Source organism: Panthera onca, chromosome B2 (genome assembly GCF_046562875.1).
Source record: "Panthera onca isolate mPanOnc1 chromosome B2, mPanOnc1 haplotype 2, whole genome shotgun sequence".
In the NCBI taxonomy this organism is placed as follows: Eukaryota; Metazoa; Chordata; class Mammalia; order Carnivora; family Felidae; genus Panthera; species Panthera onca.
Window position 1 is genome coordinate 17,067,521 of NC_138343.1, and position 72,089 is coordinate 17,139,609.

The 72,089-nt window shown below is 39.4% G+C and overlaps 1 protein-coding gene and 1 long non-coding RNA gene across 2 annotated transcripts; both read right to left on the reverse strand.

The window, feature by feature from the left end:
- Nucleotides 1-3,579: 3,579 nt before the first annotated feature.
- On the reverse strand, nt 3,580-36,899 carry TMEM170B (transmembrane protein 170B). Its single transcript, XM_060614800.3, has 3 exons — nt 36,578-36,899; nt 18,449-18,619; nt 3,580-7,530 (listed from the first exon to the last, which is right to left on the reverse strand). Exons 1-3 carry the CDS (start codon nt 36,897-36,899, stop codon nt 7,400-7,402), a joined length of 624 nt encoding a protein of 207 aa, XP_060470783.1. The 3' UTR covers nt 3,580-7,399.
- On the reverse strand, nt 11,311-18,442 carry LOC144616353 (uncharacterized). Its single transcript, XR_013555503.2, has 2 exons — nt 18,159-18,442; nt 11,311-17,916 (listed from the first exon to the last, which is right to left on the reverse strand). It is a non-coding gene; the product is annotated as an uncharacterized LOC144616353 (long non-coding RNA).
- Nucleotides 36,900-72,089: the final 35,190 nt, after the last annotated feature.

Genomic DNA, 72,089 nt, shown 5'->3' on the forward strand with positions numbered 1-72,089 from the left:
TGTAGGGTACTTCATCACGTATGCCTTTGTTTTTGTGCGTTACCCCGTTCAACATGTATCCTTCCCGTCTTTGAACTTCACAGTACATTAAGTATTTCTATAGTAAAAATAAATCCCTGATGGTAAACGTATGCCTAAAGGTTACATAAAGTGTCTGCCCTTGAACTACAGTATAAAACTGACACTGCTCACACCAGAATTTCGAGTTTCCAACAAAACTAAATTTTAAAATCCCGCATTAACTTGTCTGGACTACATTTTTCTCCAGCTCAAGCTTTCTTGTAAAAAAGAAAAAGATACAGACCAATAGCACATCACAAAAGCGTAATGAGAAGAACTGTCATCTGTCAGAGTCAACGGCAAAATGGCTGATCTTTACAAACCACGAGGAGTAATTTCAATTACGCCGTCCCTAACCTCTAAGCCTCCAGTGACAGTGTGCCAATCCTGAATCCTGCCACATTCACTTTGCAAACGTGTCTTAACTGCAAGGCACTAACGCATCATTTAGCTTTTAAAAACTGGACTGTTTTGCTAAATGATTCATCGGTGGTCTGAGACTTAACACAATTTGAAAGTGAGTTTTTAATACCTCTCGGGTAAGCTATATTTTTGCTATTTAAATCAAGACAGTTTTGTTGGTTAACGTGAAGTTGATCCCCTTGTCCTAGAATGACTAGAGTCAGGGGTTAATACTTCATGGTAGAATCCTACAAATTTTACCAAGTTATAGGACTAAAATGAAAAATACTGTGCACTTTTGTTTGTTCATCTAAATATACAGAGCTCGTGTGTGTGTGTGTGTGTGTGTTGAGAGCCAAAACTGCAAAAAAAACCTCCCCATCGTAGATGCATCTGATATCACAAATACCAAGAAAGTGTAGACCATCAACTCATCCAGTATTGAAAGTAAATCACTTTTAATTACTTTTCCAACAAGTGCCTCTATTTTGTTCTCCGTGGAGAAAACTTTTAAATGTTCCTTCCCCCAAGATATTTAGTGATGATGTGCAAATATTTTCATTTAAAAACAAGAGTAACTTGGCAGCAGCAATACTACCAAGTTCATATTCATTCGTACAGGGCTCTAAAACAAGAGATGATCTTTAGCAATTATCAGTATGTATTTAGGAGAGAACGTGTTACGGTTATGGTAAGTGTGAATTATAGTTCCTAATGTGACATGTATGTGTGAATTATAGTTCCTCCTTCTATATGTATGTGCTTTCTAGTTTCAGTTGCACACCTAAAGACGTTCCCCAAGAGGGGACAGTTATGTTACCACTGAAGGAACATCTACATAGGTGCAGAGTGTAATCTAAAACAACATGTAAGAGGTTCATGCTCTCTTGGCTTGCCTGTAGCATTTATTTTTCGGTAAGGTTACAGCTGCATACCTACCCATAAGGTGTTAAGAACATTTTCTTCTAAACCAGCGCTTTTGAGTCTATGAACACACCGTACGTATGTTTAAACTACAACATATGACATCTGTATGGAACGGACAGGGAGGTTTTTAAGAAACTCAAAATTAGTTCTCAAAATCCAAAAAGCGTTATTATGTAAGTTCAACATACGTGCAATGGCCGCAAAGAATGTAAAAGTGAGGCCTCTAAACGCGGGAGAGAAGACAGTTACAGCTCAGAGCTCAGTTCACTCAGAGAATGTGGGCGTTCCTGTCCATTAATAAAATATTAACTGGTACATCCCCACATTTACTGAAAATCCTTTATATATTAATCACTACTTCCCCAAACAAATTCACAGATATGTTTTTAGATAACTATTTCAGCAGCCTCCTCAAAAACACTGTATTGCCTACACCGAACAGAGACCCTTTCATGAGAAAGGAAAACCTACCACACACACACACACACACACACACACACACACACACACACAAATGTACTAGGATTTCAAATGCTCTGTGGCCAGTTAAGCCTCACAAATAAAGAAACAGCATGTTTCAACGTGCAGGAGACAGACTCACACAGTGTAGTTTACGACCCTAACACAAGGGGGAGCTGTGTTCACATCACGTAGGGGCCTTCAGCGCGCACCCAGGCTTTCCTGCGTTACCTCCCAGCTTTTCTTCCCATCTTTAAACACCCCGCTGCTACAAAATGCTGCCACGTGCTTGAAAAACTTTCTCATCTTTAATCAAATAATGTCCTTTTGCACCTGAAGAGTCTCCCTGCAAGACGTTATAAGAAGGACTGGGAGTTCGGGGACGTTATGAGCCACCTGGTCTGACGGATGACCAGCCAACTGTCAGCACCGAGAGTCTCACCTCTGGTTCTTAGAAGGAACAACTGATGCAGCTGCCCAGCAAGTTTATTGCCAACTTCCCCGTAATTTGGGCCTACCAGAATTTCTTCCTAACTTTCCGTGTTCTTCACATCTTACAAGCAGGTAAGGACTCTCTGAAGAGATTCTGATTAAGACTTTTCTGAGAGGAAAGCATTTTAGTAGCAAGAGTGAAGTCGTTTGAGAATATTTCGGACAATATTCTTAGCATCTTGTGACTTCCTGAATTATAAAGAGGACATAAATGAAAAACAGCAGTATTTCCTTGAAGTTGGAAACAAACAGGCTGGGCGTGAGCACCTTTGGTCCGTGGGAGGAAGGACTTGGTGGGCACTGAAGCCCAGTTCTCTTTCTGACACAGGAAGCCCAAAGGCCAGGGCGGCAGCTTGGAAAGATGGGACTCCTAAAGGACACCCTTTCCCGTCCCTACCAGGATAGTAAGCTGCAGGTGGGATTCAGTGAATGTTGCCTGAATGATCCAAGGGAAGTGAGCAGGATAAGGCAAAGGAGTCAGCGCCGGTTACCCTCACCCTTTTCCTCTTTTAACTAGTGGTGAACACGACTGGCAATTTAACCCTGCTGGTCCTGGCCATTTCCACCACCACCAACTCCCAGAAGTGGTCTTAGAGGAGTATCTGCTGATTTTCAAAATCAAGAGGGGGAGAGGGGGGTGACTGGGGGACTCAGTTAAGCATCCAACTCTTGGTTTCGGCTCAGGTCATGACCTCGCGGTTTGTGAGTTCGGGCCCCGCATTGGGCCCTGTGCTGACAGTGTGGAGCCTGCTTGGAATTCTCTCTCTCTGTCTGCCCCTCCCCTGTTCACTCTGTCTCTCTCTGTCTCTCTCTCTCTCAAAATAAATAAACTTTAAAAACTTTTAAAGAGAGAGAGATGGAGAGGAGGCAAAGGAAGCAAGATTATTAAGAGACACTTTTTAGTTTCCTTCTTAAAGTATATGCACGGAAAAGGTGGAAATTGAAGAAAATAGATGAATTTTATAAAACAACGTATTCAGTTGGCATTAAAAAATGTAATTAGGGGCGCCTGGGTGGCGCAGTCGGTTAAGCGTCCGACTTCGGCCAGGTCACGATCTCGCGGTCCGTGAGTTCGAGCCCTGCATCGGGCTCTGGGCTGACGGCTCGGAGCCTGGAGCCTGTTTCCGATTCTGTGTCTCCCTCTCTCTCTGCCCCTCCCCCGTTCATGCTCTGTCTCTCTCTGTCCCAAAAATAAATAAAAAAACGTTGGAAAAAAAAAATTTAAAAAAAAAAAAAAAATGTAATTAAAAAATTCTAATGACTATCTATTGGTCATTCACTACCAGACGTGTACTGTTTCGTGTTCACAAACAAAACATCAACAAGTGCTGAGCCCTGGATTCAAATCGATGTTGCTGAGCTTGGAGTCTAGTATTCTCTCCACTCTGCCCCAGTAATGAGATCTCAGTTGCAGATATTTCCTTCCGTGGATAAGCTGGGAAAAACAGAATTTGAGGGGAGGGAACAGGACTTGAGCTCTCGAACCGAAACTCGGGAAGCCAAGTGTCCCAACCTTTTTAGGATTTGTAATCATCTTGCCGGCTCTTGGAGGACCCAAGGGCAGGATCCGTCTCGGTCATCCCTGTACTTACTACAGGAAATACTCAGCACAGCACTTTGAAGATAGCAGATCCACCAAAAAACATTTACAAAATTGAGTCAGTTGGTGAGTGTCGGCTTCACGTGGCGGCCCCGCTCATGTCTTCATTAGATGTTCTCTAACAAAGACCTTTTGGACAACACTGATTTTAACTTACCCCTCTTCCTTATATCACAAATGCATGCTATACAGGGCAGCTCATCTCCTTAGCTCTCACTTCAAGTACAAACAGACCCTTACTTCGGGCCGTGGAAACCTACGTTGCAAATACTAAGAAAGTATACTGGGTAATAAACCGTAACACTGGCTAGTATCCACTGAGATCCAGAGTAAGAGAGACTAAGCCGCAAACACCGAACAGGGCCGCCGTCTAGAAATCTCCTCCTCCTAGCAACCAGTGGAGTCACCCCTCAGTGCAGATTCCTTGCACCTCTTGCATTTAAAAGGGTGACTTATTACTTATTAGCTTAGATGGCTCCGCCCCCCGACTAATTCTGCTCTATGGACAGTTCTCATCAGTCTGTTAAATAAGAATTTGTTTGGGCACTGGGCCAGAGGTCTCTTCTTTGGGGAACTGATTTCCCTGTCAGTGGTATTTTAATAAACATTTTTTTTTTTAAATAAGGAGTGTAAACGCTGAAGGATTTCCCCCTTCCTTCCCGCATATGTCACATAGAAAGTTTACTGCTAGATCACACATAAATTTTAAGAAGGTGTCACCCAAATACATCAATAAGGGCTTCTGTCATATCACAAACAAGGGTCTCCAGCATGACTAAACCAAGAAAAATTTCCCCAAATTCAAAAATCTCACACATCCTTACCTATTTAAAAGATCACTCAACTGAACAAACATACAAAATTCTCCACTAGAACATGAAAAGCGTTCACTGAACAAAAGCTTCCCAATTAGACTATATTCATATATAGCAGCTTTAGATATATGGATGTAATGATATATACGTGTGTGTAGATACATATCATCAAGCGTCTATTGTCTCTGTAGGAAAACCACCGATTAAAAAAAAATCTCGCCATAGAAATAGCTATTAAGACAATTTCATCAATTCACTCTATTCAGCTGCATTTCAAAACATCAAGAGAGGGACAGTTGCACAAAATCCCAGTGAAAAGAACAAAAAACAGCAAAGAAACCAAAAACTCCCCTAATGTTTCAAAGTACACACACACACACACACACACACACACACACACACACACTTCATCACGTAAAGCAACCTGATGGGGCAGCTGCAGACTAATTATTCTCCATCCAATTATACTTCCATTCCAGAGTAAAAACAGGAGTTAAAATCTCTTTGGTCCACACCTTGATGGATTTAATGTGGCTAATTTTGGATTCCAAACCATGAGCTCCCTATTCCCTTACCATGATAACTTTCCTAAATCATGAAATAACCATATGTTGAAATAAATATCCATTTTGTAGATAGACCTGAAACAATGTAAACACATTATCAGTAATTCCTCTCAAAGAATATGAACACTTGAAATTATTGACAGAATAGGCAAAGTAAAGAACACAATTCAAGTCTGAAAGAAACGGAGAAATCAAACCGACTTGGGAAATGTATGCCTACATTTAATTTGGGAAAACATCAGGAATAGAAAGAACACATGAACATAATTCTAGGCTTGTACATAATAAAAAGAATCAATTTTAAGATCTACTCCAAAGATCTCTAGGGATGCATAGTTGCTTATTGGTTTTTTTTTTAAAACAGATTTCCAAGCCACAGCATTAGTAAACCCCCCAAATTGGCCTCCATACTGGTAAAAGTATCCCCTACCCCAACTCCTTACTGGTAAATCATGCATACATATTCTGCTTTTTGGTGGACAGAAGTAGTGTGGGCAATGAAGCTCTTACATTTGAACAGGACCTAATAGAAAACTACTTTTTACCAAATCATTTATAAAACAGTGAGGCTAGAGTATGCAGATTATTTTCTGGATTGCCCTTAAGATATTTTCTGCAGTGGCTTTTTGAGTTAGTACATTTGTAAGAATACCTGGTATTTTTAAAAATCTCAGTAGGAGACAAATTCAACCAGGCTCTGTGTTTTCCCTTATTCCTGTACTCTTAAAAACAATTACATCTTGCCAGAATCTCTTAAAGTGTTGTATGCTCAGGGCTTTTTCATTCTAGTAAATGTAAATAATAGCATAAAACAAGAACTGAACAACAGAATCACTCTACTACATGCTCAGGACTGTACTGATATGCTGAGATTAACTGCCAAATTTTAAAATTATGTACTATATACCCCAATTTTTACTTAGCGAAATCATGTTACCACATGCCCAAAGTAAGATAGTTTGTTACTCTTCGTATATAACTTACTTGTTACTTATCTACAAATGAGGCTTTTTGTTTTCACAGCCTAATTTAGGCCACTCTTTAAATATAGTTAATACTCCAGAATGAAAGATTAAAGATTGTGTATGTTTTGTCAAAAATCAAGATATGTGCAACAAGTAATATAATCCCACCAAGATACTAGTTATAAAGATGTTTTCTCCATGATTCACATGGCAAAAACTTTCTTTAGAAGGGTCAAAGAATGCAACATGCATTTCAGACTTCTTTTCTTACAAAGGTTATAAGAAAATTTCCAAATTATATTTTCATGACACACAAACTACAATCAACGTGTGTGACCCATAAAGTTTCTGAATTCATATCAACAGAATAGTTTCGTAGGAGGGAAACTATTAAAAGAGTGTTATTTAAGTGACTGGAAAGGATGCACCCTACAGGTCTACTTTGAGTCCTTAAAAGAGTTTAGCTAGTTTTCCATTAAGTATTATTTTCCACATAAATTAAAGTAAATAACAATAATGCCTAAACATATTAAAGCCCTAAATCCCAGAAACGCTCAACGTGAAAAATCAAGTAATTTCCCTATCATATTAAATGATCCGGTATTCAGCACTCATACGGGATTTAGCGTTACACGACAAAAATCTCACTAGTTACCTGAATTCATGTCGGATGTGGTTCACAGCACTCGTCTACATCTACACTTGCAAATTGTCACATGATCAATGTTAAAAAACAAAAAAAGAAGAAGAAGAGGAGTTTGGCACATATATCAATTCCTCCAAACGTCCCTGTAACTTAACACGACACTGTTAACAACGATGATTCAACACCAGTGTTAACCTGATTGGCAGCTAAACAAGGTGCTTCCTCTCGTAGCTTCCGGTAGTGTAATGCGCCTGGCCCGGGACGGAGGCACGTAAGGTGCAGTGCGGTAGTGCAATCACTTGAACACCAGAGGGCGATCTTTGCACACAGCTCAAGGCCTTCCTTCGCTTGTGACCCGGCTCCTTCCACGTTCGGGTACCATTTCACTCCCGCTCGTTAACAACGCCATTTTCTGAGAAGCTGTACATCTGTTTCCTTCGGTGACGTGAGACATTCCCACCGAAACCTCAGAGTGTGGCGAGGATCCTTGAAAAGGAGATGATTAATGTCAATACAGTCTGTCCCACGCCCCACACCAGCGCTTCCAGGGGGGCCATGTTCTTCCCTGCTACTCTGTAGATGCCGGCGACGGCTGCACCTGGACGAGAGAGGGGCAGAGAAACAAGATCACACACGCATTCCCTCCGTGACCCCCTGCTCCGAGGCGACGTCGGTGTTTGCATTTCAGCAATCGATCATTCTCATTTTGTGAACCGTCCGCGGAAGTTTCCCGGGGATGGGTAAAAGTCACGCTTTACCACGTCACGTAACTGCAAGACAGGCCTCTTATTTTCCTATTCAACTGTAAATACGTATTTATAGTACACGCTGTCACTAGGCACCGAACAGGTTCATAGAAAAGGAATAATTTGCTATTGGAATCTCTCACCTGGGCGTTGAACTGGCCAGACATCACCACTACTTTTATCAACATACAATGCAATATATTAATAATTATTAGTGAAAAGAGAAAATTACAGAACTTAATCAAAATTCTAAATTAACTAAGAAATTTTTTAAAAAATTAATTCTTAGGTGTCATATAAGATAATCAGAATAGCAGACTGCTACATTTCAGAATCTACCATATAAAGTAGTTTATTGCAGTTCTTAATAAAGCATACACCTGTAAAGTTATTTAGAGACTAGTATCTTGACATCTAATAAAAATGGAAGATGAACTCAACACCTGTCCTGGGAGAAATGTTTAGATGATGCACACTTCTGAGAATGAAAGAATCCCAGAGGTTCTCCAGGAGAATTCCTGAGAGAACTCCCAGGAGTCGCAGAGCCCATATGATTGAATACTTCACCTTATTAATATAGTACATATAATGAAACATTTAAGTTACAGTATGCCTTCTTACAGATTGAGATGGCCTTAAAACTTTCCTCTAGAAAAAAACCGTCTCTCTATCCTAGAATGACCAAACAAAAAGCAAGACCAGAAGTAGAGGATTCAGAGACACTGAAATGACAATGATTTGAGATAGAAATCTGTTCATAAAAATTAGCTAAGAATTATCTCTGTACTTCTCTTAAAATCTCCCAAATAAAAGGAACCGTATTTCTCTAAAGCGATACACAAGGGAAAAACAAATTATTAATCTAAGCCAAGGACTTTATATGCACATTTTTAAATGTTTGCTTATTTTGAGAGGGAGAGAGAGAGAGAGACTAAGCTGGGGAGGGGCAGAGAGAGAGGGAGAGAGAAATCCCACGCAGGCTCTGCACTGTCAGCATAATGCCCGACGCGGGGCTGGAACTCACGAACTGTGAGATCATGACCTGAGCCGAAACCAAGAGTCGGATACTTAACTGACTGAGCCACCCAGGCGCCCCTAGACACATTTTTTAAGAAGGAAATTAAAATGTATATCATATTTCCTACATACTATGTTTCTTGATAGTACCTTTACAAATATTACCTGGTTTAAATATCCACACCACTCCAGAGTATTATTACCTAAAGACAAAAAACAGAGGTTCACAGAGGCTCAGTTACTAGCCCGTGGAAATACTAAGTACAAGAGCTGGAATTTCAATCTAGGTGAGTCTGGCTGTAAATCCCCAAAGCATTTTATCATTTCACATTGACACTGTTTGAAAAAGAGAACAAGGAATTCAGAAAATCATAAAGTGAATAATTATCATCTCAACATTAAATAAAACTTCTAATGGCACCTGCATTTGCTTAATCAAGTAATAAACTTCACTAGTGTAATTGGTGATATCCTCAAATTTTAGAATTGGATAACAGTCTTTAAAAATTGTAAAGATCTGGGGCACCTGGGTGGCTCAGTCGGTTAAGCGTCCGACTTTGGCTCAGGTCATGATCTCACAGTTGGTGCGTTCAAGCCCCGCGTGGGGCTCTGTGCTGCCAGCTCAGAGCCTGGGGCCTGCTTCGGATTCTGTGTCTCCCTCTCTCTCGGCCCCTCCCCCGCTCATGCTCTGCATCTCAATAATAAACAAACGTTAAAAAATTGTCAAGATCTTATGCTTTCTCTGTTATCAGAAATTATATTAAACCTGAGAAATACTCTGCTTTTATGAGGATTTACCCCAGATTTCCAAGACTATCGTCAATTTTAAAAACACCATTTGGCCTCCATCCTTCCAGCATGAAGTTTTCAAAAATGATCCAAAGGAGAGGAAACACTGAGCACTCAACTAGCTCCAGCGGCCTAGGGAATGGGAAGCAAATCTGTCAAGTCAAACTTCTTCACTCGTTTACATGGCTCGAAGAGCGTGGGTTCTGGAGCTAGACCTGTGGATTAAAGTCTGCAATCCACCACCTTCCAAATGTGCTACCCACGGCAATCACTTCCCCTCTTGTGTGCCCTGTTTCCTCAGCTGTAAAATGGGCGCGTGTGAAGACGGACAGGTGATGCTTGGTAAGTCTTGGGAGAGTGACCGGTCCTAGGATGCGCTCTCAACTTTGGCTGGTAGTTGCCACAGTAGTGGATGAGACAGGTGTTTCCCATGGGGCATTCGGCATTCGGCAGATGGTGCCGGAACACGTGGCTGCCACCGGACGCCATAAATCTAGGTCCCTACTTCAAACCGCTCCCCAGGATAAATTTCAGATGGGTTAAAGAACAAAATGTTAAAAACGAAACTACGAATGTAAATTTTAAAGTATAAGAGAATATGGGGCGCCTGGGTGGCTCGGTCGGTTGGGTGTCCGACTTCGGCTCAGGTCATGATCTCACAGTCCATGGGTTCAGGCCCCACGTCGGGCTCTGTGCTGACCGTGCAGAGCCTGGAGCTGCTTTGGATTCTGTGTCTCCCTCTCTCTCCCCCTCCCCCGCTCATGTTCTCCCTCTCTCTCTTTCTCTCTCTCTCTCAAAAAATAAATAAAAATGCTAAAAAAATTTAAATATAAGAGAATATATTTATGATCTTAGGAAAAGAGGACTGCTGAAAGACTACACAAAAATAAGCAGAACCCATCAAGGGACAGACTAGAACACTTGATTAATATACTTGATTAATGTCCAGAATACAGACACACATATACACACACAAACACACATAGAATAACCGAGGCAGTACTTTTTGTAAAAGCAAACAGAACAAAACAAACAAAAAACCAAACAAAAACACAAACAAAAAACCCTAAAACTCCACAAAGTCAAAAGCAAGAACCCAAGTCCATCGGCCTGGAGTGGTTAAACTATACCAAGTCCACACCACGAAACCCACACAATTTCAAAGGAAAAATATAAACTTTATGAACCAACTCAGAAAGGACCTAAGACATGTCATTTATGCAACAAAGACAATGGAACACAAGACTATATATTCTCCACTAGTACATACACCCGCATGTAAGTGCACCTATATGTAAACATGTCTATAGGAAAATACAAAAAAATGTGATAAGTAAATAGAAATCTGGGGAGATACATACCAAACTGAAAGTAGGGATTACGACTGAGCAGAGCACTGATTTGGGGGTGTCGGCAAAAGAGTGTTATGCAGAGAATAAAACAAATGAGAATATAAATTTTCATTTTCTTTCCTGTGGATAATCAGCTAGGGACCAGTTTGGAAGTTACCACCTCGCTCCAAAAGAAGCAGATGTGCAGAAGTCCTGTATGATTTCACACCCAGAAGCACTGGTCAGAAAAGACTGCGTCAGTGGAATTCTCGATCTGAAAGATCTGCAGGCAAACAATTTCGTGTGCCTCTTAAATGGACTTGGGAACACTGCTATTGAATAGTGAGCAGATAGGAAACAGTATTTATAAAACTACGTGTAGGTTATAAAATAACAAATTCCCAAGTACTGTTATCCAGCTGAAGAAAAGAACGTCTCTATTTCCTTTGAAGTTCCCGTGGACTCTGCTCAGTCACGTCCCATTCCCTCCCTGTATTTGTTTTTTGTTTTTTATCATTCCTTTGCTTTTCTTTGGCTTTACCACCTTCCTGTGTCCTAAAAATATATATGACTTAGCCTTCTGAATAAACTAATTTTTTGTAAACGGATACTGTATACCTTACAGGTCTGAAAGGTATCGTGCGTGTGGTGTAGGTATAATTCATGCATTTTCGCTACTGCATAGAATTCGACACATGAATATACCACAATTGATCCATTCCACTGCCAATGACCTTTGTTTCCAATACTGAGCAATGACAAGCACTGCTTCTGTGAACATCCTTGCGTGCAACCCTTGGCACACATAAGCAGTCAAAAGTTTCTCTTCATCACATGGGTGAAAGTAGGACTGCTCCGTCTCATGTTACGGGCATTTTCAACTTGGCTAAGGTGATGCTAAACTGTCTCCCAAAGAAGTTGTACCAATTTATATTCTAGTTACTCCGGATCTTCAGAAGCAGTTGATACCTTTTTTTTTTTTTTTTTAAATCTCTGTCAGTCTGATGGGTAAAAGGTATCTCTGTGATTAATTTGCATTTCCCTGATAATAATTAATGTGACTGAGCTCTTCTTCACGTATCAATGGCCAGTAGGGTTTTCTACTTTTACAAAATGTTTGTCACATCTTTTTTTTTTTTCTAATTTTTTAAATTACGTTTCTTTCTTTTTGAGAGGCAGAGAGAGACAGACAGAGTGTGAGTGGGGGAGGGGTAGAGAGAGAGAGGGAGACACAGAATCTGAAGCAGGCTCCAGGCTCTGAGCTGTCAGCACAGAGCCTGATGGGGGGCTCAAACTCATGAACCGTGAGATCATGGCCTGAGCCGAAGCCAGACGCTCAACTGACTGAGCCACCTAATCGCCCCATAAAACATTTGTCAAATCTTTTGTCCTTTTTTCTACCGAGTTGTCCTTTTCTTATTTGATTCGTAGGGTTTCTAGAATATAGTTTGGATATTAATCTTTCTATATTTATATATGCTAACAAAGGTCCTCCCCCCAATTTGAGCTTTAGTTTTTTTACTCTCTTTAAGGTCTATTTGGCTGAACACTAGCCAGTTGAAAGAATACAAATATTATGGTCTTTATTTTCTTGGGGAAATACAAGGCTGAGTTATGCAAGAATGAAGAAGACACAAGCAAAACAGGATGTTTGAAGTAAATGATACATGTTCGGAACTGCCCCTCCCAACAATGGCAGACAGAATCAATTAGAAATAAGGAAAGACCCCATGAGGACCAAGGGACTAGCGAAGGCTGGCAGAGTGAGGATGAAGTGGGGAGAGCAATGCTGCGATGGTGTGGAGGCCAGTGAGAGATATGAACCTACAAGGACAGGAGAGACTAGACGAAGAGCCACCAGTGGACAGAAGATGTCAATATCCAACAACACAAAGGGCCCACGGCGTCACACCAGTGAAAGTGATTCGGGTCGCCCTCCATAGTTCCTGAGAGAGAGAGTGGACGTGAAGGCCAAGGCAGATTTGGTTTTAACAGCGTGGGTTCCGTCAGCTTGTGCGGTCGGATGAGGGGCTGGCAAGCCGTGGTCCGTAGGTCCAGCCTGCACCCCGCATCACATGGACGCGGCATGGGAGCTAGGAATGGTTTTTACATTTTTTAATGGTTTTGAAAAAGTCAAAAGAAGAATATTGCATGATGCATGAAAATTACACAAAATTTAAATTTCAGTTTCCATAAATCGTGTTTTCCTGGCATACAGCCATAGTCATTTGTGATCCCAAATTATCTCTGCATTCCTAGGATAACACTCACGAGGTAAATGAGCCCATACCCTCCTATTCTTGTGCACTCTTTATGCTGCTTACCCAGATTACTTCGGCCTCAGCAAATAAGCTGTGCACAGCTTTTTCTCTTTCCGTTTCTGCAATAATTTGGATAAAACAGGAACTAAACCGTTCCTTCAAAATTTGGTAGAACTCCTCTGTGAGCCCCGTTTGAGCCTGGAGTTCCTTTGGGAGGAGAAAGTCTTCAACATGTCAATTGTTTAAATATACTGATTGTCCCATTCATATTTTCTTTCTTCTTATGCCAATTTTGACAGTTTATATTTAGGATTATATCTCTGTTCAAAAAGCTTTTATATTTCTTTATTCTACATTATTGAGTCTGTAGTTATTTATTCTATTTTGTTCTATATTTTACTTTTCTGCTTTCAACTTATTTAAATTAGTTTGCCAGCAATCTATTCATCTTAGTATCTGTCCAAAGAGCCAGTTTTTTGCTTTGTTAATCTTTCGGTTAATTCAGAAAACCTGAACGGTGTTGGAATGCCTGGGTGGCTCAGTCAGTTAAGCGTCTGACTTTGGCTCAGGTCATGATCTCATAGTTTGTGAGTTCGAGCCCCCCCCCCACCGTCAGACTCTGTGCTGACAGCTTGGAGCCTGGAGCCTGCTTCTGATGCTGTGTCTCCTTCTCTCTCTGCCTCTCCATGTTCACGCTCTGTCTCTCTCTCTCTAAAGTAAGTGAATATTTTAAAAAATTAAAAAAAAAAAAAGAAAACGGAACGGTGTTTCTCTACACCAATAAAACTAAGCAATGTCCTCAAAAGATACCAAGCACAACCACCATAATATAGGAAGAGTCTGAGAATTAAGTTCACCAAAAGTATTCAACCCCCTTGTTAAGAAAAACATTTTTAAACTCTAACCAAAGACTAGAAGATGACCTAAATAAATGGAAATCTATTAGATGTTCTTGGGTGGAACAGTTTAATATGCCAGTTCTTCCCAAAGCAACCTCTCCATTCAATTAAATTCCAATAAAAACCATAATTATACTTTTTGAGCAACTGAGTAGACATATTCTAACATTTATATGAAAGAATAAAAGCCCATAAATAGCTATGCCGACTTTGAGAAGGAAAAGAAATGAGCGGAATCTAGCCTTACCAGATGCAAAATGCCACAAAACCGTAGCGATAAAGAAAATGTGACCTTGCTGTAAGAACGCATAAAAAGACTAACAAATCAGAACAGGGTTCAGAGACAGACCCTTGTACCTTGAACATAATACGCAAACAAGGTGAATCAGTGTGGAAATGATGCATTTTTTTCCAGTGGGTGGTGTGGTAGAAACTGACTTACTATGTGGGAGGAAATACCTGGAATGCTGTCTAATACCAAACCCAAAATGAGACTCACCATGACCCAAGTCAGGAATTGATGAAATTATGTCTGAATGCCAGGCACCTGTTTTTGTAAATAAAGTTTTACTGGAAAAAGCCATGCCTATTCATTTACACAAGTCTATACGTGCTCTCACACTACAATGGCAGGGCCGAAGAGCTGTCACAGAGACCACCCGGCTTGCAATGTTTAAAATATTTCTTATCCAGGGGCGCCTGGGTGGCTCAGTCAGTTAAGCGTCTGACTCTTGATGTCAGCTCAGGTCATGATCTCACAGTTCATGAGTTCAAGCCCCGCATCGGCTGACAGGTAGAGCCTTCTTGGGATTCTCTCTCTCTCTCTCTCTCTCTCTCTCTCTCTCTCTGCCGCACCCTCCCCCCTCCACTCGCAGGTGCTCCAAATAAATAAACAAGCAAACATTAAAAAAATATTTCCTATCTAGCCCTTTAAGAAAATGTTTACTGACTCTTATTTTAGATGAAGTAAAGATCTTTATATCAGATGTAAAATTATAAAATTAACGTTATAAAATATATCAGCATATATTTTGACCTTGGTGTGGGGGAGAACTTCTTAAATTAAATCATAGACCATAAGGCAAAACGCTCTTTGAGCTGATCACATGGAAATTAAGGATTTCTAGAGGAAGGTAACTGATAAAGGACTGAGAAGTTCCTTGTGAAATCCAAAACCAACAAGGGACCCGTATCGCAAATGTGTAAGAAACCCCTGTAGTTTAATGAGAAGAAAAGAAGAACCCCCAAGAAAAGTAAACACATAACTTAAGGAAGCAATCTGCAGGGAAAGAATTCTAAATATATAAGCATGGGAAGAGAAGTTCAAACTCATTAGTGATCAGAACAAAGACATGTCACTTTATACCTTCAGATTTGCTAAAATTAGCTCTACACTGCCAGCTGATGGCATTATATGGAAACCCAGTTTCTCCCAACTCTCTTAATACCAACTAAGATGAGGGGCGCCTGGGTGGCTCAGTCGGTTGAGTGTCCGACTTCGGCTCAGGTCATGATGTCACCATTCGTGCGTTCAAGCCCCACATCAGGCTCAGGCTGACTCAGAGCCTGGAGCCTGTTTCAGATTCTCTGTCTCCCTCTCTCTCTGCCCTTCCCCTGCTCACACTGTGTGTGTGTCTCTCTCTCTCAAAAATAAATAAACATTAAAAAAATACCAACTAAAATGAAAGATCACTGTATTCAGAATAAAATCTAAGAAGTAGCAAAATTTAATAGATGTATCTATATTCAGCCAATTTTCCCATTCAGAATAGATATTAATCAATCATCTGCAGACCTGAATATACAGCTATGAGTGCACAGACACAAACATTGAGAACATAAATATAGTTAAAAGATTCACACTTGGGCTAGTTTTCTTAATTCAAGTATCTCCAGGTCAAGAGATTAGCCAGAATAAATTTAAATGTTTTATTGCTAACCTGGAATCTTTACTTGAAATTATGCCAGACTATTTATGTTTTTAAGGGCGTAAAATATAAGACTGCCGTCTCTAAAATCATTGGCTTATTTTATTCTTGGATGAACTGCAAGTAGGTAATACACACACAGATGCATCATCAGAGATAAATGGAAATAGAAGGACATTTCTCCTGCTCTCTAACCTTTTACAATAATTTATGCCAGTAAACACACGTATATCCACACACTACTTACAACCTCTGAACAAGCTATCCCTTCTTCCCTCCTCTGGTGGTGGGTCCACAATTATAACAGTGGTGCACAGGACTGGCAGTCCCTTTCAAGCCTCTCTGTATGACACCACAGTGAATAAAACCAACTCAGACTTTTTCCCTTTGCCGTTGTCCATAGGTCATCTCCAACCACAGCTAGTTTAGATCCCAGGCTCAAGTTCAAATCGCAGTCAATGCCTCTCAATCCCTCTTCCTTCCCCTTGCTTCTCCCTTCTTCTCTCCCCCGTTTCTTCCTCTCTTCCCTCTGCACTTCCTCCCCTACTCCATCTATCCCCCCAACCAGTATTTTCTGAGTATCTGCTATGATCCGGGTACCCTTTTATTGTTGTTGGGAATCCAGTGGGGACGAAGGCGCTTTCAGAGTGCTCTCTCGGTCCTTTACACATATCATCTATTAAAACAAATTTTTCCACTGGACTGCTTTGTCCCTTGCCGACCCCATTCAAGACTCTTGTTTTCCATGCCCTGCAGGAAAAAAAGGCCCAAATTTTCTGGCTCACCTTCCCAGATCCTCTAGGATTTGGCTCTACTGGGTCTTTCCAGCTGAATCTCTACTCCTTTACTATGCATATCCTGTGCTTCAGCTAAACTGGAGTACTTGTTTTAAAGCCTCTTAGTGGCAGGGGTGCCTGAGTGGCTCAGTTGGGTGTGTCCAACTCTTGATTTCAGCTCAGGTCATGATCTCACAGTTTGTGGGTTCGAGCCCCACATCAGGCTCTGTGCTCACGGTGCAGAGCCTGCTTCGGATCCTCTGTCTCCTTCTTTCTGGCCCTCTCCCACACATGCTCTCCCTCTCTCTCTCAAAAATAAATAAGCATTAAAAATGTTTTAATAATCATAAGGCCTCTCTGTGGCAAAATGGACGACATGCCATATGATAAAGTTATAGGCTGCAGGCAGCAACGACGAAAACCTAATACAGAATAACACAGAAAAACCAGACGGTAAATGAAGGATGAAAAAACAACTATTTCATGACTGTCATATCAGTGCCATGGGACAGAGGCAGAGACATGGAAACAGGGCTCTCCTCCCAGGGTGCGAGGTATGCCGGTCACTCTGGGAAAAGGTGACGGTGGGCTACAAAAGGAGGCCTTCGAACTACAGAAGGAAAGGACTCACTCTTCTCTCCAGGGCTAAGAACCAACCAGAGAGTTCGACATCCTTCTTGTGGCAGCAGTGAGCCGCCCCAGAGGGACGGATGGAGGCCGGAAACTAAGGGCAACGGGAGCCCCCACTATTCACTGGTTGTGACAGAAACCAACGGCAGCAGAGCCCAGCAGCCACTGTCTGCAGGGCCCTGTCCTGGCAGCGGCTTCAGTGTCCTCCGGTCCCAACAGGATGCAGCTGAGTCCTGGCTCGACCGATGCAGGAGCTAGAACTCGCTGAACCAAAGGCAGAGGCTGGGGCCTCCGTCCAGTGTTAGGAAACGGCCGGAGGGGAGGCACCTGAGGGCTTGTAGGAAATGCACACGGGGCGGTGCACTAGCAAAGTTGTACGCGGCCAGGGGACCTTCTCAAGGGGCCAATTTCTACTAGGTCAGGGGACATTCGTGTCATAATAACTTGTGCTTCAGAAGAAAGTGCGGTTTTATTTTGTAGTCACAGGCAGAAAACGTGAAGGACCTATGGGCTATATTTTCACTTTTTTTTTATGACAATTACCAAAGTCAAATTTGTGTGCCTACCTCTCTCCCTTACTAGACGGGGAGTTCCTTTAAAGCAAAAACTACATCCACTAGACGAGAAATTTTCTTTTTTTTCAACGTTTTTTTTTTTGTTTTTTTTTTTATTTTTGGGACAGAGAGAGACAGAGCCTGAACGGGGGAGGGGCAGAGAGAGAGGGAGACACAGAATCGGAAACAGGCTCCAGGCTCCGAGCCATCAGCCCAGAGCCCGACGCGGGGCTCGAACTCACGGACCGCGAGATCGTGACCTGGCTGAAGTCAGACGCTTAACCGACTGCGCCACCCAGGCGCCCCAGACGAGAAATTTTCCTGTGAATTTCTTCGCCCCTTGGCAACGTTTACAAGTTTTTCTATTTCCCACCAAACCTTGCGTAACGAGTCTTCACCCAGAAGCACAAAAACTATCTGTTCGATGAATAAATGAACTGATCTTTCCTTCCAAAAGTGTGATCAGGGCTGAAAATATTCCACACGGAAGATTACACTACCGTCACATGCATCATAAGAACAGAGTTACTAGAACCGTTAGGTGCACATACAATTAGGTCCTTGAACAAAACAAAATCAACTTACTAGTGATCATCGCTCCAGTTACAGAAGCCAGAAATCCGATGCTGACTGCAATGACAGAGATTACTCTCCCCTGCCTATGTCTCTGCAGCATTACAAACATCAACACTCCTGCAGCACCGTGGACAAACAGAGAGGAGAAGAGAGCCCAGAGAAAGATCCAGTACCACATCTCTGAAAGGAAAAGCAGAGTGTTAATAATTCAGTTGAAAACACCCGGGAAAATTCGGTTTAACAAACGGTGAGCCCCCACAGTCTGGAGGAGGGTAAAAGCGCCCAGTACAGTACCTCATACATAGTATCACTAAATACTAATACTAACCACTGCTTGGCAGTTATCATCGTCACTAATGCTTGCTGGGGAAATAGTTCCAGGACTTCAGAAGGCTAAGGCTACATTCTAATTTCCTCTAAATGTCTCCATCATTGAGCTATAATCCATCAATGTGTCTGACGAACCCCTGATATATTTGCAGAGCTCTTGGAACAAAGTTAACGAATTGCTGTTTGACATGTCATTTTCTACGTTCTACACTAAATAATAGTGTTAAGACATTTCTGAAATCTACTCCTTAATTCAAATCGTTCCAGAAATCAGTCAGTGATTCTCTTTTATGATTTTAAGAATTTCAGGCAATTCCCCTCTTGGCTTTCAACTTTATATACTAAAGCATCTCTCGGAATTTTTTTTTTTTTAATTCTTTGCCTCAGATCATTTTAACGGTCCTTACCCAGACCTTTCCAAGCACCACTGTCCTTTCTTCAATGTGTCTTCGGTTGCTGTCCATTTTGGCTTACGGTTGATAAGCACACCTTTCATTCTGTCTCTCTGCTCATTCCCTTTCTTTCTGGCTACCTACTGCCTCCCAGTCAATCCACACATCTCCTGATGGCTTTGCCAGGTCCTCGCGTTGACTCCGTCTCCCTCACCAAGTCTGTCGTGAGGTACATCATGGCAGGCAACTGGTCCCGGCTGGGCCAATCATTCCCTTCCCCCAGGAATTCTGGATTGGGACCACGGGAGCATCTCAGTCATTGGGCGGCCGAAGGTTTTGTGAACAGCCATTTCATCAGCACGTGAGGAAAGCCGCGATACAGGATGGAAGGATGGAGGATCCCTCAACGAGATAGCCGGTCCCTTACTCCCGTGATTTCTAAGGCCTGCCACATCACTACCTTTAGATTCAAGGTAGCACCTCCGTTTCCTTGTAATCAAATGCCCTTTTTACTTAAACTGGTTCAGGTAAGGTTTCTGTCACTCATACCGGAAAGAGCGGACATCAAAATGCTTGGATGACACCTTGAGGATCATCCTTGGTGCGCAAACATTCTATAATGCAAAATATCTGCTATTTGTGCTAGCGTTCACTAGCAAATGTGAAGGAAAGGCCAACAAAACAGTCATGAAATAAAGGGAACAGAAATGGAAGAATTAAAACTTGTTCATCCCAACATCACTCAAGTACAGATATACAGTGCCGATGGGAACGTAAAATGGTGCAGCTGCTATGGAAAAAGGACGGTGGTTCCTCAAAAATTTTAAAAAAGGACTACCATATGATCCAGTAATTCCACTTCTGGGTATGTATCCAAAAGAATCTAAAGCAGGATCACACCCGTGTTCATAGCAGCGTTATTCACAACAGCCAGGAAGTGGAAGCAGCTCGAATGTCCACCAGTGAACGAATGAATGAACAGTGAGTGGGCTGCATGTGCACACAGAATATCATTCAGCCTTAAAAAGGAAAGTACTCCTTTCCTGGGGCGTTGCTGTTTAATGGGTACAGAGTTGCAGTTTTATGAGATGAAAAAGATATGAAGATCTGTTATACGTCGATGTGAATGTACGTAACACTACTCAGGGGTACACTTAAAATAGCTAAGATGATCGGGGTGCCTGGGTGGCTCAGTGGGTTGAGTGTCCGGATTCGGCTCAGGTCATGATCTCGCGGTGCGTGAGTTTGGGCCCTGCGTCGGGCTCTGTGCTGACAACTCAGAGCCTGGAGCCTGCTTTGGATTCTGTGTCTCTTCCTCTCTCTCTGCTCCTCTCCTGCTCATGCTCTGTCTCTCTCTCAAGAATAAATAAATTTAAAAAAATGTTTTTTAAAAATAGCTAAGATGATTAAATTTTATGTTTTCACCACACTAAAAAACTAAATAAGTTTTTTTAAGTGGCTATAAATTTAAAAGATGATTCTTTTGGGGCACCTGGGTGGCTCAGTCAGTTGAGCGTCCGACTTCAGCTCAGGTCATGATCTTGCGGTCTGTGAGTCCGAGCCCTGCGTCGGGCTCTGGGCTGATGGCTTGGAGCCTGGAGCCTGCTTCTGATTCTGTGTCTCCCTCTCTCTCTGCCCCTCCCCCATTCATGCTCTATCTCTCTCTGTCTCAAAAATAAATAAATAAAAAAAAAAAGTTAAAAAAAAATTTAAAAAAAAAAAAGATGATTCTTTTAAGTCATGCCCACAAATGACTAGAAACAAGCAAAAAGCTCGTTAAGGAAGGAAGGTGTGGATGTAAGAAACTAATACTAGGGACCTTTGTGGCAATGGAACTATTCTGAATTTTGACTGCAGTGGTGGATATATACACAAGGGATAAAGCTGTACAAAAATATGTAATACACACACACATAAGTAAGTACACATATACACGTAATCCTGGTGAAATGTGAATGAGGTTCATGGATGAATGTCAGTATCATGGTTTTGAAATTACACCGTGGTTTGCCAAGATGTTCCCATTGTGTAAACTGGATAAAAGGTACACGTGTTTTCTCCGTATTATTTTTTACAAATGCATGTGAATCTATAATTTTCTCAAAGTAAAAAGTTTAATTTTTTTTAAAAAAGGATACACAGAAAACAGATTTTAAAAATAAAATCATTTCCACCCTGCCAAATTCTTAAGAATCAACACTCAGAATGGACTCAGATAATGTGAAATCATTTGGAGAAAAAGACAGCAGGTGTATTTTCCAGTGTGTGGTGAATTGCCGGGCCTGCTTCTCAACGGCCTAAGAGACAGATGCTGGTCATTAAGGAAAAGTGGACAAAGCCTGCCTTTTAAGGTTTTTCTCTGCCAGCTTTCAGGGAAAGCGTGCTTCTGGACTGTCACTCCCAAACAAACGGCTTCAGCTGATAATAAATGCTTTAAGGACACAAAGGCTTCACCTGCTCAGAAGGCATTTCTATTTTAAAATATATAATTTTCCGAAGCGAACCTAATAAAGCGGGAAGAGAAAGGAATAATAATATGGAGCGGGGCATTTTCATCAAGGGAGCTCAGAGATAAGGAAAGGTTCTACAGCAGCAGGCACATACTCTTAAACAGAAGTCAATAATCAGCCTCAGATCCCAACCCCCGTTCGGACAGCTTACCAGATCTATGTTGTTCTTGAAATACAAACAGAATGAAAAATTTCTTGACTATATTTAACAGTATGAGTGAGGGATTATTTGACATTACAAGTAATGGTGTCTGCCTAGTGACTATACAGTTCTCGGCCTCAACCATAAATTGACCTAATCATTGGGGAATGTAAATTTAATGTTCCATAAAGCCCCAAGATATCAAAGACATTATACAGCTAAAATAGAACCTCAAATGGTCCTCTCATGACCAGTTCAGGGTTATCGCTTAGGCAGACTGAGCACAAACTATATAAACTCAAACTTATTTTCACATTTCTCACTCTTTTTTAAAAACCTTATTATTCACCGTGGAAAACACTGAACTCCGCTGAGAATATCTACAACTAACCTAGGTTTCAGGTTACTACTATTCTTGTCAATTCCCCACTAGATGCAGACAACCCGGTCAGCGGACAGGACCTAAGACCTTGATCTACTCTGCATAAGGCAAGTCTGTCTAAGGCCCCTGCTCACCATTGGCAAACTCAGGAAACCTACTGGGCTAGTTCAGGCAAAGAGAACTGCAGTATCCTAAGAGCAGAGCAAGAACATACATCCGAGAGGCCTAGAGGGAGGACAGGTACTAAGAGGACAGGTGTGGCATATCGCCACCTTTTCTGAAACTGCCCGGGTCGCACGGCTAACGTAGACATCCACGGGCCCACTGGTCCATCTGCCGCATCCAACCTTCTAGAAAGTGAGCAACAGTGGAAAGAGGATGCCAGAGGGAGCCTTGGCTGGTGCTAAGCAAGATGCACAACAAAATTTTAAAAATACAATGCACAAAACAGAAAACTCTGAAGCATGCCATTGTACAAATCACCTTAATTCACTGGAAGGAAATATTCCTTCTTCCTGGGCACACCTCCTGAAGTCCTCTCGTTATTTTTTCCCAGTCAAGGCTACCATAAGCTTCAGCCTAGACGAATTTTGCCTGGATTGTTGCACTGTGTTTGTTGCCGGAGAACTGTGATGTGTCCCGGCCTCCAAACGAGACTAGAAATAGCCCTGCTCCCAATCTCTGTCTCTCATCAGCCCCCGTTGCCAAGTTGCTCAAAATTATCTTCTGTGCTTTTGTTTTGAATCCTTGGACAAAATTATTTATGAGAAATGGTTTTCTCTAGATGTTTAAAATATACTAGCTGACTAAAAACAAGTCAAAGAATGATACCTACTGTATGATCTTATTTGCTGAAGAATGTTTGTATATGCCCAGAAAAATACACCAACAGAAAACAGTGGCTATCTTTTAGAGATAAGAGATGGGTTATATTATTGTATACATTATTTTTAGCACCTGCCTGTATATACATATATATATACATATATATATACACACATATATATGTATATATATATGTGTGTATATATATATATACACACATATATATATACATATATATGTGTGTATATATATATATACACACATATATATATAAATTTTGCTGCAAACATACTGTCTTTAAAAAAATAGTTTTGATTCTAAAATTCATCAACGAAGACGCCCCACTAGGCCAAAGGTTCTCAACCCAGGCTGCTCGCAAAACTTAACCTATAGAAAAGGAAAGCAGGCTCTGGAGGTAGGACGTAAACAGCAACACTGCCGTCAGCTCTATCAATCACAACATGAGACAGAGACAGAAATCACTACTTTAGGCTAAAGTTACTTAAGAGAAATTTATTAAAACATCCAAAAGTCCTAGAAACAACAAAACCATCTCATTAGACAAATACTAAACACATTTTTTAATCCTCTAGAGGATATTTGACCATTCTAATAAAATCATTAACCAACAGATACCGAGCCCTAACTGTGTACTCAACATAGTCTATGCCCCAAGCTGAAAATACCATACCAGTAAGCCCATAGTTTGAAACTGTTCATGGTTTCTACCTTCTTTATAGAAATGGTGCACATTGTATGTTTAAACAGTCTGTGTTCACATTAGGTTATCTCAAGCTTTGTTCTCATTCCAGCAAACCTAAGGTGTGGAATCCACAGCCCTTAGTTTCTAACATCAGTGACTTCCCAGTTTGGGGATATGTCCCATATAGGTGGCTGATTAGACTCTCTGGGGGATGATGCATTTAAAAGTTGAAAAAGTCCCCTCAATCAGATGTCAGCAAAGTATGGTCCATGAGCCATAGCTGGCCCACCACCTGTTTCTGTATAGCCTGTGCGCTAAGAATAGTTTTTACATTTCGAAGTGGTTAAAAAAAATCAAAAGAACAGTACATCACGACACATCAAAATTAATCCGAATTTGAATTTCAGCGTCCATAAAGTTTTACCGAAACACAGTCATACTCATCCATACTGCCTATGGCTACTTTCATGCTATAAAAGCAAGCTGAGTAGCTATGACAGAGATAATATGGTCTGCAAAGCTGAAAATATTTACTGCAGTACTTTAATTAATTTTGTACAGTACTTTCATATATTAGCAAGAGCTGACACTTTGAATCATTAGTTAATGGTACTTCAATGGGATATATTCTAATACCTCGGGCTCTTCAGGGCACAATAGGTAGTCGATCTTAGGGGAAACAGAGGCCTGAACAAGAAGAACAATGGCAAGAAAGGCCCCAGGAGAATTCACTGCCATGTCTGAATTAAAAAAAATAAATTTAATTTAACCAAATGATAAACATACTGGAGATAGAATGAGGGTAAATAAGAAAAACAATCTACTGTCAAGAAATAAAGCAATCAACAGAACCAGACTCAGCAATGATCCAGATTTTACAACAATCAGAAAGGGATGTTGAAATGACTGTAATTTACACGTTAAAGGCTCTCATGGAGAAGGCTGCAAACTCATATAAATACATGGGGAATTTTAGCAGAAAAATGGAAATTCCAAGAAAAAGGCAAATGGAAATGCTGGAAATTAAAAAAAATCATCATCAACAACAACAAAAACCATGATATCTGAGATGAAAAATTCCTTAACTGGTCTCATCAACAGACTTGACACAGTTAAGCAAAGAATCGGTGAACTTAACAATGGACCAATAGGAATTATTCAAATTGTGGTAAGAGAGAAAAAAGAATAGGACCAGAGGAGGAGGAGGAGGGAAAAGAGGAACCATCCATCTAAGAGCTATGGAATGATTTCAAATGGTTTAACATAATGTGAAACTGGAGTCCCAGAAGGAGAAGAAAAAGAGAATGGAGAAGAAAAATATTTGAAGGGATAGTGGCTGAAAATTTTCTAAAAATAATGAAAGATACCAAACTGCAAATCTAAGACTCTCAGAGAATCTCAAGCAAAGATAAAGACTTCCCAAAATAACCAAAACAAAATAAAATAAAAATAAGCGCCCCCCCCACACCTAGATACATCACAGTGAAATGAATAAAAACCAAAGATAAAGGGAAAATATTGAAAGTAGTGAGAGGGGAAAAAACACATGACATACAGAGGAAAATAGATAAAAAGTACAGCAAACATCCCGTCAGAAACTATCAAACAAAAACAATAAAGCGACATTGTTTAAAGACCGAAAGAGGAAAAAATATAAACCTGTAAAGCCAGATACCTATATTCAGGAGGAAAAGCTTTCAGAAATGAAGACTTTTTTTCAGAAAGAAAAAAAGCTGGGAGAATGAACCACCTGAGCACCTCCATGACCTATTAGAGGAAGCTCTTCAGACAGAAGGAATATGATACTAGATGGAAGCTTAACTCTACACAAAGAAACGAACAAAAAAGGTTAAAACATAGAATATATTTTCCTTATTTTTAATCATCTCTTTTTTTAATTTGGCAGTGATGTTTTTATTTTACTATTTTTTTCAAATAGAATTTATTGTCAAGTTAGCTAAACATACAGTATATACAGTGTACTCTTCGCTTCAGGAGTAGATTCCCGGGATTCACTGCTGACATACCACACCCAGTACTCATCCCAACAAGTGCCCTCCTCAATGCCCATCACCCCGCCCCATCTCCCCCACCTCCCCCATCAACCCTCCCTTTGTTCTCTGTATTTAAGAGTCTCTTATGGTTTGCCTCCCTCTCTGTTTGAAACTATTTTTTCCCCTTCCCTTCCCCATGGTCTAAAGTTTCTCAAATTTCACATATGAGTGAAAACACAGATCTGTTTCTCTGACTTATTTCACTTCTCATTAATACCCTCCAGTTCCATCCATGTTGTTGCAAATGGCAACTGCATTTCATTCTTTCTCATTGCCAAGTAGTATTCCATTGTGTATAAACCACATCTTCTTTATCCATTCATCAGTTGATGGTCATTTGGGTTCTTTCCGTAACTTGGCTATTGTTGATAGTGCTGCTATAAACACTGGGGTACATGTGCCCCTTTGAAATAGCACACCTGTATCCTTTGGATAAATTCCTAGTAGTGCTATTGTTGGGTCTTTTGGTAATTCTATTTTTAATTTTTGAGGAACCTCCACACTGTTTTCCAGAGCGGCCACACCAGTTTGCATTCCCACCAACAGTGCAAGAGGGTTCCTGTTTCTCCACACCCTCGCCAACATCTGTTGTTTCCTGAGTTGTTGATTTTAGCCACTCTGACCTGGATGACATGGTATCTCAATGAGGTTTTGATGTGTGTTTCCCTGATGATGAGCGATGTTGAGTATCTTTTCATGTGTCTGGTTGGCCATCTATTTTTAATCACTCTTAACATATTAACCAGACTTAAAAATAAGCTGCTGCATTTGTCCACTCGAAACCTCATTTAACACAGAAGTTACATCTACTGTAAATATTTAATAGCTGTCTGCTTCTGCTTCTTAAAGAAAGCAAAAACACTAGTTTTTAAATTTAATTGTGACACCTTCAAGAGCTGCTTTAATATATCGCCCTTCTCAAAGCTTATGGCAACACTTGTGTTATTACCCACTTCTACGAAATTACCCTTTTTCCAGCTAATTATATAATTTCAAACTGTAAATTATAGTACTTATCATTGAATACTAAAAGAAATTTCTTAGAAAAGCAAGTTCTTAATTTAAAACAATCAGAGTATCATTGCTTTAAAGAAATCAGGTTAAGGCTATTTAAAATAGTTAAAAAACTGCTCTATATTCAAGTCATAGCACTGTCTTCCTAAAAGATGTCATTCAATTTGTTCTTCCTCATAATTGATTAGCTACTCAGTTACAAAAGTGTAAGAATTAAGTGTCAAAATCTGAATCTATTATGAAATTATAACACAGCATTTCACAATGGTTTTAATTGTCATCACTTGTGGGTCCTCAAGTATCTTAAATTATACATGCCACACCAAAAAAGAGAGAAAAAAAGTCAGTAACAACATGTTTGTTTGAATCAGTTACTGATCTAAAACGTCTTCTCAGCAATTGTCAAAATGCTTTACAATCTCATGATACAGTATTTCCAAGGGATATTGACACTGAACACTGAAAAATGAACTTTTTACATCAACGAGCGTATAATGAAATTCTCAATATAAACAAATTCCTAAAGTTAAATCTAAATAAAGGACCAAATGAGTGACAGCTCAGAAATAAAAGCACAACCAGGAAAATTCAGCAAGTAAGTAATGGACGTGCATGGTCAGGACCGTCACACTGTGGCTATCACTGACAGTGATCCTGAGGAAGCAGTCATACTGCACAAGGATAAACAAAACAAAATAAAACAAAGACATAATTTCAGAACTAGAAGGGATCTTCCCATCCTGAATCCAGAGTTTCCTAAACCAAGTTTTAAGAAGGCCTAATTTGGGGTGCCTGGGTGGCTCAGTCAGTGAAGCATCCAACTTCGGCTCAGGTCATGATCTTGCAGTTTGTGGGTTTGAGCCCCGCGTCGGGCTCTGTGCTGACAGCTCAGAGCCTGGAGCCCCGCTTTGGATTCTGTGTCTCCCTCTCTCTCTGCCCCTCCCCTGTTCACACTCGGGGCCTCTCTTTCTCTCTCTCAAAAATAAACATTGAAAAAAATTTTTTTTAAAAAGGCCTAATTCTATCACTTATGTAAAACACCCAGTGCTCATCCCAACAAGTGCCCTCTGTAAATTCTACTCCTGAAACCATTAGTACATAATTTGTTAACTAGCATGATTTCAATAAAATTTAAATTAGTTAGGTAATTAATTAAATAAAATACTCCAGACTCTCCCCTCCCCTATGAAAGAGAAAAAGTGAATCAAGATTAGCCACATTTTAATAACTGCTGAAAGGGGATGATGAGTATGTAGGTCTTAGGATTCCCATAATAAAAAATTCTTTATAAGGTAGTTGGAAAAAAAAGATAAAATTATCACCAAAATGAGACAGTAAATGTCTAAGAATGAACTTAAAAACAAAACAAAACAAAAAAGGCCTAATTCTAAGAGTTCTTAAATGATGTTCCAAGAACAAAGAATTTCTAGGTCCTAAACCTCACCCTATTAAAGGCCTGAAGAAGCTCTGAAGAAATTTAAAAATCTCTTAATTTTAAAGATTAAAGAAACAAGTTTATATGCAGATGGTAAGTGTTTCTCTTAGCTCATAGTTACTAAACTTTTCTCTCAGAACTTTCTAATTTTTAAATCAGCCTTCTCTTAACATCAACATGAAAACTGCCAACATCAGACTGTATTGCCAATGAAGAAACCAAGGTCTGGGAAATAATGTGGCTTGTCTAAAGTACAAAAACCAATCTGTAGCATTTAAGGATAAAACCAAGTTTCTTGACCCATAAATTTCGAGATTCTATTGCTTCTTTAGACTCTATTTGCATACAAAAATCTAACAGAACCCCACTTATTCTGTAGGGGAAATTCCAATAACATTATCTAAGTGTTTACATAAATCTTGTTAATGTTTAATTCTCTCATATACTTCAGATGTAACATACCTAAACCACCTCGAATTTTCAAAATCCTATCATTTAACAGGAATCATTCTCTATCGCTAGTACATATAAAGAAAACATCACTAAAACAGTAAAATATTATTAATAATTAATAATATTAAAAGATAGTCACTTTTTAAAAACTGGGTTTCAGCAACCTCTTGGAAATAAATGAGTCATTTATATTGAAAGTTTAATAAGTCTTTAGTTATACTAAATACTCCATATTAATTTGCTTTATATATCACAACACAGCTACAAACTGATCACAATGAAACTTAATTTTTAAAAATCGGATGTCCCCCATCCTTGAGCTCTCAATAACAAAATCACCAGAAGGGCTAGCTATAAATGTAGTTTCAGATTTAAAAATATAGGATTGTTCCCCAAATCCCAATTCCATAAATATGGACTGGGATCCTGGATCTGTACCTTTAACCAGACCCAGGTGATTGTGATAGGCAGCAAGGTTCAGAAACTATGTTGTATCAAAGTAATCGACCGTAGGAAATGGGAGAAGGGAGGAATTTTATCATGAAAATCCAGTGTCACAACCCTGACAAAAACATCTTAGCTAGACACTTTTAGGCAAGAGTAGTTAGCATACAGGTATCCCCTGCTTTTCAAAAGCTTCCATTATACCACTTCACTTTTACAAAAGACCTCCTAGATCATATCCCAAGATTTATAAGAACGCATTCAACTGGACCGATGTAAAAGTTTGGTTCTTCCTACTTGTACCAAGTTTGGTGAAAAATCTCCTTTTCTTTTCAAGTGTAATCTATTTACCTAAGGTTACTGGAATTTGAGAGTCTAATGAGATCTTTTTCAAATGGTTCCACTGCCACTGTTTATTCTATGACCAACTTTTATTGCCGGAATACTTAGTCACTAAAAACACAACTAGCCTATGGTACCTGATCTAATCGTATACATTTAATAAAGCGGCAAGCTACGAGGCCACTTCAATTATAAGAAAAGAGATGCGTGCAAAATGCTTTGCACAGTATCGGGCCTGCAGTGAATATTCAATGAACACAACTATTTAAGACTTCTGGAATTTATTAGAATTTTTCATCTGATACTACGGTAAATTCAACACGCTGTATTGGGGCGGGGGGGGGGGGTTCTCTTCTTACATCTGACTCTTAACTGAAGTGTTGTTGACACACAATGTTAATTTCAGGTGCACAACACAGTGACTGGACAAGTCTATACGTTATGCTGTGCTCCCCCCAACTGTAGCCACCATCTGTCCCCATACGATGCTACTAGAATACCATTGGCTATACTCCCTCTTCTATACCTTTTGGCTGGTGACTTACTCATGCCACAACCTGAGGCCTGTATTTCTCGCTCCCCTTTACCCATTTGTCCATCCGTCCATCCTCCTCCCCTCTGGCAACCATCAGACTGTTCTCTACATTTACGGGCCTGTTTCTTTTTGTTCATTTATTGGTTTGTTTTGGTTTTAGATTCCACATGTAAGTGAAATCACATGGCACTTGTCTTTCTCAGTCTGACTTATTTCACTCAGCGTAATACCCTCGAGGTCCATCCATGTTACCACAAATGACAAGATCTCACCCTATTTTTATGGCTAAGGAATATTCCACTGTATACATACACACCTTCTACATCCATTCATCAGTCAGTCCATCAGTCGGCCAATGGACACATGGGTTGCTTCCACATGTTGCCTATTGTAAATAAATGTTGTAAATGATGCTACAGTAACAGTAGGGGTGCGTGTATCTTTTTGAATTAGCATTTTCATTTTCTTCAGATAAATACCCAGTAGTAGAATTACTAGATCATCCAGCATTTCTATTCTTAATTTTTTGAGGAAACTCCACAGTTTTCCGCAGTGGTTGCACTCATTTACTTCCTACCAACAATGCCTGAGGGTTCCTTTTTATTCACGTCCTCACCAACACTTGTTATTTCTTGTCTTTTTGATTCTACCATTCTGACAGATGTAAGGTGATGTCATTGTAGTTCTGATTTGCATTTCCCTGATGATGAGTGATGTTGAGCATCTTTCCATGAGTCTGTTGGCCATCTGGATGTCTTCCTTGGAAAAAATGTCTGTTTAGGCCTTCTGCCCATTTTTTAATTGGATTATTCATTCTTCTTATTTATTATGTTCCTTATATATTTTGGGTATGAATCCTTCAATAGGTAGATCGTATGCAAATGTCTTCTTCCATTCAATAGGTTGCTGTTTCGTTTTGTCGATGGTTTCATTTGCTGTACAGATGCTTTTTATTTTGGTGTAGTCCCAACAGCTTGATTTTGCTTTTGTTTCCCTTGCCCAAGGAGACATAGTTAACATGTTGCTACAGCCCATGTCAAAAAGATTACTGCCTCTGTTTTCTCCAGGAGTTTTATAGTTTACATCTAACTATTCTCAATCCCAATTTCCTTTCCTGGCTCCAGTGACTCCTCCCCATCCCCGACCCATCCTTCCTCCTCTGTTTAGGCTTCCTTTCTACAAGAAAAAATAGCTCTGGTCATTTTGACTCCTCCTCGTGAATTATCTTACTTTTCCAGTCCTTCCTTTCAATTACTAAACAAAGCACAGATAAGTTTATATTCTGGTAGTTAGCTACGAAAGAGTCACAATTACAGCTTACCCAGTCCTAAGGCTTGTCCTGAAATTGCTTTAGGTTTAAGAAATGTCACCTGGATGTCAGACTTGGTATTGCCAGAGGATACGGATGCATGAGTCAAAGATAATGAGATGGAAATTAAGAAAGAACCTGAAGATGACAATTCCGGTTTTTGAAAAATTACAGTAGCTTCTTTCGCAATAAGATACACAGGTAAAATTTCCAAAGAGCAAAATCCTATAAAGTACGAATCATACCACCACTAATTTACTGGCTCTGTACCACAAAAGAGTAAGGAATTTTTCACCTATATTTCAGGAAAAACCTCCTATAGTAGAGCATTTAGGAAGAACTTAACCCAATGAGAAGCTGGGGCACAGGGCACCCCGGAAGATGCATACCTACTTGGGAACATACTGAGGGTGCTGGCTATACATGTGAGTGTGAACCATTCCAACTACGTACAGTAGATACAAACTACCCCCCCCCTTTATTTTTTTGCTGACAGTCAGTATTAACACTACAGTAGCTTAGCAACTATAAAATCTAAAAGGGAACTTACTGTAAGTGTATGTTTAACAGAAAAATGAGTACATATATATTTTATACACAAAGACATCTGACCTTCTTTCCAGTTTGAATCCCCAGCTTCTCAATGTTTGTACCAACAGAAAGAGAGGAGCACCCGCCCTACATCTGCAGCTGGCAGTGAGAAAGGAGATGAGCCTGAGGCCAGCCTGTGCCTTTTTTCTCAGGGACCAGTTATCCCTCTCCCAATACCAGCCTGGCTCTGTGTTTACCCATGGGCTTAGGGATCCTGCCTTGTGGTAAGCAAAAAATTCTCCTCTAAACTCTTAGCAACCAAATTTGGGTCAGAACACAAAGTTGGAAGCCAAAGTAGATGAAGAAAATAAAAGTAAAGCAAAGGAATGCATTTCATTGTAGATTATTTTTTTAAGTCAAATTACCCATAAAATGGAAAGAGTACATTCATAGACTATAATTTTAGATCGGGGGTGGGGGGGTTAGAACATATGGAGAGAATGAAAAACTATTTCATAGGGGAAGGCATTTATCTCTACTTTGGTAAGCTGAAGAAGCATCTAACCTACACACAGTTAACAATTTTGGAATCTTGTGAATTACACGGTTTGGGAAGTGGTGAATACAGAAGAGAACTTTAGCAATGACGATTAACTGAAGGGATGGGGTCTCCAGATATGAATCTGTTCTACAGGCAATCCCTATACTAGGTCTTCAGGAAGGAGAAAAAATAAATAGACCAAATTTGGTAGGATTTCTAAAACTGGATGTATAATAAATATGGATCACTAACTTTTACACCAGCAATCGTAACTTCAAGTTTGGGGAAAGCATTATTATTCAATCATATCTTCCATATTCCAGTATCTTTTATTTGCTGGCCAAAACTTAGTTGCATTCACACACTCTTGGGCTCACTGGGGCGAATACTGCCGGGCTATTCTTAAGTATATTAAGATTTATCATCAGACGCGCCAGAGTTAAGAATCTATGTGGAATCAAGCGAGAGGGACAGAACTAAAAGTCAGTGAACATCATCCCAAGGCCTGTCTCTGTCACTAACTGCCCCAGCCATGTCACTTCCATGATGATGTGTCACTATTTCTAAAATGAAGTAGTCAAACTACATAACTTCTAGCTCTAAAGTTAGTTCTAATTTCTGTTTCTTATCACTTTTTTTTTATTATCACTTTTTAAAAATTTTATTTCTATCAAAGTAATACATACACAAGACTATTTTCTAAAGGTCTCTAAGAAAAATAAAAGTCAATACAAAAAGGCGTCCCTGCTGGGGCACCTGGGTGGTTCAGTCAGTTGGGCGTCCAACTTCAGCTCAGGTCATGATCTCACAGTTTGTGAGTTTGAGCCACACGTCGGGCTCTGTGCTGACAGCTCGGAGCCTGCAGCCTGCTTCGGATTCTGTGTCTCTCTTTCTCTGTCCCTCCCCCATTCACACTCTCTCCCTCAAAAAAGAAAACAAAAACATTAAAAAAAAAACAAACTTCCCTGCTTCACGTCTGGGATAAAATACAAACATAAGAATAAATAACACCTGTCGGTTTGTGTAAAGAAAAGAAATAGAAATGAGAATACATTCTCCTTTTGTTTTTTGTTTTTAATTAACCAGAATTCCTACTAACCAGATTTCTATAAGTCTTTCACACAGTCACTTCTTAAATCCAAATCAGTCTGGTTCTACACTATGCTTTTTTCTGTATTAGCCATCTCAGCTCCAACTTTATATGCCTTCTGAGTTAATGTGTTACCATAATCTGAAAAAAGGTAATAATTTTTCACATATTAGCTATCAGAGCTAACCAAATTATTCTTGGCTTCAATGTCTGAATCCATAAAATAAGGATAAACAATCATCTTTCTCCAGATTACTAAAAAGATTAAATAAAATATAAGAACACATGGTAACTAGCTCCAAAAAGTGCATTTAATAGGCATATGTGTGGTTTAAAGGTATGGCCATCAATCCATAAAAGCTGCTTAAACGACTCATTTCCTGATTAACAGCACATTCACTCCAACAGACGTGTCTGGAAAATAATGCAACTAGAATGTTTAAAGCATGCAACTGTTAAGTATTATTTTGGAACTGCAATTCAAAAAACATGCATTGAGTATTTTTATATGTACTAGGTAGAATGCTAAAATTCCAGAATTCCATTGATTATGACAATGACTCACCCTCCAAAAGCTCACAGTCTAGTAGACACAAAAATTATAATATAACTGAACAATATAATAATAAAGGCATATACATGGAGCAGAAGTAGCAGGGGGAAGCAAGTAACTCATTCTGCCTGAAGAAAGTAAAGAGGAAGAGTAAAAGTCACGTGAAAAAGCGGAAAGAGTAATTCTGCGGACAAAGCCTGGGGTTGAAATCCTAGTTCAGCCACTTATTAGCAACAGGATTTGGGGCAATTTAATTTCCCTCTCTGGGCCTCTCTGTAATTCTACTTTGGAAAGTTATTAAGATTAGAAATCATATATATGTTAAGTGACATATATATATATGATAGATAGCAGGCACTCACTAAGTGGTGGCTGTCTTGTTCTAGGAGGTGTATTTGTTTTTAGGAGACCAAATTCTAAATGGCACTGTAGGGAGCATCTCTTGACTAATGACCAAGCTACATAAGGGATCACTAAGGTCACCAGCATGAAAAGGCCATAAGGAACCACATCACAATATTGCCACTTTTAGAATCCACTTTTTTCGACGTGAAGTGATTCCTAACATGTGGTATGCCGACCTGCTGGCAAAGAAGACTTCTAATCTATTATCTCCCTCCGTTTTTATCCTCACAAACTGAATTTTGCACATTGAGACTCATTATTTAGGAAGTAAAAGAGGTCCCCGTGTTCCTCAGGCCGACCTGAGGAACTAGTTTTGGATGTTCAGCATATCTTGCATGAAACGGCAAAGTCTGATGAGAAAATGATTATTGAGATGATATTAGGGGGAAATGAGAGCTAATCCTGGGTTGAAACTGCTATTATCAACCTAATGGGGGACTTGAAGAACTAGAAGCCACTATAATGACTGGAATCTTATTAAACATTTTAAAAATATTGGCAAATCTGGCCAAGTGGGAAGTTACATTTACACTACTCTGACTCCCCAAACTAATTTTCTCTAAATAAATGATGAGTTAAGCCAGTCCTTAACATATACAAATACAAACTCTTAAGTTCTTTTCACTTCACTCCTACAAACGCTATCAATACAATATTTGAGAAATGAATGGTGGATAAATACAAGCAGAGCCAGAAGTAAGAGAACATAAGGTATCTCTAAACTCAACTGAATCATGAAATGGTCTTCATGTCGATGTATTTTTTTTTTTTTTTTGGAAATAAAAACGTATTTCTGACCCTCAACCATCATGTAAGGTCAGTTTGCTCCAAAGCAAATAACCACAGATTCAAGGTGAGGACACCATGAATCAATCCAGAACCGATGTTAATTTTATAGTTGCCACATTCAAGAAAATCAGTGTCAAGAAAATCAGTGCTCAAGAAAATCTGTGGTATAAAATTCCATCAATTTTCTTTTCTACAAATATCTGAGAAATATACATATACAAGACAATATACATAATTCACACGTGTGTACCTTGTCAGGACAGGTTATATTTGTAAAATACTCTCCACACTCTTAACCACTTTGACGTAATGGATTTTAAAATACTAATGCTCTACCAAAATTAGCCTTATATGTTTTCAAGAATTAAATCCTGAGTATGTTTCTAAGTTTTTTCTCTGAGAAGCAGAGAACTGAGGAGTCGCCAAATTGCAACTGAATTTCCTTCTTGTAAACACTCATCTTTAAAGGGTATTTTTAAAACTCAGAACTCAGAGTGTAAGAATCTCCACCTTAACAAACCTGGAAGTTTCGTCACAAAGCAAACCTACAGATGCGATAAAAATCTATGGGCATTACTGCTCACTTTTGCAACTACAATTTAGGTTATTATAATGTAGTGAAGTCCAATTCCCTCCTGACAGCCTTGACGAATGAAGGGAAATACAAAAAATGATAATAAATAAGTAAATAAATAAATAATCAAATGTCACAGAAGCGGCAGCTTGAGGCCAGAGGGAGAGAGACAGACAAAAGGAAATAGGAACTAGGAGGGAGGAGATAATGCGGTCAAAGCTGAAATGCTTAGAATGCACTAGACCTTGGCCCAGTCTCTGGCCCACTACACCCTACTTCATTAGTCATCTACAGCAACAAAAATTTAACAGGTGAGGCAAACTGATCTGATCGTTGTGAACACAGAATTTAAGCCCTGTATCCGGTCTGAGATGTGTCAGAAAGAAACAGACCTAAGCATCAAGAAGCGGAGTGTGCGTGCGTGTGTCTATGTGCGTGCGCGCGTGGATGGGGGGCTGGTAAATCCACGCGAACTGTGCCCGAGACTCGCACTAACGCTATTCGGCGTGTACTACACTAGGCAGCGCCGTCGGGAGCCCTCCCCGAGCCGGGCAGGAGGCGGGGGTCGGGGATTCTCCGCCCGCGATCCAGACCCTCGCAGCGCCCCGGGGACCGGCGCGAAGTGCACCCAGTTAACACCTTCCTCTCTGGGACCAGGGGCCGCGAGCCGGAGAGCGGGGCGCGCACGGGGGTGGGGCGGCTGAAGCGCGGCCCCTCTTCGGGAGGGAGAAAGGAGGCAGGGGGCGGCACCGCATCCCCGTCCCCACCCCGGGCGCATCAATTACCCGTGAGGTTCCTCAGCACCGTCCCGTGGGCCCAGAGGCTCAGGACCTGCTGCACCGACAGGTTGATCATGGAGTGATCGCCCCCTTCCGCCTTCATCTTCCCCGGGGGGCGCCCGCCGCCCTCTCCTCGGGCGCCGGGTGGCGGCGGCGGCTGCGAGGCTCCGGGGGCGGCGGCGGGTGCGCGGCTCCTCCAGGCCGCCGCCGCCGCCGCCGGGGAAGGCTGCGGGGCGCCGGGCCGGGCGCTGCTGCTGCCGCCGACGGGCCTCCGGGGGGGGCAGCTCAGCGCGTCTCCCAGGCAGCCCCCTCCCCGCCGGGGAGACATTGAGGACGGCGGACGGGGGAGGGGAGGGGGCCGGGCGCTCTCCCCGCGCGGCCCCCGAGCGAAGACTCGGGGCGGAAGAGGCCGCTGTCGCTCCCTCTCAGGGGCAGCCCCGCGCCGCGGGGGCCGGGCACGCGAGGAGGCCGAGGTCACGCAGGGAGGCCCGGGGTGATGGGCAGACGGCAGGTGCAGCCCCCGACGGGGCCCAGCTCATCACCGCCGGAGGACGAAGAGACCCGAGGCCCGGAGGAGTCTGCGGCGGCGGCCGCGGCGGCACCTGCCGCCAGCCTGCCCACCCTCCGGCCGCCGACACTCGAGGAACCGCCCCCTCCACCCGCGGCCGCCGGCGGGCCGCTCGTGCGCGCGCGCACAGGTCCCCACCTCCCCCGCCGTCCCCGGAGCCGCTGCGCATGCTCACTCTCCCCCTTCTCGCGACCCGCCGCCCTCCGACTGCCGGCCGGCCCCCAAAGCCCTCCTCCTCCCCCTTCCCCGCGCGCGCGCGAGCTCGCGCGGCTGACGGCGCCCGGCGTCGGCCCGCAGTGGGGCGGAGGGAAGCGCGGCCTACGTCACTAGCGCCACCGCCCGGCCCCACTGCTGATTGGGTGCTCCGAGGGAACCGCCTCCACTCCCTCCCCGCCCCCAGGCCCCGGGGGCGCGCCTGGTGAGAGCTGGAGTCGTAGCCCGGGGAAAGCGAGGCACCGAGATGCTGCGAGATGCTGGAGCCCCGGCTTGAGGGGCAGCCCGACCCACCTGGCGGTGGTGTGAGGGGTGCTCAAACCCGTGTGATGGATTCTGTGGCATTTCAGATCTTCGGCCTCGAATAAAATGCTTTTGATAAAGATGTTTGCGTACAAGTTACTATTTTTTTTAAAGGGCGTAAATATCTCAACATTTTAGATTCATTTATTTGCGGGGTTTTTTTTTTTTTAAGTAAGTCAGGTGGTCTGGATAGGTCACTACCTGCGGAATGCATTTTTAAGCCACTAAAACAGAAATAGACCCGTTTTATCTTTATCCAGTCCTCCCCTCAGCAAGAACTTGGGCCTCCCGTCGCTCTAGCATCTGAAATCACCGATTGATACGAGGCTTGGCAGGTGTCCTACTCCTCCACGCCATCCCCTGATCTAGTTTTTTTTTTTTTTTTTTTTTCTCCCATTGCGGTATTCTTTTTATCTAAATTGTGAAAGTCTCCCGTTATTTTTTTCCCCCTACCACTGAAACTAGATAGACTCTCTTCCCAGGGTTTGCTGCCTTTCTCTGTATCCAATACTAGCCGGAGGAGCTAAATTACAACCACAGCGAACTAAACTCCTCCTTGATGTTTGAAACCTTTTAACTTGCAAAATAAAAGCTCAGTTTTGGCGATAGCATAAATATGCACAAGGCAGCTCTCTGCACCCCTCCTTTTTCAACCCCTCCGTTGTACACATGTATGCACTACCTGCCTGATATCACAAGAAAGGGAAATTTTTGCATCATGATTTGGAATTGAGCCAAAATTCATAATGTGGAGTTTATCTTCCTCTACAATTTAGAAGTATTAGATGTTAATCAATTTAATATCATAGAATATGACACTTAAAAGAGGCTTTAACATTTTTCTAATTCATTTCACTTTACAGGTAGAGAACTCATCCTGCAGAATTAAGTGATTTGACGTAGGTGACGCCACTTCAGAGCCTAGTTTCTGAAATTCCTAGTCTATGAATTCTTTCTTGCTATGACATTACCTTTCTCAACTCACTAATTAACTCCATAATTTAAGGTGCTGAATGGGGACGTGCAGGTTACCTGGTGGCAACATTAAAAGATTTGGCATTATTTGATTAGTGATATTAGAGAATGTGATCACGTTCTGTGAAGGGTTTATAGCAACAGCTCATTAAATTCTCACATCAGGAACTTTTAGTCAGTTAACACGGAATCAATTGGGGTTCTTATGGTTACACACTATTATATACACATAGTAGCATTCATTAAATACATATATTTAAAATATTCAGAACTTGGGGCAGTGCCTAGCACATGATGTTCAATAAATATTTGCTGAATGAATAATTGAACGAACATAGAAAAGTCAGCATTTTTTTGTTCCATATATTTTTTTAAAACTAAATCTAAGTGACTTCAGGAATTGAGAAAGTAAGACGCAGCAATGAAGCCTCAAGTTGTGCTTTCATAACTTGACAATTTTCCCACTGCTTTTCAGCTCAATTTAATAAGCATTTATTTGGCACCTACTATCCATAATGTTCTATGCTAAGCAGAATCTATAGGATTCTAAGGAGACTAAGGTCATTACTCTAGGCTAATGCATTGCATTTTACTTGTCTTTGCCTTGATAAAGGTAATGATACCTACTGTATTGGAAGCCTATGTTCTTGAGAGAATTGAACATTTCCCCAATAGCCAGAGTTATGAAACTCAAAACTGAGTTAATGCAAGTAGAGGTTGTATAATTTCTTTCCTTGCAGATTTTTGATATTGAGTAAATATAACAATCAAGGAATGGCTGAGTCACATTCCTGCCAGAAGTCAGAGAACACACGAAACAAACCCTGGAGGTGTCTTTCAATCTTGTGCTCTTGAGTGTGAAATAAACAGTTCTTGGTTTATTTTTTACGTTCAGATAAGGGAACATCCATAAGTCTTAGGCATCCTATTAATTGTCCAAAGAGGGCTCAGAAGAAAGCTCTCAAAATCAATTGGAATATAAAATGATATTGATCCTTGGAGAAAAACATTATTGAGGGTTTTTTCCCTTCACTTTATTATCGTCCTTTCTTGCTATCCAGGACTATAGCACAGAGTCACATTATGTAGGCAACCTAATTTCATGTTCTTACACATTTCACTGGGTTCTAAACCCTGAGTGGTGGGGTAGGTTCAATAGATTGATTACCTGGAAAATATGGCTTGAACACTGGCTCCAGCACCTACCTACTAGCTTTAAAATGGGAATAATGATAGTATCTCTCTCTTGAAATTTTTGGTGTCCTTTAAGTAACAATAACACAGACCTCCTTCCTTAGGCTAGGCCCCGTGTCAAATTAAAACTATAGATTCAATTGTCACAAGGATGAGTTGAAATTTCTCAACACTATTAGACTATTTTATTTTCACAATCCATATACAAGGCTGTGCAAATCTTTGTACACACACAGAAATGAGAGCACTGTTGGTTATTTTTTGAAGAAAAGAAAATTCAATTGGAAGAAATGACAGAAACAAAAGGAAGAAGCAGTCATAATTATTATTCTAAAATAACTACTGCACTGAAATTTACATGTTGCAATGTTTCTCAGCATACCTATTAAAGTCAAGAGACATTTTCCATCACAGTAAATCAGAGAAACAAAGTACAAGACTATTTCCTTCTCAAAAAGCTCTAATTCTAAAAACAATGCCGCAAAATGACATTGTGGAAATTCACATTCTAAATGTAGTTAGTCTACCTACTAAAATTGTATCATTCCAATTTGCCCACCTTGGGAATTTAAAAAGCTGAAATTTCTGGGACCAGGAAATACAAAGGTGTGTCCTGTTTTATTTCCCCAGTAAGATACGACACACTTAGGATGTCAAGCTACTTTATGGTGCTGCCCAGAAAAGGAAAAGCTGATCCATATTGGCAATGGATATGACCTCCATCCACAGTCATGAAGGGTGAGGGGCATGTTTGAGATGGCAGGACAGACAGATAACTGCCAATGCTTCCAGTCCTATTTTCCACCTTATTTTTGTGCCCTCCCTCTACCACCTTATTTATTATCCCAAGTCTTAGAAAGAGAATACATAATAATATTTGGACTCCGAGAATTCATACTCTGAAGGTTAATATGAGCATAAGAAGAAAAATACTGCTAAAATCACACACACACACACACACACACACACACACACACACACTTCTGCATTTACAACATATGAGATGCAGTTTTCACCCTAAAAATCAGTGTCTACAAATTACCCTGCATACACCCTGGTCATATTATAGATGAAAGGCCAAATATTTTTTTAAAAAAACATAAAATAATGTGTTAACTAAACAGCATCTGTAGATTTGTGATACATAATCTACACTACATTTCAGTTCTTAAATTATTTCACTATTGAGCTAAACATCAGAAAGCATTGTATACCAAGATCAAAATGGTGAAAATGGTATTTCGCTGTATTTTAATTAACATTTTTCTGATTTTCAGTAAGGTTACACATTTTTTTTACGTGTATAGGAACTTTTGGATTACCTTTTCTAGGGACTTTCACCCGTTTTCCTTTCACATAATTTATCTTTTAAAAACTATATGTAAGGGCTTTTATACATTTAACAAATTAATCTTTGGGATATGCATTTCATTTATTGTTTCCAAAAAGTTTGTCAATTTCTTTTAATTTTAATAATTTTTTTTGTCATACAGAAATTTCTGATATTTACATTGTCAGGCTTTCATTTTATGGTATCTTCACTCATGCTTTAAAAAGTCTTCCTCTTGGGGCGCCTGGGTGGCTTAGTCAGTTAAGTGTCCAACTTCTGCTCAGGTCATGATCTCAGAGTTCATGAGTTTGAGCCCTGCCTTGGGCTCTGTGGTGAAAGCTAGAGCCTGATTTGGCTTCCGGATCTCCCTCCCAATTTCTCTCTTTCTCTCTCTCTCTCTCTCTTTCTCTCTCTCTCAAAAATAAACAAACATTAAAAGAGAAAATCTTTCTCAGATTTTATTTTTAAACCTTCTTATATGTTTTCTAAATATTTTATGGGTGTTTTTGTTTACAACTTTGGTCCACTTGGAATTTTTTTAATGTAAGGAGTTTGGTAAAAATCCAATTTTTTTTTTCCAGATGGGTACCGTTGTCCCCAAATCCATCATTTTCCCACCTAAATACCTAAAATATGTAACTACCTAAAATTCCAGCTATATCGTGTATCAAATTCTTTATATACTTGGATTTATTTTCGGGTTTTCATTGTTTTATCTATTCGTCTGTTCATGTGTCAGTACTACCCTGTTTTTATTTTCTTTAACAGTAGAATTTCCTTCAAAACCTGAAATAGTTCCCTCTTGTCTATTACTCATTTTCAATTTTTTTCTGATTAATCTTGAATGTGTATTATCCCAGGGAAACTTTAAAATCAGCTTCCTTTTTTTTTTTTTTTTTTTTTAATTTTTTTTTTCAACGTTTTTTATTTATTTTTGGGACAGAGAGAGACATAGCATGAACGGGGGAGGGGCAGAGAGAGAGGGAGACACAGAATCGGAAACAGGCTCCAGGCTCCGAGCCATCAGCCCAGAGCCTGACGCGGGGCTCGAACTCATGGACCGTGAGATCGTGACCTGGCTGAAGTCGGACGATAAAATCAGCTTCCTAAAAAGTAAAGTAAAATAAAATAAAATAAAATAAAATAAAATAAAATAAAATAAAATAAAATAAGGTAAAATAAAATAAGCTTCCTAATTCTAAAAATGTTACTGGTTATATTTTTAGTGGAATCATGTCTAATTTACAAATGAGTGTAGTGTAAATTGAGAAATCTTGATCTCTTATTTTAAGAATTTTGATTTTGAAAAGTTGTTGAAAATGTCTGTTCAGCATCTATAGATATGACCATGTGATTCTTCCTTTGGTTGTAAGTACACGGTGAATGATATTAATGTATTTCCTAATATATTCTCTTTGTGTTCTTGGAATAAATGCCACTTGGTCATGGCCACGGTGTGGAAGTTCCTCAAAAAATTAAAAATAGATCTACCTTATGACCCAGCAATAGCACTGCTAGGAATTTACCCAAGGGATAGAGGAGTGCTGATGCATAGGGGCACTTGTACCCCAATGTTTATAGCAGCACTTTCAACAATAGCCAAATTATGGAAAGTGCCTATTTATTTATTTTGAGAGAGACAGAGAGAGTGCAAGCTGGGGTGGGGCAAAAAGTGAGGGGGTACAGATCTGAAGCAGGCTTCGTGCAGACAGTAGAGAGCCAATGCGGGACTCGAACTCACCAACTGTGAGATCATGACCTGAGCTGAAACCAAGAGTCAGATGCTTAACCGACTGAGCCACCCAGGCACCCCTTCCCATTCCTTTAATATGCTACTCAATTCTGCATCTTAATCTTTTATTAGAATTGCACCATTGATATAAGTGAGATTGATCTGCAGTTCTGTTTAGAGACATGTTTGATTTAGGGGTTTTTTTGTTCGTTTGTTTTCTAATTAATTTTGTATTGGCTTTATACAAAATACTTAGAAACTGTCCTTATGTGGGCTTCTCTTTTTCTTAAATGTTTGGAGCAATTCAACCATAAAACTGCTCTCCATGCTTTGGGGAAGCAGTTCTTTTGTCAACTTTTTACTTTTATTATTTTTACTTTTTACTTTTTATTATTTTTCCTAGGTCAATCAATATACTTAGATATTTTTTCTCTTCTTGATCCTTTTTCCTATATATTTTTTTATTTTGGTCTATTTTTAGCTCTCTGACACCATTTTGAAAAATAATTTTCAGAGTTAACCAACGCCTCCTGTAATTCCTTTAATTTCTCCAACACATTGCTCATTTTGTGACTTTACACTTTCCCTCACTTTATCTCAATTATATTTGCTGTTCATTTTATATTTTTTCCAGTTAACTGGGTCTTAGAGATATTTGTCAGTCCTTCATGTATCTATATACTCATTCACATTTTTTTGAATTTTATCATTATCAGTTTCTGCTGCTTTCCTTTGCATTGTTTTGTTGTTTTCTATAAATTTTATGTTAGCTGTTTGATTCATTTACTTTTATTCTTACTTGTTTCTTAGGAAGTACAAGTATTTTAAGTTTGTTCACTGAGTGCTACTTCAGGTCTATCCTGTGGCTTTCGAGATATGATGTTCCATTAACATTTTCTATTGTTACCTTCCAGAAATTCTGCCACTTTCGTTTTGATGTCTACTTTAAAATTACTTCAAAGAGAGACTCCCTTCTCATTTTTGACTTTTAGGGGAGGAGGTTTTATATTTATTAGCAGTTCATAATGCTTTTACAGTGTGGTCGAAGAATGTTATCTATACTATTTTCTACTTTGGGGAATTTATTCACGTTTTCTTTATGAGCCAGTGTATGGTTAACTTTGGTAAGTGAGTATGTACACAAAAAGGTGTATTCCATTTTTAGGGAATAGTGTGGTATATACATGAGTAAGATCTACTATATTTATTGTGTTACTAACAGTCTTAGCCATCTTACTTTTATGTGCTAAATCTACATAGGCTGTACCTTAGATTTTCACTAGCCCATGCTGCGTAACAAACAAACTCAAATTTTCATTGGCTTAACAATACATCTCGTTTCTTGTCTGTGGTGCGTGAGAACTGAAGATCAGTTGCTGTTCCCTGGTACCTGCTTGCTCTGGCTCAGTCCAGCTCCGGGCCTTTTCATTTCAGATGCAGAACTGGAGGAGAAGCCACCCTTTGGGTTCAGGCTGTGCTCATGGTCTAGGGCAGGAACTAGGGTCACAACCAGGGCTCTTGCCTTGCATACAAATTTTAAGAGGACTCCAAAAACTCAGGGATCAAGATAAATGCCATTCTCACTCAATGTTTTTAACATCGATATTAAGACAAAAATCCATGTTGAACAGCATGTCAAAATGTTTACACGAAACAGTCTCACCCAGAACTTTCATGATCCTACCTCACCCACCTCACCCTGATCCCAGTGCTGGAGGGAACGAGTTTGTCAGTTCCAGGCTAAGCAGGTGCACTTAAAGTTTATGAACAGATATGGTCCATGCACATACTCCCATTCCTTCGGCCAAAGCACGTTGCATGATCAAGACCGAAGTGAATAGGAGAAAGAAATATATTCTACCTACAAGTAAAGAGGGGAAGGATGGGTGTGTAGAAGCAACAAATAATTGAAACAGATGAGACAGTCCAATACAGGCTGAGTGAGGTCAGTCTCCTACCGATACTCTAATTCTACATATTTCTCCTATTTTTATGGTTTGACCTTTATGAATTTCGATTCTATATTTTTCAAGTCTATTAGAGTCTGATTATGATTTTTTCTTTTGTGAAAATTAATAAAGAGAAACGTCACTAAAATGGAGTCGGGAGGTTGGATCAGGGGAGCCCTGGGGCCCTACTACTTGTCATCAGACGGACCTTGCACATGGACACTGCTTTATTATCCCAGCAGGAGGAAGAAAGGTTTTCCTCCTAACCTGGCAACAGCCCAGCCAATGAGGATCCACTACACTTAAAACTCCCAGTTTACTCCAATGGAATTTTTGTTTATATCAGCCTCCCCTCTACTCTATAAAGAGCATTCCTCTCCTTTATTCAGCCCACTTGCCTTTGGTTTTTGCCTAAGTTTGCTTGACAGCTAATTCCCATACAAAGCCGTTTTTGCTGGTAAAATAACTGGAAGTTTTATTTTTAAGGTTAACACCTTGTAATTAAAAATGTCTTAATTTGTAGTATAGACGTTTTTAAATTTAATTTAATCTTATCTAATATTAAGGTTCTGGCTCTAACAGAAATGTTTTTTGCTTGTATTTGCCAAGCATAATTTAAAAAATTTTTTTAATGTTTATTTATTTTTCAGAGAGAGAGACAGAGTGCGAGCATGGGAAGGGCAGAGAGAGAGGGAGACACAGAATCTGAAGCAGGCTCCAGGCTCTGAGCTGTCAGCGCAGAGCTTGACGCAGGGCTTGAACCCACAAACCACAAGATCATGACGTGAGCCCAAGTCGCACACTTAACCGACTGAGCCATCCAGGCACCATTGCCAAGCATAATTTTGTCTTTTCTTTTTCAACTTTCTGAATAACTTTCTGAACAACTTTCAGGGATTCTGTTGTTGAGTTTGACTTTATGATTGATATGCCATGAGACTTTTTAAAAATATTTTAACAGTATTGGTAATACTTTATTTATTTTTAAAATACAATTTATTGTCAAGTTAGCTAATGTACAGTATATACAGTGTGCTCTTGTCTTCGGGAGTAGATTCTCATGATTCATCACTTACATACAACACCCAGGGCTCATCCCAACAAGTGCTCTCCTCAATACCCATCGTCCATTTTGCCCTCCCCTGCACCCACATATCAACCCTCAGTTTGTTCTCTGTGTTCAAGAGTCTTTTATGGCTTACCTCCCTCTCTGTTTGAAACTATGTTTTCCCCTTCCCTTCCCCCATGGTCTTCTGTTAAGTTTCTCAAGTTCCACACATGAGTGAAAATATATGATACTTGTCTTTCTCTGCCTGATTTCACATAGCATAATACAGTCCAGTTCCATCCATGTTGTTGCAAATGGCAAGTTTTTATTCTTTTCATTGCCAAGTAGTATTCCATTGTGTGTGTGTGTGTGTGTGTGTGTGTGTGTGTGTGTACCACATCTTCTTTATCCATCCATCAGTTGATGGATATTTGGGCTCTTTCCATAGTTTGTCTATTGTCGATACCGCTGCTATAAACACTGGGGTACATGTGCCGCTATGAATCAACACTCCTGTATCTTTTGAATAAATTCCTAGTAGTGCTATTGCTGGGTTGTAGGATAATTCTATTTTTAATTTTTTGAAGAACCTCCACACTGTTTTCAGGAGTGGCTGCATCAGTTTCCCACCAGCAGGACAAGAGGGTTCCCATTTCTCCATATCCTCCCCACCATCTGTTGTTTCCTGAGTTATTAATTTTAGCCACTCTGATCAGTGTGAGGTGGTATCTCAATGTGGCTTTGATTTGTATTTCCCTGATGATGAGCGATGTCGAGCATCTTTTCATGTGTCTGTTGGCCATCTGGATGTCTTCTTTGGAAAAGTGTCTATTCATGTCTTCTGCCCATTTCTTCACTGGGTTACTTGTTTTTTGGGTGTTGAGTTTGGTAAGTTCTTTATAGATTTTGGATACTAATCCTTTATCTGATACGTCATTTGCAAATATCTTTTCCCATTCCTTCGGTTGCCTTTCAGTTTTGTTGATTGTTTCTTTTGCAGTGCAGAAGCTTTTTATCTTGATGAGGTCCCCCAAGTTCGTTTTTGCTTCAATTTCCCTTGCATGAGGCTATTTTAATAGAGGAATCTAAACCATTTCTATTTGTTGTTATAAAAGGTATGTGGTATTAGTTGTATCACAGTTATGTTATGATTTCTATTTTTGTTGCTTTTTAAAACAATGTATTTAATTAGTATAGTTTGTATTTCTTTTGCTTTGTCTGTGCATTCCTTATAATTTAAAAGGGTAAATTCTGTTTTTATTTTTTATGATAATCTCTATCACCATCACTGATATATATGCACATCATCTTCTGTTTGGAATGTATTTATTGACCCACTCCACACAATCCTAAAACTACTTACCTCCATTTCTTTACATATGTTTTCCCTCCTCTTCCCCATTAGATTATAGCAGATTGTATGTTTTTTCCACTGTTTACTTCTACTGCTAAACTACCCGGGTCTAATCCTACTTTGACTGTTTTTCCAGATGTGAACATTTAATGTTAGGCAAATTACTTAACCTCTCTAATCTCCAATTTCCTCATACAATGGGAAATACATGTATATTTATTTATACTCTTCATTTATATATTACATATTTTATTTTAATATTTCCTTGGGCTAATGTGAGTGTCAGATAAGCACTCAGAATGGAGTCTGAGAGCTATAAATACTCAATTAATGCTAGCTTTTTACTATTAGTGTATTTAAATATTAATAGATTTTTATAAAACCATATGGAAATGCCAGCTTTCTGAACAATATTTCTTCTAAAGAATATGCAAGAAGGACTTGTAAAGAATTCTCTCTTTTTTTAATTAATTAATTAATTTGTTTTTGAGAAAGATCACAAGCAGGGCAGGTGTCAGAGAGAGAGAAGGAGACACAGAACCCGAAGCAGGCTCCAGGCTCCAAGCTGTCAGCACAGAGCCTGACATGGGGCTCGAACCCACAAACCATGAGACCATGACCTGAGCCAAAGTCGGACACTTAACCGACTGAGCCACCCAGGTGCCTCAAGGATTCTCTTGATGGGCAAGCATCTACTTCTATTTCTTCTCGTCCCTTTTTTTAATGTATACATTCCCATGGCTGAAAACTCTCATCATGTGAAACGTATTCAGTGAAAAGTCTTCTTGAACCCTGTTCCCAAGTACCACTTGGTACCCCTCAGGCAACCACTGGTATTAGCTCTTCTGTAGATTCTTTCTAAATCTTAACCACCTTAAATATCATTTCAACCCAGCTACAAAAGGTGAGGAAATCTGAGTACTTAAGCATTCCCTTCCCCCTCTTTCCCTCCCAACTCTATACGTTTTCATACTATTCTTTCATCATTGACATTGAGAATGTTTATGGAGGTGCCCAAGTGACTCAGACGATTGAGCGTTTGACTCTTAATTTCAGCTCAGGTCGTGATCCCAGAGTCGTGGGATCGAGCCCCTCATGTCAGGCTCCACGCTGAGGGTGGAGACTGCTTAAAATTTTCTCTGTCTCTCCCTCTGCCACTCTTCCCAGAGCATGTACTCCATTTCTCTAAAATAAAATAAAATAAAATAAAATAAAATAAAATAAAATAAAATAAAAGAATGTTTATGGAAGGGGTGCTTGGGTGGCCCAGTCAGTTGAGTGTCCACCTCTTGACTTTGGCTCATGACCCTGGGGCTCAGGATTTGAAGTGCCATCGGACAGACCATTAGTGTCCTATATTTGGCTCCTCTCGTGTTCCCTGGCCCAGGCTTGGGACAGCACAGAACTTGGACGGGGACATAGGCATCAACGGAGAGAACATCAAGGAAAGTCCTCTGGCTGTGGTTTGAAGAGCAGGAGAAAGAGCCCCCCCAGCTTCTTCACCTGATTGGATGAGGCCCATGCACATTAGTGTAGGCAACCTGCTTTACTCAGTCTACCTTAATCTCATCTGGAAACACCCTCACAGAAACACCCAGAATAACGTTTGACCAAATATCTGTGCACCTCATGGCCCAGTCAAGTTGACACATAAAATGAACCCTCACAAAGGTAACCCAAGAAATTCAGGAGATCTGAAGACGCCTGGGTTATACAACATATTCAGCAGAAGGGACATCCCTCATATTACTGAAAGCAGCTCTGAAATGAAAAGAGGAAGTGTTACAAACAGCTTAAAAGCTACTATTTAACACTCTCTGTCTTCCATGGGCTGGACTATGACCCTCACAACACTCTTTGAAGGTTCTGCTGTCATTCTACTTTTCTAATGAGTGAAGTGTAGCTCTGAGCAGCCAGTAACCTGCCAAGGTCACCTAGCCTAATGCCATTTGACTTCAGCTCCCTGAAACTTAACTGCTACTCCCCAAAACGACTTATTTTAGTAAGATTTCTGAGACTTGAAATTTACAGAAACCATAGAAGCAGACCTGTTTGTTGTATGACCTTTGTGGCATAGACATCTGCTATTCACTGAATTCTCTTTTTCTCATCCTCCGAAGGCATGCAGTGAGATGCGTTCTTCAGACTTCCTCAGCGTTAGGGACAGCCATGAAATGTGCCCAGCTGTGATGTGTGCCCCTTCCTGGCCTGGCGTATAATAACCTCCCAGAGGTTATTATAGCTTCTTATTATAAATAACCTCCCTTTACACTCTTTCATTTTTCTGACCCATTGGGCTGGTGATACCCAAGCAGCTTGGAAAGCCACAGGTTGAAGACATCAAAGCGGCCATCAGCTCGGGTTCTTGAAAGAGTGCACAGAACAGGGCACAGAGCACCCCTGTTGATCTGGAACCTACTTTGAACTTTCTCAGTGCTGAGCTATAGTGTTGTGGGAGTTTTGTTTTATCAGTTTAGCTAACCTAATTAATACTCCAATACTGTTCCTATTAGGAGTGCCTTCGTTTGTACTTGATGTTTCCAGTGACTTTATTTCCTGGCATCTACTGGTGAACTCAGTTTAATAATCAAATCTAGGTGATCCAAATTTTCTATCAGGCCAAAACAATCTGAGTTTATCACAGAATGCTGCTAACTCATCCAGGCCAGCATCCTCTACCCATTCCAACTGCCTAATTTTTTGTATCGCCTACAGAATGAAGGTTACCCTGCTACGTCATGCCCTGTTAAAGTTCCATCTAATTAAGTTACCATAGTAGATTGAATTCAACTGGAAATATCTTGCTGCATTAAAGAAAAGCAAGAACTCTGAACATAAATTTTTCAGTGGCCATTTTTTTATGCCATCTTAGATAATATAACTGTTTCAAGTTCATATAGTAAATACCTGGGGCAATTGGGAACATAATGAGAATATTGGGCCCATTGTAAAAGCACACGTTTGAACCCAAGTTAATAGTTTTCATAATTTTCTTTCATTATTTTAATCATAATCCTTTTTCAAAGAAGCCATTTTTCCTACCCTTGAAGACCTCGGCATAGGTTTAAGGGAGAATAATACATTAGAAACAATAAAAAACCGGTGAAAAACAACCTGTGACTGAGTATACACTAACATTATATATAAAATATACATATATAATATGTGCATATTAAATACACATATAAAGGGGCGCCTGGGTGATTCAGTCAGTTAAGTATTTGAGTTCGGATCAGTATTGAGATCTCACGGTTCGTGAGTTCGAGCCCCACCTTGAGCTCTATGCTGACAGCTCAGACCTGGAGCCTGCTTCAGATTCTGTGTCTCCCTCTCTCTCTGCCCCTCCCCCACTCAGGCTCTGTCTCTGTCTCTCAAAAATAAACAAACATTCCAAAAAATTTAGGGGCGCCTGGATGGCTGAGCCGGTTAAGTGTCTGACATCAGCTCAGGTCACAGTCTCAAGGTTCGTGAGTTTGAGCCCGGCATCGGGCTCTGTGCTGACATCTCAGAGCCTAGAGCCTGCTTCAGATTCTATGTCTCCCTCTCTCTCTGCCCCTCCCCTCCTCATGCTCTGTCTCTCTCTCTCTCTCAAAAATAAATAAACATTAAAAAATAAAAGAAATAAATAAAAACAAAAATAAAATTTAAACACACATATCTAACCTGTATTATCATACATTTATATATGATATACAATCAAATTATTATTTACGTATAAAGGTATGTATATGTATATGATTATATATATATTGTATATAATATGCACAGTAACATATATAATCATATACATATATGTATTACACATAATGTGAATAATATCTATTATATATTTTATGTATTACACAATATATAAATATATAAAAATGTAAGTGTACATGTATATACACATACATATTGCATAAATGCTGAGGGAATTATAAGAGTGGGATAGGATAAATCAGTGCTCTCCTTACAGCCCAGGTCACGTGACTCAATTCTAAGTATGAGAAAAGGTTGTATCAACTAGGGCATTCAGTTCCGCCTCTTAATATATTGTTACCAATGACCAAAGGAAAGGAAGACCGTGTCTTAAAAATCAAATGAACAGATTTTGATTGAGCAAGGCACTGTGTTTGGGCAACAGTTGAATTGGTGGCATCTCTCAGAATTAGGCCAAGGGTTGTGTGTAAGCAATAAATTGCACAATAAAATGCAACTTCCTCTGAGCAACCAGGGAGCATTTCTTGCTTCTCAAGGTCTGGCTTCCAAGGGAACCTCCTCTTTTATTTCAACCTCCTTGTATTCATCCTGGATTTCCAAGCTTAAATAAAGTGCAGTTTAGTATTTTACTGTGAAACATGATGCACAAAATGCAGAGGGATAAATAAGCATTTTCATTTACTCCAGAAGGAAGATCAGCAGTGAAAAATTTATGGTCCATGTGTACTAAGAGGAGTATTTAAAAAGATCTCATTTCAAACAAAGTGACGTTTTTTGTAATGATAATTTGGGGTTTTTTTTTGTTTTGTTTTGTTTTGATTTTGGGGTCTTGTTTTTGTTTTTGGTTTTTTTTGGTCTGGAAACTCTGGGGAAGTTACTTAAAGTGGGGGCAAATGAAAGACCCTTTTTCCTTTTGCTTGTCCTTCATTTCTAAAAGGCTGAACACTGGCGCACCTGGGTGGCTCAGTTGGTTAAGCGTCCAACTTCGGTTCAGGTCATGATCTCACAGTCTGTGGGTTCGAGCCCCGCATCGGGCTCTGTGCTGACAGCTCAGAGCCTGGAGCCTGCTTGGGATTCTGTGTCTCCCTCTCCCTCTGCCCCTTCCCTGCTCACTCTTTGTCTCAAAAATGAATAAAACATTAAAAAAAATTTTTTTGATAAAAGTCTGAACATGATGTGAATAGATTATGAAGCATTTTGAAATCGTTATTTATTCCTTTCTATTTTTTGTAAGACTTTGAAAAATAGGGCCATTTCCTTCTCATACATACTGAGGGCTAATGGATGAGAAGGAAGGAATAAATGCATGTATTTAAATTGGTCAGTTACTTTGAAATTGCTGAGTTGACCTCAGTTGGAAATACATCCCTGAAAATTTTGTCATTGCTTCAGTAAAAGTAGCCAGTCAGGGATAACTGCTTAAGAATCTGGGAAAAGACTGACATATACTTTTAAAAAGTTATGTGAAAAAGCTTTCTTGGTTTGAAGTCAAGCATTTATGCCCATAAGGTTGCTTTTCTATTTGGAATCAGAATGTTTTTCTTCATATTTGGGTATTTAAGGCTAACTTTAATAAACAGCACTCTTTTTAAAAATGCTGCATCAATGGTGCTAATGTTTGCCATTTGAGGCTGGATTTGTCATTTGGAAATAATCAGAAGTTACTTGGTATAATGTCAGTTGAGTGGCCAGCCTGGGAAAATCTTATGATGTCAAAAGTGAGGTGTAACGTAAGTGGTGAAACTTTTGTCTGCATAGTTCATAACCTGGTTTGAAAGAAAATTAAAAAGTATTTTAAGTAATGACAATGTCATTAGAATAAGAATCTAGCTTTCCAGAGTATCTTCTCTGAAGGGTAATATAAATGATAGTAAACCTTTGAAGTATGTGGTCTGGAAGACGTTAATGAGAGAAATTGAAAAAGACACAGATAAATGGGAAGATATGGCATGCTCATGGATTGAAGAGTATTTTTCAAATACCCATGTAACCCAAAGTCATCTACAGATTCAATACAATCCCTATAAAAAATTCTCATGGCATTTCCCCTCAAAATAGAACACCCCCCCCCAACTTGTATGAAACCACAAAAGACTCTGAAGAGCCAAAGCAATCTTGAGAAAGAACAAAGCTGGAGGCCTTGCTCTCCCTGATTTCAAACCATATGACAAAGCTATAATAATCAAGACGGTACGGCATAAAGACAAACACATAGACCGACCAGACAGGACAGAGAGCCCAGAAACAAATCCACACATATGTGGTCAATTAATATATGACAAAAGAGCCAAAAACATACCATGGGGAAAGGACAGTCTCTTTAATAAATGATGTTAGGAAAACTAGACAGCCGCACGCAAAAGAATGAAACTAAACCACTATATTTGCAGTGACACGGCCCCAGTCCATGACCTCACTGCTTCATGGAAGGATTATTACAGCAATGCCCTAGTTAGCCTGCCAGGCTCCAGTCTCCACCCTTCCCATGCATCTTTCATGGCCTTTGTGCAGCTAATCTCCCCACCCCCGATTTTCACCCTGTTATTTCTCTGCTCAGCAATTCCCTATGCTCCTTATATTTAAAATCCTCTGACTTCGGGACGCCTGGGTGGCTCAGTCGGTTGAGCGTCCGACTTCAGCTCAGGTCACGATCTCACGGTTCGTGAGTTCGAGCCCCGCGTCAGGCTCTGGGCTGACGGCTCAGAGCCTGGAGCCTGCTTCCGATTCTGTGTCTCCCTCTCTCTCTGCCCCTCCCCCATTCATGCTCTGTCTCTCTCTGTCTCAAAAATAAATAAACATTTAAAAAATTTAAAAAAATAAAATAAAATAAAATAAAATCCTCTGACTTCTCTTTAGCCAGCATGTTCACCCACTCTTGTTTCCTATGGCTTCCAACATGCACTTATGCTCTAGTAAAATTAACTGCTTCTCCGCAAAACTGAGTGGATCCTTATCTCCATACTTGGGCGTATATTGTCCACTTGGCAATTTATCCTTTCAAATCCTGTCTCCTCCTTCAGGCCCCACCTCCAATCCCACTTTTCTAGAAAGTTCTCTCTGACCATTGAAGTTTTAGGTCATTGTGGTTAAGCCCCAAGAAAGGAATGACAGAAGAATTGTCAGAAATACAAAATGTGTACTCTCTCTCTCTCTGTGTCTTCTGTACTGAGCTTCTATGTTTACTTTTTCCCATCTCTCTCCTCAGAACTTCTAAAAATCAGCATATATATCCCTCTGCACTGTTTTATTACTGTTGCTTTATATCTCTTCCCATCTACTTTACCAGACAGAGGGCAAAGTCCATATCTCACAGAGAGGGATGGTTTCTTATAACATTTACACCACCTAGCACTATGTGGATTACTTATTGGTAAGTATTTTTTGTTTGATTACCTTCATTTAATTAAGTTTCACAACAGTTTTAGAGTGAAGAGAAACCAAGTCTCTAAAATCAAATATGCTCTGCAAACTCGCTTTCTTAGCTAAAAATGTTTCGCCCAGGGCAGACGGAGTCTGCAACACGAATTGCAAGCCCTGTGAGGAAAACCTATCAGGACACTTTAGGGTTGTGTTAATTCTCTACTGTCTTTGGTTTTCTAGACATGGCCTTAGAACTACACTAACCAATAAAAATGATGTTGGTCAGGTGAGCCCAGACTGGAAGGGGATGGGTAGCTTGGAATCCAGCCTTCTTGTGAGACACCTGGGGTGATCCTGAGTCTACTGCTATCTGGAACCAACAAAAATAAAAAACAATTATATTGGTAACACTGGAAAAAATTTTATTTAGCAAGGTGAGTGAATGTCATCTTTGCGTTTGCCTGAGTCACTAAAAATATGTCAATTTGTGCTTCAGCCAAGGCAAAATTTCTGAAGAGAAAACTTACTGCTATTCGGAGGCCAAAAAAAGTCAGGTGCTTCGTCCCCAAAGTATTAAAATTATTAAAATTAAAATTATTGACTACCTCAGAAATACTTACTGGTAATACTTACCAGGCAAACAAAACTTGATTGCCTTTCTGGGAACAGCACAAAGAGATTCAAATTAAAAACTAATCCGAAGGAGTCACTGAATATCAAATCCTGTGCATTTTCTGACAACGTACTCTCTCACTTCTGGAAAATACACATCGAAGTTTGACACTGAAGCTGCAAAAGAGCAGAGGTGATCTGAGCGACTCTATACTCAGCATCTTAGTGAGTGAGCAGGGAGGAGGCATACAAGTAGTGAGTAGCAAGGAACATATTAGTAAGTCAGGGCCATATAAGTAGTGAGTAAGGAAACGTGGGGGCATATAAGTCGTGGCTAGCAGGGGGCACTATAAAGCTAACATGAACCTTTGAGGAAATAGATCAGAAAAGGGCCCTCTTCCATGGGCCAAGCCAAAGACTGTCATAATCATGAACAGGGTTGGTGGACGAAACCTCCCATAATCCATATTTAGTTTTGTATTATTGGGGCCTCTTTAGCAGAAACGCAGTGTGACAAAAACAACTGGGGACTTGGGTATTGCAATAATTTGGGGGTTTCAAAGAACCCCAAGTCAGAAACGCCACTGGCATTCTGGAAGGAAGTGAAACCAGCAACTGACAGCTGACAGAATCCAGGAAATGCTCTTGGTCCATAACTGTTTCTTCTTTCTGCATTTCCTCCTGCTTCTTTCTCTCTAAAGACCGCCTCACTCCGGTCTCCAGTCCACAAAGTGGGTTATAATTGTGAGCCACATAAAGAGGCAAACTTTACTCTGGGCTTAATTTTGAAATTCCTGGGTGAGAGTATAATTGGCCCATTTTATTCATGTTGCCAGCAATTTATAGTCAACTGTGGTCTTAGAACAGGTTATCTACTGTAAATCTGGCTGCCTAGAGACTGCTTCTGTGTTTTTTCTTGTGACAGGATATTAAATTTAATTTTGAAATGCTCAGTTTGTGACCTTCCCTAAATTTCATCAGGGACAAGAGAAGAACTAAGCAGACAAAATCAATTTAAAGTTTAAATTTAAAACAAAATTTGTCCCATGATCACTTCTCTGAGCCATGCTTGTTCAACAGCAAAGTTACATTGTGTGTAGGGGATTGTGAAATGGGCAGTTTCCATAAAAGAAGAGTCATTATGGATCTAACATATACTCCAGAAATAGATGTCTATTGGAAGAGTAATTGGGGTATAGCTTGCAGTTAAAAAAAATTTTTTTTTTACATTTATTTATTGTTGAGAGACAGAGCATGAGCAGAGGAGGGGCAGAGAGAGAGGGAGACACATAATCTGAAGTAGGCTCCGGGCTCTGAGCTGTCAGCACAGAGCCTGACGCGGAGCTCAGACCCATGGACCGTGAGATCATGACCTGAACCAAAGTCGGATGCTTAACTGACTGAACCACCCAGGCACCCCGAGCTTGCAGTTAAAATTTATGTCTTCAGAAAATGCAATTATAAATGTCATGAAACTATGTTGAAATGAAAGTTATTATTGTCACATTACGTGCAAACAAAAATAATACACTCTTAAGGAGTCCTGAATAAAAGAAAATCACATGGAAAACAATATTAGGTTGCAATGCATTATACAAATTTTATGACATTATATATAGAAGATTAGAAGGACGACCTCAAAATGTCTGGATTGTGTGATCATGGATCATTTTTTTTTTTTTACTTTATACTTTAACATCGGAAATTTCGTTAATGAAAAAACTATTGCTGTTGTAACTTAAAAAGGTTATTTTTATAAAAAGATAAAGAATAGTCCTGCAGTGGGAATCTTACTATGATGGTGGAAATAGTGCTTTGATTAGCTGATATCACATTACTAATGTGTAAGTAGAAAAGGATAATACATCGGATTAGTATATTAGACAAGATCAACACTAAAAGAAAATTCAGGTTCTCTTTGGGCAAACATTTGTCACTTGAATATCCAATTATTCCAGTACCTTTCATTGAGAAGATTTTCCTTGCCCTCTTGTACTGCCTTGGTGACTTCACTGAAAATTGATTGATTATATGAGTGTGAGTCTGTTTTTCAGTTCTGTATTCTATTCCATTGGTATTTGTTAGTCTTTATGCCAGCATCACACTGTCTTGATTAATGTAGCTTTAGTAAATTTTAAATTCAGGTAGTATAAATCCTCCAGCCCTTTTCTTATTTTTCAAATTTACCTGAGTCTTCTAGTCGTTAAACATGGTATATATCTCCACTTGTTTGGATTAGCAATGTTTTATAATTTTTAGTGGAGAGGTCTTACATGTTTTTAATTTATTTCTAAGTATTTTATGTTTTTCTTATTGTTATCACAAATGGAATTTTAAATTTTTACTAGCAGCAAATCAATATTATATAAAAAAATTACTTTAGGATATTGTTCACATATCCTGCAATATTTAAAAATTTCTTTATCAGTTCTATAGTTGCTTATACATTCTCTAGAATTTTCTACCCAAACACATATTTGCTCTTTATTTCATTTTCTTGCCCTAGTCCACTGGCTGAAACCTCCATTACAACATTAAGAGGGGAAATCTTTGCCCTGTGTCCAGTCTTATAGGGAAAACACATAGTACCTCACCATTGAGCATTATATTAACTATATGATTTACATAAATATTTACATAAATATTCTCTATCAAATGAGGGAGGTAGCCTGCTATTTCCACTTAGACTCTTTTTTTTATATAAGAAATGAACTTTGTAATATGTCAAGTGATTTTTATGCACCTATTGAGAAGGTTCTATGGTGTTGTTCCTTTATTTTGCCAATATGATGAATAATATTGATTGACTTTTAAATGTGATACCAACTTTTAATTCCTGGGATAAACTACTTTGTTGGGTGTATCATTCTTTTAATATATTGCTAGATTTCACTTGCCAATATTTTGTTAAAGAGTTTGATAAAGAGTTTGTTTTTGTTAAGGTTATAAAGGATTTTTTTGTAATTTTCTTTTTTATTTGGTAATTTTCTTAAAAAACAAAATTCACATTTTATTTAGATTAAAATACATTGTTCAAAATTTGTTTTTCTCACCAAATATAACACAATAATTACTATACTATTTTTATGAAAACAACAAATTTCTATTTTCCCCGGGTAATTTTTATAAACCAAGACAAGGTAGGGGATATGGTTATGGAAAGGAAACAAATATATGGTCATTTATCTTAGCCTCTGACCATGATACAAAAGCGTTCAATGTACACCTGTTAGAAAAATTTTTATGACTCCTTAAGGTATAAATTGAACAAACGAATGTAAATAAGGATCAGATGTGAAACAACAGTGAATTGCTTTCTATTCAAACTTCATTTTTCTCTTTATACTCATTTAATGGAGACAAAATCTACCCAGAGATTTATTTCTAAATCTCTATTTGGTGATTTGGAGCTCACAATTCTACTTGTTGGTAATGCCCTTAACTTCCCATTAGAGATTTATAACAACATACTAAAACACCTATTAGTCAACGGTCGGTCCTGAGCTTTACCGTAATATTCTATAAAATATATTCCTTCTCCCCTTACCTCGCCAATATTTACTTCTTTACAGAACTGGAAACTAATGCCTGATGATTAGTACGTGGCAAAATAATGTTATGTTCAAAATGACTTCACTAAAATATCCCCAGAGTACCACCAACTGAAATCACACAGAAATGAAACATTCTTTCAGTGTTGTCTTCTGAAAAGAAAGGTCTTCAAAGAATGAGAGTTCAGACAGTGGCCACCTAACAGGAAGTTTATCGATGTTTGCTGAATTCAGGGGAAGGCCCAGGAGCAAATAGCTAGTGACCTACGTACCCATAACAGATATTTCTTCCAAATATCAAATATAAGGATAAAACTCTTTTCAAAACCTCTCTTAGGTATTTCTGGTGATTTTTTAAGTACTTGGAAGCTCTGACTTAAATGTATAACTTGATATATGTGTCTACCATTAAGTCAAGATCATATTTCATTTCAAGACTTTCGTTTTTAAAGGCTTATTTTTTTAATTTTTCCTTGAGAGAGAGAGCGAGAATGCAAGTGGGAGAGGGGGCAAAGAGAGACAGAGAGAAAGAGAGAGAGAGAGAATCTTAAGCAGGTGCCATGCTCAGTGTGTAGCCTGATGTGGGACTCGATCCCATGACCCTGGGATCATGACCTGAGTCCAAATCAAGAGTCAGATGCTCAATGGACTGAGCCACCCAGGCACCCCTATTTCAGGATTTTTGTTAAGCAAAATTATTTGACCTCTGATATGTTGAAGTATTTTTTAGATACGCTTAAGATGTTTCCATCTAAGTTCAGAGCTCTCCTTCTCAAACCTCATCGAGGAAGAATATACAGGCTCTTCTGCAATACATAGACATTAAGAATGATCTGGAAGTGAGACATGTAGGGACCTCGTTCCATGGGAGGTGGAAGCTCTATGCCTTCTCCTCTATGTTTTAGCTTCGTCCTCTAACCAAGAATTTTGGCAGAGAGTGTATCAGGATTAGATAAGTTACTTCCATACATGTAGGCATGGTGTTGAGTGCGAGCTAGTCTATGAGGTTACCAAAACGTAAGCATTTAAGACCTGTGAGGTACTATTTGAAGATGATATCCTTAAGGTCCTGAATAATGTCCTTCAGTGTTAGAACACCAAGTATTTCTTTACAGCAATTTGCAATGACTTCCTGAGATTCTTGAGTATCTTGCTAAGCCCCGAGGAAGGGAATGTCACTTAAATATCAAGTGGTGCCGAATCTGTGGCCTTCTCAAACCAAAATTTATAATAAACCTGACTATTTTCCATTCCGTCACAAAATGCAACTCTTGAAGTCAATCTGCTGGCTGCAAAGAAGACTTTGGAGGAGTGGCCATGGAGATGTTTTTCCAAAGGCGCTTTCCAAAAATAGGACATTTTAATGAACAACAATGATGGTAATTAAAACAAAATCTGTTAATGCGTTACAAAGAACAGAAGTTCAACCAGCTATGAAGTTATTCCATCTAACATTTACATCATTATTTATACCATCTAAACATAAAAAAAGTATTTGCAGGAGTTGCACAAAAACTTCAAAAGCGTCATACCTGCCTATACATTGAGAACAGCAAATTTCCTTTAGTTCATTTGCCTTTTCTCCTTTTGTTATTCTGAAAGAGGACAGAAATTCCATCGAGTTCTAAAGCAGTTGTGATCGATAAAAAAAAAAAAAAAATATATCTTTCATCACCTGCAAAGCAACAGATACTCCTACAACAGACATTACCTTTGAAAACTGTTTAAGGCACCCTCTGTCTCTAAATAAATACATAAATAAATAAACATTTTTTAAAAACCAAAAAACACTTTTATACGTGTTTAATTTCTCTATCACTTACATGTTTTCTGTCTCATTGAGCTCTTTTCTTTATTATTTCCTTCTACTTACTGTGTATATATTTTGCCCTTCTTTCTCTAGATCTTACCATAAAACCTTAGGTCGTTGATTTATACCTTTATCCTTTCCTTACCTAGGCTTTTAAAGCTATAGATTTCCCTCTAAACACTGCTCTACCTATATCCCACAAATTCTGATATGCTATGTTTTCATTATTATTCAGCTTAAAATATTTTATTTATCAATTTATTTTTAATGTTTATTTTTGAGAGAGAGAGCAAGAGCGTGAGTAGGGGAAGGGCCAAGAGAGAGGGAGACACAGAATCTGAAGCAGGCTCCAGGCTCTGAGCTGTCAGCACAGAGCCCGATGCAGGGCTCAAACTCACGAACCTTGAGATCATAACCTCAGCCAAAGTTGGACACTTAACTAACTGAGCCACCCAGGCACCCCTGAAATATTTTCTAATGTATCTTGTAATTTTCCCCCTTTATTCCATAGATTATTGACAAGTATGTTGTTTAATTTCCAAATATTTGGGTTTTATTTCTCCTACATATCTCATCGTTATTTGTTTCTAATTTAATTTCGTTGTGGTCAGAAAACATAGTCCACATTTTTTCAATCCTTTTCAATGTATTAAGACTTATTTCATGGTCCAGTGTATGATTTATCTTGGTTAACATGCCATGTGCACTTAAAAATAATGTTATTCTGCAGTTGTTAGGTGTTGCGTTCTGTAAATGTCAATTAAGTAAAGGAGGCTGATCGTGTTATTTAGACCTTTTGTCTATTTGCTCTATTGGTGACTAAAAGAAAACTCCAACTAGCAGTGTGGATTTGACTCTTTCTCCCTTTAATTATGTTATTTTTTTATCTAACGTATTTTGAACCTCTTATGTTAGGCATAAACATGTATGATTATCATGTGTTTTTGTAACTTTATGCTTTTATTGTTCTAATATTTTTCTCCTTCTCTCTGGTAACACTCTTTGCCTTGGCATCTATTATATTTCATGTTAATACAGTTGCTCCAACCTTCTTAAGTTTATTGTTTGCATGATTTATCTTTTCTATCACTTACTTTCACCCAATCTATGTGTTTATATTTAAAGCTCATCTCTTAAAAAGTAAATAAAGTTCATCTCTTGCAAAGAAATTACATTGGGTCTTTCTCTTTTATCTACTCTGAGAATTTCTGACTTCTAGTTGGATTGTTTAGTCCATTTATATTGAACCCAATTATTAATACGAGTTTATGCCAACCATTTTACTATTGTTTTCTATTGGTTCTATCAGTTGTTTTGTGTTTGTTTTTTGATTCTCTGATTCCACGTTCTTAATTTCGTTTGATTTAGAGAATCTTTTCAAGAATTCTTTTCTAAAGGGTTTTGGCCTTTAGTAATTGTAAAGTGATATAATAGTAAATATAATATAGTATTTACTATAATATAGTAAATAGTAAATAGTAAATATTTACTATAATATAGTAAATAGTAAAAATAGTAAAAATAGTAAAGTGATGTAATTCACTTTGCATTATTTAAAGTGGTCAGTCTATGGATCACAATACATATATTTAATTTTTCACAGTTGACTAAGATTTAATATTGGACTATTTCCTATAAAGTATAATAACCTTTAGGGCACTTGGGTGGTTCTGTCAGTTAGGTGCCCAACTCTTGATTTCCGCTCAAGTCATGATCTCATGGTTCGTGGGATCGAGCCCTGGGCAGGACTCCATGCTGTTAGAAGAAACTGCTTGGGATTCTCTCTCTCTCCCTCTCTCTCTTGGCCCCTCGTCTGCTCTCACGCACACATGTGCACTCTCTCTTTCTCTCTCAAATAAATAAACTTCAAAAAGTATAATAACTTTTTTTAAAATACAGATTTTTTAACTCCTTCATTTTTTAGTTACTGTATGTATTTAATCTTAAATCCTACAATAAATTGTCATAGTTTTTGCCTTAAACAATCATGCACATTTCTAAAACATTGGAAGGAAGAAAGCAATCTTTTTTATTGCTACACATGTACCATTTTTGGCACTTCATTCTCTTCTAAAAAAGACTTGAGGGTCCCTTCTTCTCCCCTGAAGAACTTCTTTTTAATTTTTTTTGGTACGCAAGTTGGCTGATAAAAGTTCTCTTGGTTTTGATCTACCTGAAAATGTCTTCAGTTTCATTCTTGAAGATGATTTTCACTGCCTTGGGTTGACTTATTTTTCTTCTTTCAGCACGTTAGAAATGTCGTTTCACTATCTCCCTCTGTCCATTGTTCCAGATGAGAAATCACTAATCTGCATCACTCCAATGCATGTAATAAATTAATCTGTGGTTAATCTGTGATTGTTTTTAAGAATTTCTTTTAATTTGTGGTTTTCAGAAGTTTGATTTTGACCTGCCTAGACATGGTTTTCTTTGTATATATTTTTCTGCTTGGGGTTCCCTGGACTTGTTATATGTGTACATTTATACTTTTCACCAAATTGGGGGAAATTATTACCACTACTTTTTCAAATTTTTTCTCTCTTCTCTGATTCTGTGACTGTAAGTATATCTGTGTTAAACTTTACACAGTGACTTCATAGCTCACTGACAGTTCGTTTTTTCCAATCTTTTCTTTCAGTTTTTCACATTAGATTTTTTTTCTATTGCTCTGTCTTCAAGTTTACCGACTCTTCTTGTTTCAGTCTGCTGTTAAAGTCATTTTGTGAATTCCTAATTTCAAATACTCTATTTTCCATTTACCGTATATTCTCTTTTGTGGTTTTAATTTTTCTGCCAAGTTGTTCTATTTGTTCATTCATTATGAGCATGTTTTCCTTTAACTCCTTGAGAAGATTATAACAGCTACTAATTCTGTCTGCTAATTCTAACATCTGGGTCATCTAAAGATCTGTCTCCAATTACTTCCTTTGTCTTGAGTTTATATCACGTTTTCCTGTTTCTTCCTAAGTCCAGTAATTTTGAATGGCATGAACAGTGTGAATAATACATTGAAGAGACACTGGATTCTGTTATGTCTCTCTGAAGAGTATGTTTTCATTGTTTATTTGTTTTTGTTTTTGTTTTTGTTTTGAGCAGGTGGTTAATTTGACTTTGACTCAAACTCTGTCAAAACTCTTTTCCCTGCAGTGGAGCAGCTGAAAACTCAGTTCAGTATATTTTTTTAACAATTTAATTGGCTTATTTGGAGTTTATCCTATGTGTATGCAGTTCAAGGATCAATCAAAGATTTGGGCCAAGTTTATATACAGAACCCCCCTCTCCCCGTCTATGGCTTTCACTTTTTAGGATTTTCCTCTTCACTTTTCAGCTGTATTGTCTCCCCAGACTCTGTCCAATGGCTCTCCTAGCCAGTAAGACTGGATTTTCATTAGAATTTTAGCCACGTGGCAAGCTGCTGCTAAGGCCTAGCTTGAAACAAAAAGCTATATAAAAACAAGAAAATTACCTTGTGCCATTTACTTTTTTCCAATGTAGATGTGCTTCCAGTTTCTTTTAGTTCCTCTGGAGTGCCGTTAGATTATTGTATTTCAGATAGAGTTTATACCTGTTATATGAGAGTGGGTTGACTTGATAGAAACTATTTCTCCATTACTGGAAACCTATTTGCATTAACTTTTCATTCCCTGAGAAATCAAGGTTTATGAATGGGTTTCCCCAGTACTTCCGTGTAGCAACTGTCTGGTGTTTATGGTAAGTATATCTCCCCCTACTCTGCCACCATAAAATATTTTATTTATTCATTGAGTGATTTCTTACATATTTATTGAGGACCTCCTATGCTCTTGATACTGTATATATAAAAGTGAATAAAGATATAGTCTCTGCCCTCCCAGAGCTTAGAGTCTACTGCTACCTTGTCCATCGCGGTAGTTTATAGAACACATGCAGAACACCTCCATCCTCTGAAAACTTTTAATGGGCTTTGTGTTGTTGGAGAAAAAGATTTGCTTATCACTAAAATATAGAGTGCTAAAATATAAGAATAGCATTATGTACAGGTATGAAAGCTGAATAGAGGTGATACTATTTAATTGGTATTACAAAGATCTAAAGGGGAAATGATTCTTCAAGCTGAATTTTCAATAAGAAATATTTGCCATCCGTCATGTTAGTGAATATAAATAGCATATCTATAAGCTATGAAGACTTGAAAGAGATTAGGGGACAACAAGGAAACTCTGGACTCCCGTGTATCTTTTTAGGCTTCTGGATTAGTGGCAATGTACCCAAGCAATGCCATTCACTGATACAGAGACCATGGATAGAACACATTTAACGTGGAAGTAATGAGTTTGGTTGAGGCTATCTTGAATCTGCGATGCCTGTAAGACATTCAAGGAGGTCGGATGTGTAGTTATTGAGTTTACAGAAAGGAAGTTTGAGTTGGAAACACAGATTTATGGCATAATATGTTTTAGGTGTTTGTTAAGTTCATTAGCATGATTGAGATGCCTCAGAGAGCATAGAAGGAAAAGTGGACGGAACTAGCACAACGCGATTATTTAATATTTGTCAGAAATTCTGATATTCTTTGCGTACGTTTGGGAAGAAGAACAATTACAGTTGTACTGTGGCATTGGGGACGCCTGGATTGGAAATGTTGCTCTACCACTTTATCAAGTGTGTGGCCTTAAGCAAGTTGCTTAATCTCTCTAAACTCTAGTTTTTTCATCTTTCAAGAAGTATAATACTAAACTTCATGGGCGTTTGCGATGATTAAATTAAAAATAAACAGGAGTGTTAAAAATAAGCAGGAGTGGTAAGCTCCCAATAAATGTAATATGTTATCAGCATCATCAGCATTATCATTTTCCTTAGCCTTCATAATAACCTTTGAAGTGGCTTTATTGTGATCATATATCTTAAAATATTATGACTTACCTAAGATTTCAAGATGACAAATGGATGATCCATAGCCAGAATCCATGTGTTCTGATATTTTTCCAGGGCTCCAGAAACTATTCTGCCATAGCTTCTCACAAGGATTAGAAATATTTACTTAGTTACATCATATGCCAAAGAGTATGGTAAGTATATCTCCCCCTACTCTGCCACCATAAAATATTTTATTTATTCATTGAGTGATTTCTTACATATTTATTGAGGACCTCCTATGCTCTCGATACTGGATATATAAAAGTGAATAAAGATATAGTTTCTGGGTTTTTTTAAGAAAAAAAAAAAAAGAAGAACAACTCCAGACATGACTCTGAAGCAATTGCATAATCAAATTTCAACTCGTGTATCTTCTCCCTTTGCCAAGACAGTTAGTGGCATTATAGTAATACCTGTCAACAAATTTGATTACCCACTGCTTTTAGACAACTGAAAATAGTAAATCTTAGGTGTCAGAATATCAACCAGGGGCCACAAAAATGTTCTTCTCCATTAAGTTTTGGACAGGTAACCTATATTTACTTTTAACTATCTTGCTGAAACTGAAGGTCTTAATAATATAAATATAGTGGTAGTAATTCATACCACCCACCAATTTCAAAGACCAGATGAACACCTAAAAGGGTTTTAGGTCTTTGTAAGAGTTATAAGAACATAACAATTTATTAGCATTCCAAGTGTTTTGTTTTGTTTTGTTTTTTCTCTCTCATGTCTTGACAACTCTTATCATAACATCCTTAGCTGGTGATTCAATAGAAGTAGTAAGCAGATCTTAGCTTTAAAATTACACAGCTCCCTTATTGTAAGCTGCAGACTCTTTGTTGCAATAGTATTTTGCTTATTCAGCAAACATGCATTGTGCTTGTTACATGCTAGACATTGTTTGAAATGTCAGCTGTGCTGACAGCCCAGAGCCTGGAACCTGCTTCAGATCCTATGTCTCCCTCTCTCTCTCTCTCCCTTCCCCACTCACACTCTGTGTCTCAAAAACGCATAATAAACATTAAAAGAAAGAAGAAGGAGAAACCGAGTACTCAAAAAATGAGGAGGCATAGTCTCCTCCAAATGCCAGAGCAGAAAAACGCTGATAGCAAAGGAATGTCTAGAAAACCACACCCCACAAATCCCCTTCCTTGCCCATGATCTTGGGCTGAATATCTACCGGACCTCCATGTAGGATCACGCACTCTCTGCCTGCTCTCCTGCACGTACCCACCCTGGATCTCTCCCTATAAGACTCTAGATGTCCCATCTTGCAGGCAGAGAGGTTGGTTGTTAAGGCTCGAGCCTGCCACCTTCCCCAGCTGCCGGCACCCGAGATAAATTTCTTTTTCTTTTCCAAACCCTCATCTTTTGAGTTATTTATTGGTTTCCCTTGCAACGAGTTCATACAAGTTTACAACCTAACCAGGAGCTACGCTTCCAATTTGCCCAGCCCCCTCGGGATTCCCAGGGGTGAAGCAGGTGGCTTCAGCAGCACCGCTGGGCTCACTGGTCCATTTCCTGAGTTAGGGGCTGTGATCGGTCCATCCACGGCGACACTAGCTCTGTCCACTAAGAGGACCTAGACACAATATGCTAGTAGCAATAAGCACTTGTAGCTCCAAGGTCTTGGTTTCCAAATATCATTCTCCATTAAAAGAAGCCAGAACTTCTTGGGAAAATGACTGGTCGCAGGGTTACAGCCAGGAAAGCCCAAAATACACCTGGAGCATCTTCTCATTCTGGAAAGTAAGGAAGTGTTTAAGCAATGAGGGGATCTGTAAAAGGAACACGCAAGCCAACTCAGAGGGGCTCCTGCTGGCCAAATATGTGATTTTAACACCAAAATAAATAATAGCCACAATGAATCATAACCCACTGAATAAAATGATATCCACGAGTCAATACTGATGTAAATAAGTAAATAAATGAATAATTGAAAGAGATGAGAACTCACCTCCTTAAAGCACGATGTCAATAAAGATAGAATGGATTTAAAAATCAACAATGGGGGCGCCTGGTGGGGGGGGGCTCAGTCAGTTAGGCGTCTGACTTCATCTCAGGTCACGATCTCATGGTTTGTGGCTTCAAGCCCCACGTCAGGCTCTGTGCTGACAGCTCAGATTCTGTGTCTCCCTTTCTCTCTGCTCCTTCCCCACTCACGCTCTGTCTCTCTCTATCTTTCTCAAAAATGATAAAAGTATAAGTGAAAAAAATTATGAGGAATACTATATTTGCACACCCTCCAAATATCTTTCCATAAATAATTTATTAATTACAAAGAGGAAAAATAGCAGCTTTACAGTACAGAAACCTGGGAAACACCCCCTTAACCAAGTGATGAGGTTAATATTACCAATATTAGTGCAAACTATCATCAGGTGCCTTCTGGCACGGCACCCTGAGAATGACACGGGCCACTTCTGCGACATCCCTGCCAAAGCCTCATGAGAATCTGTAACCAATCATGAGACAAACCTCTTTGAAAGACACTCCACACAAAAACTGGCCTTTATTCTTCAAATATGTCAAAGTTAAGAAAGGCTGAGTAACTCTTCCAGATTAAAGGAAACTGAAGTGGTCTGAGAACTAAGGGCATGATTAGATCCTGGACCAAACTATAAACCACTAAAAAGAAGATTATTAGAAGATTGGAAAAAATTTAGATAGAGATTACAGTTGACATATGTTCTTAATGCTCTTGATTTTGATAAATATATGATCGTTTATGAGGAAAAGTGCTCACAAAAACAATCATCAAAATATTTAGGGTAAAAGATGCAATGACTCCAAATAATTCATAAGATATATAAATATGGATATAGATAGCTACAGATATTATAAACAGAGAGAGGCAGAGAGACAGAACTATAAAGCAAATGAGGCAAATATAAGCAACTTATGAATCTGAGCAAAGATTATATGGGAGTTTCTCTTGTCATTTTTCCAACTGTTATCTAAATTTTAAATTATAGCAAGATAAAAAATTATGGTAAGTTTCATTGGTCCTTAAGGTGTAAAAACTTGGAAAAACACACCACTCCCACCATAATAACAAGAAAATGCCAGATAGTCTGTAAAATGATAACTCTTTTTGACCCCATCAGAGAAGCAAGGTTGCAGTACAGCCAAGAAGTCTGACATTTAAAGAAAGACAGGCCCTTCTAGGAAGGCAGGCACTGTCCCACCTGGGGCAAAGCATGAGGGGAAGAGAACTTAGATGGCATACAAGGTGAAGAACCAAGAAGGCAGACAAAATATTTGTAGAGCTAACGAAAGGAAAAAAAGACCTTAATATGCATATCCAAAATGTACAGGGAAGACCATGCAGCATAAATGTGAGAAAAAAGAATCCATCCACACACATAATATCCAAGCTCCTGGGAACCAAAGATAAAGAGAAAATCTTGAAGGCGGTCCAAATAAAATTCCAGCAGATTTCTCATTAGAATCTATACAACCCAGAAGGCAATGAAGTGACCTCTTTAAAGCACTGGAAGAAAACTAACCTTATCAACCCAGAATTCTATACCTTTCAAAAATGAAGTCAAATATTGTTTTGACCAAACCAAAGGGTAGAGACTTCATTACCAGCACACCTGAAAGTTTTCAGAAATACTTTAGCAGAAAGACTATTATCCTGGAAACAGATTCTGACCGGAAATACACCAACAGCTTTCCTGGGCATCCAGCTCGCAGACAGCAGATTATGGGACTTCTCAGCATCCATAACCAAGTGACGCAATTCCTCATAATAAATCCTCCTTCTCTCTCTCTCTCTCTCCAGATCTCCCGTGACTTACAAAGGGGTCATGCCCCAATAAACCCATCACAAATTGAAAGTGTCATAAGTTGAAAATGTATTTCATGCCCCCAGCCTCCCTAACATCACAGCTCAGCCTAGTCTACCTTAACCATGCTCAGAAAACTTATGCTGTTAGCCTACAGTGGGGCAAAATCACCAAACACAAAGCCTATTGGATAAGAAAGTGCTGATGGTCTCATGTCATTCATTGAATACTGTACTGCAAGTGAAAAATAGCGTGGCTGTATGGGTACAGAATGGCTGTCAGAGTATTGGTGGCTTACCCTCCTGATCCAGCGGCTCTCTCTGCCCAATGTCGTGGGACAGGATCACAATGCATGCTGCTAACCCAGGAAGAGCAAAATTCAAAATTATAAGTATGGTTTCTACTGAATGCATATCACTTTCACACTACCATAAAGTTGTAAAATAATAAGTCAAACCATTGTAAGTAGGGGACTGTCTGTATGTGTGTGTGTGTGTGTGTGTGTGTAAATATATATATATATATATGTATATGTATATGTATATGTATATGTATATGTGTATATATATACACATATTATATATATACATCAGATATAGATGATATAGATATAAATATTCTAATGGTTTTGTTTCCCTGGGGCAAATATAGAAGGTAAATATAAAGAACATTTTTATTTTTTTATTTTTATTTTTTAATATGAAATTTATTGTCAAATTGGTTTCCGTACAACACCCAGTGCTCATCCCAGCAGGTGTCCTCCTCAATGCCCATCACCCTCCCTCCTCTCCCTCCCACCCCCCATCAACTCTCAGTTTATTCTCAGTTTTTAAGAGTCTCTTATGGTTTGGCTCTCTCCCTCTCTAATTTTTTTTTCCTTCCCCTCCCCCATGGTCTTCTGTTAAGTTTCTCGGGATCCACATAAGAGTGAAAACATATGGTATCTGTCTTTCTCTGTGTGACTTATTTCGCTTAGCATAACACTCTCCAGTTCCATCCACGTTGCTACAAAAGGCCAGATTTCATTCTTTCTCATTGCCAAGTAGTATTCTATTGTGTATATAAACCACAACTTCTTTATCCATTCATCTGTTGATGGACATTTAGGCTCTTTCCATAATTTGGCTATTGTTTAAAGTGTTGCTATAAACATTGGGGTACAAGTGCCCCTATGCATCAGCAGTCCTGTATCCCTTGGGTAAATTCCTAGCAGTGTTATTGCTCATCATAGGGTAGATCTATTTTTAATTTTTTGAGGAACCTCCACACTGTTTTCCAGAGTGGCCGCACTAGTTTGCATTCCCACCAACAGTGCAAGAGGGTTCCCGTTTCTCCACATCCTCTCCAGCATCTTTGGTCTCCTGATTTGTTAAAGAACATTTTTAAATTGATAATTGCTCTAAAAGATAATTAAATGACTAAAGCAAAAATAGTAATCATGTGTGTGTTTATAGAATGTTTAAATTAAAACTTATAAAAACAATAGCACAAAGAATGGGAAAAGGGACTCAGGAGTATATAGCTGTAAGTTGTGAGATCCTTAAGCTACTCATGAAATGCTATAGCATTTGAAGATAGAATGTGAATATTAAAGATATATAGGAATTATCCTGGCGCCTGGCTGGCTCAGTCAGAAGAGCATATGACTCTGAATCTCGGGGTTGTGAGTTTGATCCCCATGTGGGGGTGTAGAGATTATGTTTAAAAAAGATATATACATATTATCAAACCTAGGGCAATCATTAGAAAGCTATAAAGAGACAAAAACAAAAAACAAAAAACAAGCAATGGTGGAGATAAAATGGAATCATAAAGACACCATTGATGCAAAAACAGTAACTGCCTCTTCCAGTGGAACACAGCCTAAATGACGCAGGATGACTTCGGAGCCAGGTCAGAGAAAGCATTGCAGCTTCCTCCTGGCTCTCCTCTCTTTTCCACTTGGAAGCCCTGAGCCAACAGGAAAGCAGTCTGGTCATGCTGGGGAATACCAGGGAGGGGAGACAGGGAAAGGTGCCGGAAGTTGCTACCGCGGCTCTCCCAGTATTACCAGCCCAGCCACCAGACATGTAATCAAAGGAGGCTTTGCGACGCCCCAGCCGCAGTCTGACTGCAACCTGGTAAGAAACCACCCGACAGAGCTGTTCCTGAATTCTGGCTCACAGAAAACCGTGGGAGCTAACAAAGGGCTAGTGTTTCAAGCCACAGCAACCGGCAACCAACGCAACAATACACAGTCCTTATCACAACGCCTGGCTCGGGGGAAGGGCATACTTGATCGCCTTTTCCCGTAGTTTTAATATTTTGTAGTTTCAGTATTTTTAATGGGTAATTAGCCACTAGCGTTTAATGCGTAGTTTTACTGTTTCTGCGCACTAGAGGGCGCTCCATCTCGATCGAGGGCCACATACGTGCAGGTGCAGTTTTCCAGCCAAGGCACCAGGTGGAGCCAGCCCCTAATTTTTCACTGTCATTGCAGAAGGTGAACTTGGCAGAAGGGGAAAAAAGGCCTCAGAACCCGTGCACTGGCATAATTAGGAAGCTGTGTGACAGAACACTCTGCAAACACATCCTAAAAAACAAGGAAGCTTATTTTGCCAAATAAGATGTGCTAAATGGGTGTGCAGACAAAAGACAAGGAAATTCCACCTCCCCCCAGTCACCACCTTTGTTTCCACTTTAAATGTAACACAGCAGGTTATCTTCTCTTTAATCCCGGAAAAAGCGAAGGGATCAGCAAGTCTCCAATTTCTAAACAACGCTGTACCTAATCTCTGCCATATCTAGAAACAGAAAAGCAGGCTCTCCACTGCAGTTAATTTCCAATAATACTGTTTCACGGTGTCTCAAATAACATTTGTAACTTAGCATTTTTAAAGTTTCCCCTTTTGAGAGTTCTTTATTTTGTATACACAGGATTGGATAGTCTAGTGACTGCGAAAATGGGCCATGATTATGATTGCAAGGAATTGGGGACTAAATCCCTTAAAACGAATTGTCTGAGCCAAATACATTTTAAGTCTCCCCCTTTTCCCACATTCAAAGCATACTTTACCCATAATCATTCCTCGTAACCTGAGAGGGTTGGCAGCCTGCACTTTCGATGACAGTCTGCCAGTCTCTGTGTCAC

Coding starts and splice junctions, on each gene's coding strand:
- TMEM170B (XM_060614800.3), bottom strand. CDS start 36,899: ATGTCTCCCCGGCGGGGAGGGGGCTGCCTGGGAGACGCGCTGAGCTGC. Junction 18,620..36,577: donor GGTGCTGAGGAACCTCACGG/GTAATTGATGCG, acceptor TTTTCCTTTCAG/AGATGTGGTACTGGATCTTT. Junction 7,531..18,448: donor AACTGGAGCGATGATCACTA/GTAAGTTGATTT, acceptor TCTCTCGTCCAG/GTGCAGCCGTCGCCGGCATC.